This window comes from Halichoerus grypus, chromosome 1 (assembly GCF_964656455.1).
Source record: "Halichoerus grypus chromosome 1, mHalGry1.hap1.1, whole genome shotgun sequence".
In the NCBI taxonomy this organism is placed as follows: domain Eukaryota; kingdom Metazoa; phylum Chordata; class Mammalia; order Carnivora; family Phocidae; genus Halichoerus; species Halichoerus grypus.
The window spans coordinates 170,750,729-170,822,817 of record NC_135712.1 but is presented as its reverse complement, the minus strand read 5'-3'; the positions used below and the strand labels follow the sequence as shown (position 1 = coordinate 170,822,817).

The 72,089-nt window shown below is 38.9% G+C and overlaps 1 protein-coding gene across 1 annotated transcript; it reads left to right on the top strand.

The window, feature by feature from the left end:
- Positions 1 to 12,496: 12,496 nt before the first annotated feature.
- Positions 12,497 to 68,940, top strand: ARL8B (ARF like GTPase 8B). The gene is made up of 7 exons (XM_078075767.1): positions 12,497 to 12,815; positions 56,664 to 56,744; positions 57,188 to 57,261; positions 57,795 to 57,888; positions 61,019 to 61,086; positions 61,701 to 61,771; positions 66,865 to 68,940. The coding sequence occupies exons 1-7, from the start codon at positions 12,693 to 12,695 to the stop codon at positions 66,912 to 66,914; spliced, it is 561 nt and encodes a 186-aa protein (XP_077931893.1). The 5' UTR covers positions 12,497 to 12,692; the 3' UTR covers positions 66,915 to 68,940.
- Positions 68,941 to 72,089: the final 3,149 nt, after the last annotated feature.

The window sequence follows — 72,089 nt, the reverse complement described above, 5'->3', positions numbered from 1 at the left end:
AGAAATGTCTGTTCATGTCTTCTGCCCATTTCTTGATTGGATTATTTTTTCTCTGGGTGTTGAGTTTGATAAGTTCTTTATAGATTTTGGATACTAGCCCTTTATCTGATACATCATTTGCAAATATTTTCTCCCATTCTGCCGGTTGTCTTTTAGTTTTTTCAGCTGTTTCCTTTGCTGTGCAAAAGCATTTTATCTTGATGAAGTCCCAACAGTTCATTTTTGCCTCTGTTTCCCTTGCCTTTGGAGACGTGTCTAGCAAGAAGTTGCTGTGGCTCAGGTCGAAGAGGTTGCTGCTTGTGTTCTCCTCTAGGATTTTGATGGATTCCTGTCTCACATTTAGGTTGTTGATCCATTTTGAGTCTATTTTTATGTATGGGTAAGAAATGGTCCAGTTTCATTCTTCTGCATGTGGCTGTCCAACTTTCCCAACACTATTTGTTGAAGAGACTGTCTTTTTTCCATTGGATATTCTTTCCTGCTTTTTTAAAGATTAGTTGACCATAGAGTTGAGGGTCCAGGGGTGCCTGGGTGGCTCAGTTGTTAGGTGTCTGCCTTCAGCTTGGGTCGTGGTTCCGGGGTCCTGGGATCGAGCCCCGCATCAGGCTCCCTCCTCGGCAGGAAGGCTGCTTCTCCCTCTCCCACTCCCCCTGCTTGTGTTCCTCTCTTGCTATCTCTCTCTCTGTCAAATAAATAAACAAAATCTTAAAAAAAAAAAAAGAGGTGAGGGTCCATTTCTGGGTTTTCTGTTCTGTTCCATTGATCTATGTGTCTGTTTTTGTCTTAGTACCATACTGTCTTGATGATTACAGCTTTGGAATAGAGCTTGACCACTGACATCTATCTAAATCATTTGCTCCCAACAAGTATGTTTAGACTACTCACAAAAACTTCATGAGACGTTAGACAAAGTAAGCCATCATCTCAAGTTAATTTCCTTGCTGACAAATTTTGCAACAGAAATAACATGAACTTATTTGACCTGTGAAAATTGGTAATGAGAAAGTCATTAAAATGAAGTTGTGAGGTTTGGGCAGGGGGAGCTCTCACTCCCTACCACTCGTAGTCAATTGCAGACCCAACAGGAAGAGATAGACTTGACCTTGCACATGGATACTACTCCAGCCAGAGGAAAAGAGGTTTTCCTCATCCCCCTGGGCAACAGCTCTGCCAGTGAGAAGCCACCACACTGTGAACTTCCAGTTTACTCCAATGGTCTCTTAGTTCATAACAGCCTTCCCAACTTACCCATTTTCTCCTCAAAAAGCATGCCTCTCCTTGGTTCCCTGGACTTACCTGTGGTTTTGCTGCAGCTTGTTTGTCCCATACCGCAATTCTTCTTTTCCCCAAATAAACCCATCCTTTGCTGGTTAAAATAACTGGTAGTGTCTATTTTTAAGGTTAACAGACTTTTAGTAAGCCTATGTAGAATAAAAGTACTCTATTTAATGCTAACTCTAAAGACACATCTGTTTGAGGCGCCTGGCTGGCTCAGTCAAAGACAGTATGACTCTGGATCTCAGGGTTGTGAGTTGGAGCCCCACATTGGGTGTAGAGATTATCTAAATCTTTTAACTTTTTTAAAAAGACACACCTGTTTTAATTAAACCAACAAAACAGAACTAGCTTTAATATTGAATATTTTCCCAGATCATGTTAATCTGAAATCATCAGAGCTAGTTTCTATCATATTATTGAGAATTCAATTTATATAAGCACTTCATTTTCTTTAAGCCAATTAGATAGAGCTCTTTTACAAATTCATTTCGGCAATACCATCTGAAGGTAGAAAATACCATATATCTACAACACATATATACACAGACAGCCACAAACAGATGTAAACAGACGCCTTTTAGCTTCCATTTCAAAATTACTGCCATGAATTAAGTACAATAATACAAAACTCACTAGTTGAAAAAGAAGTTGGATCTAAATTGTTTTTCTGGTAGATAGGCTAGATTAAGCTTATCTGCTCAGATGATTAAAGCTTTTTGTATTAATATTTGCGGTGAAGACACTTAAGATTTGTCCCCAACAAGTCAAGTTCCAAATGACCTTTACCCATTTTGTTTTTTCTTTTGATAAGAATTACCTCCCATAAGCTTGGGTATCAAAGAGATGGTCTAGATAAGAGTTCTGGATAAGATCCCAGGAGAACATTTACATCACAAAGGCACAGAAAAAAGTTCCTACACACCTTTTGAGATAAATAGGGGGAGTGTTGGGGGGTTGGTAAAAAGGACTGTTAGACTTTGAATTGTTTCTAGAGCTGCCATCTCTGGTCCTGTAAAGACTAGATTTGTAAAAAAAAAAAAAGACAGCTGTCTTTAATTCCTCAAAGAATTGTGTTGCCACCTAAAGAATATCAAGGACTAACATACCCACTCACCTATGTTAGAATGTTTTCCTTGTGCACAGGATACATTTAGCTTAGGGGAGGCGGCCTTAAAAAAAAAATTCCTGTCAGGCTCTGTATATCAGCTTCCAATTTGGCTACATTTCTGGTCATAGAGTTATTAAATCCCTCCAAATATCTTTTTTTAAAAAAGATTTTATGTATTTATTTAAGAGCAGAGAGAGAGAGAGATCATGAGCAGGGGGGAAGGGCAGAGGGAAAAGCAGACCCCCTGCTGAGCAGGGAGCCTGCTGTGGGACTTGATCCCAGGACCCTGGGATCATGACCTGAGCCGAAGGCAGACGTTTAACCAACTGAGCCACCCAGGCGCCCTAAATCCCTCCAAAAATCTTGTCAGTTTTCAGCCAGCACAAACAGTCAATATTTCTGGCAGCATTGCACAACCATTAATTTTAGTTTGTTTCCCCTTGGCTATTTAAGGAAATAAGGTAGCATCTGACCAGTAAAATCCTTCAGAATCCCATTAACTTTGGGAAGTGCCCTCCTTCCAGGATAGATATGGGGATATTTAAGTGGATGTTAAAAAATCTGCATAGGACCTTTGAGACAGTCTCTTTTCCATTGTCCCAGTTGATTACAGCTGGGATATTGATCCTTGGACCAGCATTTTGACGATGGACCCCTAGGAGGGTGCAATGGGGGAGGCCCAGCTGTTATTCCAAGTGCCTTGTGATGTGGGAAACAAAGGCAGAAGAAAAACTACTAAATGTCCTTACTACCTACAGCCCACTGACAAGTCCTTGAAACAGGCAGAGGGACATTCCTCTAGGGACCCAACTGCCTCGAGTTTGCTAAGGGCAAAAGGCAATCTTAGCCCAACCCCCAGGATCCTGTAAGTCTATTTTAACATATAAAAAGTCTTTTGGAAATCTTCCTTTATCTCTACCCCACAAGATACATGTTGGCAATGGTCTTCCCAAGCATGTGACCCACCGATATATATCTGAAGGGTCTCATGACTCGGGTTTTATGAGTGTAATAAATGACCTTTCCCCAGCAATAGCTAGCCCCCTCAAGGTCCTGGAAACCTTGCTTCCAAAATTCCTTAGAGACTTACGCTCTCCCTAACCCCCTCCCAACTTGAAAGTATATAAGGGCCACTGCTCATGACCCCAGTGCCGCTCTTTCTGCCCATGGGTCCTGTCCCCGTGCTTTAATAAAAATCACCTTTTTGCACCACAGATGTCTCAAGAATTCTTTCTTGGCCATTGGCTTCGAACCCTAACATCTCCTACATCACCTTGGAGCTGGCGTGGCTCTGAAGCAAATAGCTGGCAGACCTACGTTTACATTGTTGTTCCAAAGTCCTTTCAAAGTACTCAGCTGTGGCCATGACTTGAGTCAGGCTGGTGGCCTCCCATCTCATTTTCTGCCCTTTTACCAATCCACTAATCTCAGGAGTTAATCCATTTACAAGTAGGGCAGCTAGAGCAGGTTGGGTGATCTTCTTTGTTGTATGGAACCCAGAATACCATCGAAAGAGAGCTTCCAAACAGGTCTTAAGGTCGGCCACAGATTCATCTTTCTTTTGTTTGCATGTGTGGATATTAGATCAACCAATGCAGTTAGGGAAGACTCTCTGAATGGCTTATAAAAGATCGATTGCTCTTTTGCCAGGTTTGGCTGGTCCCTGAGGGAAACCTATTGAAGATCAAGGATCTCAAATATCATCCTTGGGGTTTTGCCATTTTTGCTTCCTGCATCCATTTTTGGGCTTCACCAGGTCTTACCAACATGTACATGCACTGATAAAGATCTGGCAGCCTGGGAACGTAAGTCCTGATAATGACTCGAAGTTCTTCCAAAAACTTCTGGGATCCTCCCTAGGTTTAGAAAATGTTTTCCCTACAGCCCTAAGTTTCACCTTTGACCAAGGAGTGAAAGGCGTCTAAAGTGGGCCTCCTGCAACCTCAGGTGTTTTTATTTTAAAAGGTAACTATTTAATAGTCTCTTTAGAGTGGAAAGGCAATTCAGAGAGAGGATTAGGGGACTGGGAGCACTCTGGTAAAGGATAGAGGGAGTAGGAAGAGTCACATGGGTCTCAGTCTTCTGTCTTAGGTACCTCTTGTGTCTTTAACTTTTCATTAGCCTTTTGTAATGACTCTTTCAATGAGATTCAGAATTTCAATTTTGAAATCTTGGAAGCTTCTGCATACCAGTTAAAATAGGTATTCCATTCGGTTTAATTCAGGAACTTCTCAGTCTTACCAATTGGCATATTCCCCATAATGACCATTGTAAATTCTAGGTTTTTAAGTAAGATTTTGCCACTTTTGTAGATATCTACAGCTTTCTGGGATTATCATTTTTAGACATAAAATGAGCAGGCATGCTGGAAGTAGTATGCTTAACATTTTATTTATTTATTTATTTATTTGAGAGAGAGAGTGTGTATGAGCAGGGGGAGGGGCAGAGGGAGAGAAATAAGCAGACTCCCCACTGAGCAGGGGAGCCCGATGCAGGGCTTGATCCCAGGACCCTGGGATCATGACCTGAGCCGAAGGCAGATGCTCAACCGACTGAGCCACCCAGGCGCCCTGTGCTTAACTATAGATTTAAAAAATCCCATTTCTTTTAGCTAAGACTTTCTGTGTTTCTTGAAGCCAGATTAATACTTCAAACAGATGTGCCTCTGGGTTGGGGATTGTGTGTACCTCATTGCACGCAAATTTTACCTAGGATCTATCTAACCCATTCCATGACCAACTTATCATAACACAGGACTATTGGAGTTAGGTGGCCAGTACTCTAACAGCTTTTAAATGTTTGGCTCATGACCACCAATTTTGTGGCTCTTTTGGCTTCTGAGATTCCCATTAGCAATAGCCTATACTCACTGGACCCAGCTTAAGTCAGACTCAGTCTGATCCCAAACCCAGTCTGGCTCTGGTACCCATGTTGGACACAGTCCATCTTCAGCCAGTAACCACCAAGTTCTCCACGTGGAATCTGGGGACTGGGAAAAGAACTGAACCAGCAGACTCCAAAGAATGAAGGCTGTAGTCTGATTTAAACAACAACAAAAACAAATGGGGAACCACAGCCTCCACCAGGAGTATCTGATGTGAAATCTCGGGATCTGGGTACAAAAGCAGGGACTGGAATTTCCAACCAAATAGGGAAAGGTGGAAAGCCAATGAGACAGGGAGCAGAGCTGAGAACTGAGAGAACTTATCCTGAGAAACAGTGAGACAGAGAACTCACAGTGTTCCACCGGTACTATGCCCGTGTTTCTCGTTTCCAAATGCCATCAGAAGTCCGCTTTGGATCCTACTGCTGCCACCAAATGTGTTAAAACCAAAACTCAACTGAGAAAATTTAAAGATCTATTTGGCTTTTATTCAAGAACTTATGAATCTGGAAGCATAGCATCTAACAAGTAGAAAGGAGCTTTGAGGACTGCGCAAAATGGAAGACTTTTATAGGCAGAAACGGGGCAGGACAAGGAAGTTATTAGTAAAAGCAAAGGAAGGATTATTCCAGGTAAGGTCACCTTCCTTTGGGCCAGGGCTAGCGTCTACCTCACTAGCGCTGATCAGGAAATTCCACATTGACCGGTTAAAGGTCTCATTCCTGCAGTTAAGTCTTGGTTTGCCAAAATGGGGGCAAGGGATTCCCTTTTAGGCCTGTTGTTCCCATTTTTAAAAAACAATCTTAATTACCCTATGGACTTTAGTTAATAAGGTTTCAATATTGGTTCATCAATTGTTAACTACTGTAACAAATTTTATAAGTATAATTGGAGAAAGTATGAAAGGGGAAGAGGATTATAGGAACTCTTTTGTACTATTTGCTCAATTCTCTGTAAACCTAAAATTCTAGACCCGTCCAAGATAAAAGCTGTTAAAAAAAAAAAAAAAGAATTACTTCTTCTTTCATGTAGGAATCCCTTTCTGAACATTTCCATTGGGCTGCTATGAAATTATAAGGTTTTAGAGGTAAAAGTTTCTTAAATTTTATCTTATCCCAAACCTTCACTTCATACATAAGGAAGCTGAAGCCCAGAAAGGAGAGGTGCCTGAGATCACACAGTTACGTAGTTTTAAAGTGAAAATAAGAACTTCTTATTCAACGTAAGCCTTTTCCTTCCTAGCAGAGAGCTCTTTGCTCCACCCCACACTGCATTAAGTATGTTTTCTACCTATGGCATTCTCATATGATTGGCTTTTCTTAACCTGGGGTTGACCAGCTCAGTTTTAGAATAATAAGGAGCGTTCCTTCTGTAGGGGTGAAGGCAGACTACCCTAAGATGGACCACTTTGGCATGATGGATTATTCTGAGCTGAAGGCAATTGGAATCCCACAGGCTCAAGAGAAACTTTTGCCCCTCTTACAAACCTAGAAGAATCTAAATTGGGTGGGTTTCCTAGAATAAGGATTATTAGCAGAGATAAATCTTATCTGAGTGACCCATCTGTATCACAGGGTGAACATCTAATTACCAAACTTCTGGGGTGCCCGACTGCCTCAGTCAGTAGAGCCCTTGACTATTGGTCTCGGGGTTGTGAGTTTGAGCCCCAAGCTGGGTGTAGAGATTACTTTAAAAAAACGAAATCCTTAAAACAAACAAACAAACAAACATCTATTCTTCATACTGCCCTGTGAAGTGCATTCCTTTCCTCTGAAGTCCTAGACCCCTGCCCCCTTCTCCTTAGTTCAAGATGACATATAGACCTCACTTTGCCTGACTGTCTTTGGAATTTCCACGTCTGTGTGGATTCCCTGTATGTATGCTATTAAATTTTATTTTTCTCGTGTGAATCTGTCTCAAGTCAATTCAATTCTGAGTCCAGCTAGAAGGACTTGTGAGAGGACAGGAATTCTTCCTCCCTGACACTTCTAAAGAGAACTCCCTGTTTCTTGTTTCCCTTTTCCTGAGGTCAACAGTATCCTTTTAAAAGGCAGAGCTGACCTTCTGCCCCTTGCAGATTCAGGGGGCTATCTATATGACTTGGAGTGACATGCATGGGTAATGAAAAATCCTGGATCCTTGACCGACTCGGCCAACATGCAGAAATATCCTGTGGATGAAGCCCAGCTGCTGTCATTTTAAGATGCTCTGAGGCTGATAATCAGGCCAGTGGGAACATATGGAATATGTCACACCCATTTTATTCTTTGGCCAAAACTATTATCCTGTTAGACAAGTGTGAAGCTAACAAAACAGATGCCTAAGAGACTAGACTTCAGAATCCCCATAGTGACGCCTCATTTGCTCAAAATGACTTCATTGATTTAAGTAGAAATGGTCCCTGTCCTTAAGGAGATTCCAATTTAAAATCCTGTCCCTAATGTGATATTACCTCATCTGTGCCTCAGTTTTCTGATAGCCAAAACTAGAATGGTCTTCAAAGATGCATCCAGCTCTGATGGCATAGAATTTTATGTTTCTTATTACAATAGCCATAAGGCAAACATATCGGTCCATCTTATCTCTTACCCCACCCTCACAGGACACTGGGATTCCTGGCCTTTACACATGACTTTTGAATGTGTCTGAGCACGTGATCCTGCATTTCCATTCTTTTAACTTAATTTGAGAAAAAGTTCAAAGGCAAGAGTGCACCCATAGGATTTAGAACACTACTAGACTGAGTTCAGCAGAAATTGCCTCTAAACAATTAAGGGTGGTATCTTTATTTTATTTTATTTTATTTTATCTTATTTATTTTTTAAGGATGGTATCTTTATTTCTATTTTACAGATGAGAAACCGAGTCCTGGAATTGTTAACAAAATGTCCCGAGACACTATGTCCTGGAAATAGTAACTCGCATTTAGTGAATGTTAATAAATAGAAGCACAGAGAGGTTAAGCAACTTTGACAGTTCACACAGCTGATAGGTAGAGGAGCTGATAATCACAATCAGCCATTCTAACTACTTAGGGCTATATGTAATAAGTATAACATCCTGTGTTTTACTATCCTTACTTAGTCTAACTTAATATTATTTTAATCATCATTCCAATGCTATGATTTAGGTATTATCAACGGTGTGTTGATAAATGTCTAACAACTGGTTTTCTAAGGAAGGGTGGAATCCTGATTTGTAATGTTTGCTAATTTTCATAGTGTGACTATTCCTACTAGGGCCAATTTCAAGCTACCACTATAACATGAATGAACTCAGAATTGGGAAGACATGTACAGTAACTCCACTATATGGTATTTCTGTTGTATGGATATAATATATATAAATAGCTTCAAGAAATAGATAATAGTAAATCATAGTAAAATATTAGGAAACACTTACTTTGAGTATTTATTGCCTTCATTTTTTTTTTTTTCCTTTGTGGCATCTTTATTTTTCTATCTGGCACATGAACAAAGTGAACATGGTCAGAAACATCAGCTGCACTGAAACAGCCAATTGTAAAACAGAGGGCACGAGGACATGGAAGGGTGGCGTGGCAATTCCAGACCAGCTTCCCCCAAAGGGCTTATGTTCCAAGCCCGCAACCAGAGGCTGCTCTGGGCAGGACTGTGCAGTGCATCTCTGGGGAGGAGCAACAAGAAGGACCAGTCACAACAGGGACTGCAGCCGGGCATGAGTTTATTGGCTTCTGACCTCACGCTCCTGCTTGATGAAGTTGATGAGCCCTTTGGTGGAAGAGTTGTGAGAGGTCCCTGGGCTACTGCCGTCAAGCTCAGGCTCGATTTTCTTGGCCAGCTGCTTTCCCAGCTCCACCCCCCACTGGTCAAAGCTGTTGATGCGGGTCCCAGATGATACCCTGAATGAAGATCTTGTGCTCGTACATGGCAATAAAGGCTCCCAGAATGAATGGCGTGAGCTTGGTGAACACAATAGAGTTGGTTGACCAATTTCCTTCAAAGACCTTGTGTGGCAACAGCTTCTCCAAGGCCTCTGGACTCTTCCCTGTGGCCTGCAGCTCCTTCCGGGCCTCCTCTGTCGACTTCCCCTTCATCAGGGCCTCAGTCTGGGCCAAAAAGTTGGCCAGGAGGATCTTGTGATGCAAACCCTTCCTTATTGGGTGCTGGGTCTGGGTGGGATGAGGAAGTCACAAGGTATCATCTTGGTGCCTTGGTGGATGAGCTGGTAGAAGGTATTGCCTTCATTTTTAATAAAATGTACTTAACTATAAGTGAACAAAGGAAGCTATAGAGTAATGCTTACAACATGTTTCTATTTTTGTATATAAGAGAAAACCATCACACATGTGTATTATGTGTTTATTTGGTAAAAAACGAGTAAACTGTTAAAATGGGTTACTTCAAAGATGAGGGGATTGAGGATGCCAACAGATAGATTACCTTTTTTTTTTGTCACATCTCTGTATTATTTGATATTTTACAAACATAATATTGTGCTTATATGACAAAAAATAATCTATAGTTTTTTTTATGGGAAACTAGAATTGGAAGGTAAGAATGACTTTTTCATTAAATGGTTTTAGAGGTGAAGGGAATTACAATAATTGTGAAGGTTGAGGAGTGTTCAATTTCTCATTTTAAAATTAGTGTTTATTGGTTCATTGTCCTTCCCACCGGAATGAAAGCTCTGTGATGGTCAGCACATAAGTACCTACAAAGTCTTGGTTCCAGCCACCATCATCCCTCCCTTAAACTAATACAACAGCTTCCTAACCATCTCACTGTTTCTGTTCTTTCCCTCTGCATTAGCTTGCTAGAGCTGCCATAAGAAAGAACCACAAACGGGATGGCTAAAAACCACGGTTTGTCTCACAGTTCTGGAGGCTACAAGTCCAAGATCAAGATCTTGGCCAAGGTGGTTCTTTCTGAAGCTCTAAGAGAGAATCTGTCCCATGCCTCTCCCCTAGTGATGTGGTTTTGGAATATAGGTGAGTTTCGGTGGGGTGAGGTCTGGAGCCAATGACCAAGAAAGAATTCTTGAGATGTCTTTGGTGCAAAACGGTGGTTTTATTAAAGCATGGGGACAGGACCCGTGGGCATAAAGAGCTGCTGCCCCTGGGGTCTTGAGGAGTGGCTGATTATATACCCAGGAGTTGGGGGAAGTAAGGAAAAGGGAGGTTTCAAAAGAACTTTCATATGCTAAAGAGAACCCACCTAAAAGATACCTATAAGATACCCAGGGGTCTTGCCATTGTCAAGTTAAGCTTGTTTTCCCCTCTAGCAAGGTATTAACATTTATTTGGGAGATCCCTGGAAGAATGTCACACAAGTCCCACCCAGGAGTGGGGGTGTGGGGGGAGGTTGTAGGGTGTCAGCTTGTGCTTTGTCTTCAGCTAGCCTTCTGCTCCCTCATCACTAGCTCCTGGTGGCATGCTGGCCAGTCCTTGGTGTTCCCTGGCTTGCAGCTGCAACACTTCAGTGTCTGCCTCTGTCGTCACATGATCTTCTCCTCTTCTGTGACTGTGTATCCTCTGCTATTCTTACAAGGACACCAGTTGTTTTGGATTAAAATCCCACTCTACTCCAGTATGACCATCTTCAGTGATTATGTCTGCAATGGCCCTATTTTCAAACAAGGTCACATTCTGAGGTATTGGGGGTTAGGACTCCAACATATCTTCTGGAGGGACATCCAGATGCCTTCCCATAGCCAATTCTCCATGGAGCTACCAGAGTTCACTTTTTAAAAAATTAAAAAAAAAATTTTTTTTAGATTTTATTTATTTATTTGAGAGAGAGACACAGAGAGAGCACAAGAGCATGAGCAAGGGGAGGAGCAGAGAGAGGGAGAAGCTGACTCCCCACTTGATCCCAGACTCCAGAAGCTGAAGGTAGATGCTTAACCAACTGAGCCACTCAGGCGTCCCTAGAGTTCACTTTTAAAAGTATAAATTGGGGGCGCCTGGGTGGCTCAGTTGGTTAAGCGACTGCCTTCGGCTCAGGTCATGATCCTGGAGTCCCGGGATCGAGTCCCACATCGGGCTCCCTGCTCAGCAGGGAGTCTGCTTCTCCCTCTGACCCTCCCTGCTCTCATGTGCTCTCTCTCTCTCTCTCAAATAAATAAATAAAATCTTTAAAAAAAAAAAATAAAAAAAAATAAAAGTATAAATTGGTTCACTCACCAAGAATAAAATCTGAACTAAGGACACCATGTCCTATTTCCTCTAGTCCCTGCCTCTTTCTCCATCCACATCTCTTTCTACTCCCTGCCTATTAACGAGCTAGCCATGCTGATTGTTTTTCAGTCATGCTCCTTCCCCCTTCAGGGTCTTTGTTTTTCCTTCTGCCTGGAATGTGCTCCCATCAGATCTGTGCCTGGCTCTCTTTCTCACTTCCTCCAAGTCTTCCCATCCAGGGCTACCTCCTCTGAGAGGTCTACTCTGATCCTAACTAGAACACTGCTACTCTTGTGTCCTTCTCTTGTTCAGTTTTCTTTATAATGCTTGGTACTACATGGCATTATATCTTATATTTATTTATTATATTATATGTCTCCTCACTAGAATGTAAGCTCCATGAGGGCAAGGACTTTTTTTTTTTTAGTATGAAAGCCTTGCAGATATTTAAATTTATTTTTTAATCAAGTTAAACTTTTGAACAGGCAACTCATTTCCATGATTGAAAGTCAAAATGATACAAAAAGATACCTAGAGAAATCTCATTCCCATTCCTGTCTCTGGCCATCCAGTTTCTTCTACCCTCCCTTTTTATTGGTCTTCCAGGATTTCTTTATGCAAATACAATACATACTTGTATATATGCACATACTTTGCATTTACAGTCCTTGAAAACATTTCCTGGACATCATTCCATTATCAGTTCACAGAGAATTTCCTCATTTGTTTTTATAACTGCATAATATTCCCTTTTGGGGCCACACTACAGTTTTTTTAATCATTTCCCTCTTGATGAACACTTGTGGCTTCCCATCTTTATTCCATACTGAATCTCCCAGAGTCTTGAAGACTTTCTGCATACAGCCGACTGTCAATAAACAACTGCAGAAAGAATGATGAGTTAACCAACGTAAATGAGCAAGGGAGGGATGGTAGGGAGCCCAAGGGCAGCTCCCGGGGACGCGGTGCTGCAGGGAGGCTCCAGCAGGTGGCGCTGCAGGCGGTAGACGCGCCTGGCCGGACAGCCCACGTCGCTCTTGCCGTGGACGCCGACGGTGGCGCGGGGACGAGCGTGTGGGGCAGGGCGAGTCATATGACCCGCTCGGCTTCCTGGCTTCGGCCGCCGCCGCCCGCCCGTGTCCGCCAGTGGTGCGCCGCGGCCCCGAGGAGCCGTTGAGGGGTCCGGGCTGAGGCACGCTCGTGTGGGAGCCGTCGCTGCTGCTGTCCTCCCGCCCGCCCGTCCGTTCTCCCTCCCGACCGCCATCATGCTGGCGCTCATCTCCCGCCTGCTGGACTGGTTTCGCTCGCTCTTCTGGAAGGAGGAGATGGAGCTGACGCTGGTGGGGCTGCAGTACTCGGGCAAGACCACCTTCGTCAATGTCATCGCGGTGAGTGCCGCCCGCTCACCCTCCCGGGGCGCCGCAGCCCGCGAGTCCGGCCCGGCGCTTGCCCGAAGGCCCCGGGCTGGGGCTGCCCTCAGCGCGATGGGGCTAATGGCAGTGGGACGAGGGGAGGAGGCAAGCCGTTCCTGTCACCTCCGCGGGGGCCGGGGTTCGGAGTTCCCGCGTGTTGGTGCCTGAGGGGTAGCGTTGAGATCGGCAGCCGAAGAGTTAATTCTATTTAGTCACCTTCTACAAAAGGCTAGGTCCTCAGCGCGGCCGGGGCTTGGAAAGGGTAACATTGGCCTTGTCTCGTTTTTAAGGATTGGGTTTCCTTCGGGTTTGCTCTGTGGGGGCACCTGCAGGCTTAACTTCAGCCTGTCACTTCCCCGAAGGGTGGGATTTGGCGAGCTGTCAGTCCCGTGAGAAAGCGTGAGACTCCAGAGTGTCCCTCAAGTAGCCACTCGGGACGGAGAGCCCCATCGTGAGGAAAGCAGGAGACCCGTGTGGTCTCCTTCCCGAATTCCGTGGGCAGCTTGTTCCATGTAATTTAGTTATTGGTTTTCAGTCGTTCCCCTAGGGGCGGAGGTCAAGTTCATTGCTCTTGGGCTCGCTGGTAGAAACTGGGGAGAAACCCCTCCAGCCAGTCCAGTCCACTGTAGTCTGTAGTGTTTATTTAGCCAGGCAGTTACGGGTTTCTGCTTTTCCAGAGCCAGTAGTCGGAAAAGATGGATCTGTAGTCACTCAACTTCCTTGAAAAAGGAGGGGTTGATCTTTTGTGAGGGTGTTTCTTACTTGAAAGGGAGGGAGGGGAAGAGACTGGGCAGGAGCATAGTTTATTCCAGGCCCAGGAAATGGGTGTCTAGGAGGGAAATTGCCCTGGGAACCTGTATACGATGTGGTGTTTATTCAGCAGTGATTGAATGGAAGGATGATTATTAAATTTTGCTTGGGTAGTTAGTTGGGGAAGGAATAAGAGAGAAAGATTCTCTTCAATCTTAATTTAGAGGCCAGAAGTTGATGTGATTCACTTATAGCTGATAGGTGCTTGTACTTGTCAGGGACAAGCTTTAGAACTATGCTAAAGAGAGATGGCAGCAGTTCTTCATCTTTTAGATGATGGTTGAAATCCTTATTTACTAGTCTAGTTGCCCAACTGGTTTGGTTACAGGAATGATTCAAACACAGCTCCCTTGTGGGAGAAAATATGTAACATGTGACTCTTAGTCCTGCAGTAATGGAGCAGCAGAGTGAGTAAGACTTGAAGAAAAAGATTAGCAGAGATCCAGACTGCCTTTGAGGAAGGTTGCATATAAGTATAAAAGAAAATTTATGTACTTGTTTGGCTGCTTTTGGGATATGTTTTTGTTTGTTTTTGGCTTGAGATGACTATCTTTGCAACAAGTAGAGTGGAAAGTGTATATGATAGCACTAAAATTAATAGAAAATTTTGGACTAAATATCCATACTAGAGTTTTTATTTACTTATTTATTTTTAATATTTTATTATTTATTTGAGAGAGAGCATGAGAGAGAGAGCACAAGCAGGGGGGAGGGGGAGAGGGAGAAGCAGACTCCCCACTGAGCAGGGAGCCCGATGCGGGACTCGATCCCAAGACCTTGGGATCATGACCTGAGCTGAAGGCAGACGCTTAACTCACTGAGCCACCCAGGTGCCCCGTACTAGAGCTTTTATATGATACGGAAAAGATCAGACCTCAGTTAACTAAATTTTCTGGTTTTCCCTTGAGATAAGAATTGGAGTCTCCTTGTAAACCCTGTCCTTTTGACAAGACTGAATTAATATGTAGTGTAGATGTAGGTGTATTACTACAATTAATTGTTATATTTGTTGCAGAGTAGTTATACTTGGGAAACCTGAAAAGGTTTAGTAGATCTTCGAAGAACTTCTAAAGACATAAGCATGAAAATCATGCTTATTATGTTTTTCATAGATGGTGTAGCTTAATGTGAGCAAGAACTTTGAAGTCAAGGAACTGTGGGTTTCCAATCTGGCTCTGCCACTTAGCCTTGTATCCTCTTTCAGGCCTTGCTTTCTCATCTATGAGAGATAATAATAGGTTTCTTGAAGAGTTGTTCTGGGGAGTAAATGAAATGACAGATGTTAAGTGACTAGCACCATCCTGCCCATAGAAGGGGCTAGGTAAGTGGTAGCTGTTGTTATTTGTAGCGGATACACTTCTTTAATGCAGAAACAGCGTTTTGAAAATATTCAGAAGGGAATTAGCTGGGGTAATTTCCTTTCCTGAATCTGATTTATCCAAATGTGGGCTCCAGTAGTGGAATTATGGATTGTAACAATAACATCATGTACCCCCCCATTTTTTAAAAAAAATTGTATTAGATTATTTTAACAGCAGAGCTTTTGGAACCCTGTTGAACTCAAAGTGAACTAGTGGTTCCGCTATTTTTTTTTTTTTTTTTATATTAGACAATTCGTTTTGGATTATAATGATGTGGGTAGGTTTGGCTTAGAAAAAATCTGGACTGTAGTTGGTTACAGCCTTTAAGATACTGAGTAAAAAAGAGACCTCGTAAATTTCATACCTTTTTAAAAAAAATCTCAGACTCTATGGGCACCTGGGTGGCTCAGTCGTTAAGCGTCTGCCTTTGGCTCAGGTCATGATCCCAGGGTCCTGGGATCGAGTCCCACATCGGGCTCCCTGCTCAGCGGGAAGCCTGCTTCTCCCTTTCCCATTCCCCTTGCTTGTGTTCTGCTCTTGCTGTCTCTGTCTCTGTCAAATAAATAAATAAAATCTTTTTTTTTTTTTTAAAGATTTTATTTATTTATTTGAGAGAGAGAATGAGAGAGAGAGAGAGCATGAAGGGGGGAGGGTCACGGGGAGAAGCAGACTCCCTGCTGAGCAGGGAGCCTGATGTGGGACTCGATCCTGGGACTCCAGGATCATGACCTGAGCCGAAGGCAGTCGCTTAACCAACTGAGCCACCCAGGCGCCCCTAAATAAAATCTTAAAAAAAAAAAATCTCAGACTCTAACTTAATCTGTGATTATTAATATATTGAGGGTGAGGAAAAGGTTAGTAATTAAAGGTGATTTTTACAGACTTTTAGATAAAAACAATGTTTCCAAAATAGTAAATTTAGCCTTATATTTTAAAAAATGAACTATTGTTTGTATTTTGTATAAAATGTTTGATTTGTAGACTCAAATATAGATGGTTTGAGTACTTTGTGTCACTTTAGAAAGTAACTTGCCAGGTATGAAAAGCTTCAGGTGAAGCCAGTTTTCTTTTGGTAAAAATCAACTTTTTGCATAAAATGTGGCTTTATCTTCTGCCTTAAAAGTTAAGAAAAATTTCAGAAATGTCATTTAACTTACCCAAAAGGTGTGTGAAGGTGAATTAGTTACATATAAGGTTTGGTTTATTCTGAAGTGAGGCATTTTTTTTTTTTCTTTTTTAGAATTTATTTATTTGACAGACAGAGATAGCGAGAACAGGAACACAAGCAGGGGGAGTGGGAGAGGGAGAAGCAGGCCTCCCGCGGAGCGGGGAGCCCGATGCGGGGCTCGATCCCAGGACCCTGGGACCATGACCTGAGCCGAAGGCAGACGCCCAATGACTGAGCCACCTGGGCGCCCTGAAATTAGGCATTTTATTTACAGAGAGGTTCATTCCTAAAATTCATATTCTTGTGGTTTTGAAAATGGAATGATACTTCATTTTATCTAATATTTTTACATAGACACCCTCAACATACCAAGTGTTCTCTTTGTTTTGAACATTAAAAGAAACCTCTCTAGTCTTTAATTTTCTCATTAGTTTTAGGGAATGAAATATTGCCCATTGCTAAGTATTCTGGCAGTTATTGCATAATAAATCATGTGCTCTATATGTGTAATGTATGTTGAGTAATCTTTATTTTTAACGGAGGCTCTTACATGGGTTGCAGGAATTAATAAGAAATGTTTAATAGGATTTACCAAAGTGTTATAGGCTAACTCTTAAAGATAACAGTGTGTTTTAGAAATGAGTAGTATGAAAGTTTGTCTACATTTTTGTTAAGTATTGATACAAATTGGTTAATTCAAGGAAAAGTTTATTACTGCTGAGTATTAGGAAAAGGAGATATTTGGAATGGTTGTAGAAATTTGAATCTAGAATTTTTTTATTTTAAAGATTTATTTATTTTAGGGAGAGGGAGGGAGAGAGCACGTGCGCTTTAGCATGGGTAGGGGCGAAGGAAGAGAATTTAAAGCAGACTCCCTGCTTAGCGTGGAGCTCCACCTGGGCTGGGACCCTGAGATCATGACCTGAGCCAAACAAAACCAAGAGTCAGATGCTCAACCGACTGAACCACCCAGGCGCCCCAGAATCATTTTTTTTAGAGTTTGTAGAAACTTAAGTGGTCTAATTTTACTCTCATTTTATAGATGTAGCTAGAGGATCCAGAAAAGTAAGTGAAATTCCTAAGGCTGCTGACTGGTAGAGATAAAATTAAAACCTAGGGTTAGTTCCCTTTCTACTTTTCTGGTCTACCTCTGTAAAATCCAGCTGAGACTAGAATCATAGAGCTGTGGATTAGGAGATCTTAATCCTTTAAAAATCTTTTTTTTAAATATATTTGTTCATAAATATACTCTTGTTATGAATCTGGATAACATTTTAAACCCAAGCATCTTAAGCATGTTGATTAACATTTGAGGACTCTGTGTGTGTGTGTGTGTGTATGTATCTCTTTATGTGTGTATATATATGTATGTGTGTATATATGTTGGAGGGCATGAATTGGGGGAAGGAATGATTATATAAAGTAGGAGTAGTGGAATATTATGATATTGTGTTTGGACATTTAAATAACTGGCTAACAGGCATTGTTGGGTTATTGAGCCATGTTTATTTTCTTTAAAAAGCAGAAATAATTCTGGGTTTGATCAGAGTGTTTATTACCTAATTACTCTGGAGTAAGAATGGGGAAAATAGTTTTTAAAGAAACTATATTGTGGCTCAAGTCTACAGGTTAGTAAGTTTGTAATTTTACGTAGAAACTAGTCTTCCAGTGAGGTGGTCTTCAATTTCACATTAGGAATTGTAGCACATGAGGCATCGTGCCAAGGAGCTTCTTTCTCTTTCAAGGTTCTTTATCCTCATCCCCATTCCCATTATTTTTGCCATGAAGACTTAGAATATCAAAAGCCAAATGTTCTCATTAAGAAGTTGCAATAGTGCAATAATCCATTTTAAATTACTGACTTAGAATATATCTCACAACTTAAAGTGCTTTTTAACCTTCTCAAAGATAAAGTGGATGGTCACTGAACATGGATAGAAAATGCATTGTACCTATAAAAACTACTTAAATATTATTTTTAGATTTTTTTCTGATTATCAAAATAAGATAGGGTCATTAGTAAAAATTTTAAAAGAATAATATAAAATAGAAGAAACCTTGTTATCTTCACCATCCAAGGTTAACTACTGTCAACATTGCAAAGTATTTCCTTTTTGTCTTTTTTATTATTATTTTTTAAAAGATTTCATTTATTTATTTGTTTTGAGAGAGGATGAGCCGGGGTGGGGCCAGAGAGGCAGAGGCCAAGGGAGAAGCAGACTACCTGCTGAGCAAGGAGCCCAACAGGACCCTGACATCATGACCTGAGCTGAAGGCAGACACTTAACTGACTGAGCCACCCAGGTGCCCCTATTTATTTGTTTTTTTTTTGTCTTTTTTAAATGAATATATCTAAACACCTTTTTAAAAAGTTTTGGGGCGCCTGGGTGGCTCAGTCGTTAAGTGTCTGCCTTCGGCTCAGGTCGTGATCCCGGGGTCCTGGGATCGAGCCCCGCATCGGGCTCCCTGCTCAGCGGTAAGCCTGCTTCTCCCTCTCCCACTCCCCCTGCTCGTGTTCCCTCTCTCGCTGTATCTCTCACTGTCAAATAAATAAAATCTTAAAAAAAAAAAAAAAAAATTACGGCCTATGTAGTCTAAAAAAAATAAATAAAAAGTTTTGAGAGGACACCTAGTTTGTTTTAATTATGGTGTATGCATTTTTCTGTGTAAAATCATTTCAGTGCTTTTATAATTTGTTCTGTTATGGCATATCTTGTGGCTGTACCATAATATATTTGATCATTTCCTGATTATTGGACATTTGAATAATTTCCAGAGTTTATTGTACATCAATGTGTTCTGCATTTCCTAAGGATGAGTTCCAGAGTTACATCGCTGGGTCAAAAGAAAGGAACATATTTCATGTCAAATGGCCAAATTGCTTTCCAGAAAGTAAAGTATGCGCTCTCACTGAGAATGTTCTCTGAACAGATTTCATATATAAAGTTGGATGTCAGCTAAGCACTTGTCCCTTGTTATTTTTAGGGCAAAACATATTTAGTTTTGTTGATAAGTAAAGTAAACCAGCAGTATTTTTAAACTTTTCTATTAGGTGATTGCTCTGATTCTGTGTTCAATGTTTAAAGAGGTATCTATGTTTTAGCAACTACTAAGACTGAGACTATAGGGAACATAATTCCTTTTTGAGTTTTCTTTTTTATTGAATTTTGTAGCCAAGTCATATAAATAACAGCTTATCCCCTTTAGCTATCTGGATCTAATTTGTTTTAAACTTAATGGTGGGTTGCATTAAGAGTTGTATTCTAGGAATCTGGCATATTTCCATGCAGTCCTTACCTAATCTTGTCCTGTTAAAGTGTGATGCTGCTTTTCTTGGGGGGGGAGCGTGTTAAAAAATATTCTTTTATAAATCAGAATCTAAGAAAGTTTACCAGGTAAGGATGCCTGGATAGCTCAGTTGGTTAAACATCTGACTTTTGATTTTGACTCAGGTCGTGATCTCAGGGTCATGAGATTGGCTCTGCTGGTTGTGGAGCCTGCTTAAGATTCTCTCTCTCTCTCCCCCTCTGCCCTTCCACCCCCCCACCTGTCTCTCTTTAAAAAAGAAAAAGAGAGAGAGAAAAGAAAGTTTGCCATGTAGACCATTTTTTGAGGCTATAGCATATGGATTTTTTAAATTAATAACTTGAGTATCATTTATAATTATAAAAGTTGATTCATGTCTTTTGTGCTCATATAGGAAAACTAAGAAAAAAATATTAACCTATTTGCTGAACGGTCAAAATTAAATGATAATTTAAGGCATTTAGTTTTTCTAGTATGTGACAAACCAAAATTGGAATCTCTAATGGAATAATTTGAGTTAATTTCTTTCTTCAGAGTCAGCACCACAAGGCTTACATTCTATTGTGTTATTTTTTACACTCTTTCTTAAATTGGACATTGGGTCTTATATTTGGATCCAATTTCATAGTTTGTCTAGTTTTATACACTAGAATAACATTTTTTTTTTTTTTTAAGATTTTATTTATTTGACAGAGAGCACAAGGAGGCAGAGCAGCAGGCAGAGGGAGAGGGAGAAACAGGCTCTCTGATGAGCGGGGAGCCCGGCGCGGGGCTTGATCCCAGCACCCTGGGATCATGACCTGAGCTGAAGGCAGCTGCTTAACCGACTGAGCTACCCAGGAGCCCCTAGAATAACATTTCACATTCCAAAAAGAAATTTTTTTTACCCTTAAAAAAAATCACAGCTTTAGGGTTCATTTTAAAACCATCTCTAAGAATACTGTACTTTTAAAAAATTGTAATACTGACAAAATAATTTTAGGTTTCAGATACTGAAGTAGTGACATTTCTGCTTGAAAATTGAAGCTTTTCCTTCTAAGCTGGGTTAGGAAAACAATCATTTGAAAAAAAAAAAAAGAAAGAAAAAAAAAAGGAAAACAATCATTTGTTATTAAAAAAAACTTGGATGATGATTGGCAAAATGATCCTAAAAATGTCTTTTTATCAGTTTACTTGATAACAATTACTTTAGCTCTACCTAAGTAGTATTACTGTAAGAATATATTTTGAGCCTAAATTTGTTGGCATACGAATGTGGTATGAATGAATTTATTTGGAATATGTTTAAGTGGCTGCATGAATTAGAATGGCATAGAGGTTAGGAACTGAGAGCCTTTGAATTGAGGTTCAAATCTTGACTCTTTGACTTGTCTTATTTTTGGCAAGTTATTTAACTCCTCAGTGTCTGTTTCCTTACATATAAAATGAGAATAATAGTAGTTTCTACCTCATAGAGTTGTTATGAGTTAATACTTGTAAAACATTTTGAACAGTGTTCAAAACAAGGCAAATAATATGGAAGTGCTTCATAAATGTTAGCTACCAGATTACTGTAATGTGCTCTCCTTGAGGGCAAGGATTTCTGTTGCTTTTGTTCACTGATACATTCCGAAACAGTGCCTGGCACATACTAGGTGCTCAAATATATTTTCAAATAGACTTATTATATTCACAATATAAAATTAAGAAAAATGCCTTTATGAACCCACATTTCCGTTTTCATATTTCAGTATGCAGAGTGTAGCAGAGTGTTAAGAATGACAGTTAAGGGGGCGCCCGGGTGGCTCAGTTGGTTAAGCAACTACCTTCAGCTCAGGTCATGATCCAGGAGTCCTGGGATCAGAGTCCCGGGATCGAGTCCTGCATCAGGCTCCCTGCTCAGCAGGGAGTCTGCTTCTCCCTCTGACCCTACCCCCTCTTGTGCTTTCTCTCTCACTCTCTCAAACAAATAAAATCTTTAAAAGAAAAAAGAATGACAGTTAAGAATGCAACTTTATGGTAAAAGGTAGAAAAGTAGACTGATCCCTACAGGAAGGAAAGAGTGGCCCGTTGCAGTACTACCTGCCCTCTAGAATTTAGGTGCCCTGTACAAGTGTATGCTTAGATTGTAATTTTAAATTTGGATAAGACCATAATTTTGGTATCCATTTTCATGTATTTTAATTTTTAAGCCAGGATTTAAGATTAGTGTAGGTTTTTTTTTTCAATTTTTTTTTAAAGATTTTATTTTATTTATTTGACAGAGACACAGCAAGAGAGGGAATGCAAGTAGGGGGAGTGGGAGAGGGAGAAGCAGGCTTCCCGCTGAGCAGGGAGCCCGATGTGGGGCTTGATCCTAGGACCCTGGGATCATGACCTGAGCCGAAGGCAGATGCTTAATGACTGAGCCACCCAGGCCCCCCAAGATTAGTGTAGGTTTAATCACTGTTGACAGTCATAAATTTGCAAGCCCCAACAGGCAGTGTACTGTGCTTGTAGTAGCCCATCCCCTCCTAGATGAGAAGTGGGCTCTTGAGACTGTATGCAGTCTGGACCAGAGAGAGCTTTTGTCAGAGTTTCCTCTGTGAAGGTGGATTAAGGTCTGGTTTAGACAGTGATCACTAGATCTACTTTTTCTTGACAGCTCCTTTTGTATGGAGAAAGTTTGAATGCAAATATATGGAATTCATTATTTTTAAATAGTTCTTATCAGAGGAAAAACTAGGAAATGGCAGAAACCCACTTTTTCGGCCTCCAAAATCTAGCTGTTTCACTCCTGGCTTTTGGTTTCTTTATTTTGATCTTACTATTTTCTTCATTCAGTGGCTGAATTTAAAAACTTAAAACATTTTGTTTCTTAAAAAGAATACGCATAATCCATATTGTTTAAAAAAAGAGTATAGATAATGCAAACAAAAAGAAATCATTTTTAATACCATTAGGATTTAATGACTATTAATATATTAAGCTGTATATCCTTCCCATTTTCTCCCTGTCCTTTCACAAATATATGCTTTTTTTGTTATTGAGATATAATTAACATATGATACTAATTTCAGGTATAACATGATTGCATATTTGTATATATTGCAAAATGATCTTCACAGTAAGTCTAGTTAACATCCATCACCATGCATAGTTACAATTTTTTTAATCTTGTGATGAGAACTTCTAAGATTTACTTCTTAGCAACTTTGAAATAATACAGTATAGTATTATTAACTATGGTCACCGTGTTGTACATTACCTCTTACTTATTTTATAACTGGAAGGTTGTACCTTTTGGCACCCTTTACCTGATTCCTTCACCACTATCCTGTACCTCCTGCCTCTGGCAGCCACCAGTCTGTTCTCTGTGAGTACTACTTTTTTTTAAAGATTGCACATATAGGTGTTTTTCTCTTTCTGACTTATTTCACTTAGCATAATGTCCAGTATATGCTTTCTTGATAACCGTGACAGGATCATGTTGTACATCTAAGTGATCTAATGTAGTCTATTTGACTACCTACTTTGATGGCTAAAAGGCAACTCAAGTTCAGTTAGTTCAAGATGGAACTTTTATTCATTTTTAAATTTTATTTATTTATTTATTTATTTATTTATTTATTAATTATTTATTTGAGAGAGAGAGCCAGCGAGCATGCAGGAGCATGGGGAGGAGCAGAGGGAGAAGCAGACTCCCCGCTGAGCAGGCAGCCTGATATGGGGCTCGATCCCAGGACCTGAGCTGAAGGCAGATGCTTAACCAGCTGAGCCATCCAGGTGTCCCAGAATGGAACTTTTGATCCCCTTCTGCCTCAATCCAGGGAACCAACCTCTATCCTTTTCTAAAAAAATGTTAAATGAAATGGATGTTAATAGGCTTTAATCTGCATATGTATATTTTTGTTGCAGGTATTATTTTCCATTATTGAGTGATTGAAATGTTTGTGCCTAAAACTTTGTTTTTGTAATTTTCTTCAGAGTGCCTGAAGGTGGGCCAAACAGTTTGACCAGTTTTAACCTTTATATACTCCTTTCATCCTGTCTGTTGCATGTATCTTCCCAAATTAGGATTGATCGTATCACCTCCGTTCAAGTTTTCACCACACTTGCTACCTTAAGAAATTAGCTTATTATCTTTGTCTTTTTTATGAATGTAGGTTCTATAGGGGCAGAGCTTTGTCCTTTTTTCAATACTGTATCCCAGTGCAAAGCACTATGCCCTGCATATAATAAGCTCTGTAAATATTGAGTGAATGAATATAACAACAAAGTGTATCTATTTTATGTATACTTAAACTGTGTACAAGGTATTGTGATAGATGATTCATAAATGTACCAGACAAAGTTATTTGTGGTAGACTATGTGCCTTAAGATTGGCACAAATTGCTACCCTCACCTCACTAAGACATTGGGGGTATTTTAGAAAGGTGGTTTATTGGGACCTTGGTGGGAATGGCCACTGAAGTGAACTTTTTTAAAAGATTTTATTTATTTGAGAGAGAGAGAGAGTGATAGAGAGAGAGCGCAAAGGGAGAGTGAGAGGGAGAAGCGACTCTCTGCTGAGCAGAGAGCTTGTTGTGGGACTTGATCCCAGGATCCCAAGATCATGACCTGAGCCAAAGGCAGACACTTAACCGACTGAGCCACCCAGGTGCTCTGAAGTGAACTTTGAGAGTAGAGTGGTTTTCGTTTATTCAGTGAGTATTTGAAACAGTGTTCTAGGTGGCATAGATATAATGAGGAACAGACATGGTTCCTTCCCTTGTGCAGCTTCTGGTATTATGGAGGGAAGAAAAGATGTTCAAGAAGAAACAGCGGGAATAGCAAGGACACAATTGAGGGCAAGAAATTTGGTTGCATTACATGTAACTTGCATGAGGGAAAAAACAAAAGACTGGAAAAGTAGATCAGTATGCATGGGGAGCCAGTGAACATTTTTGTTTGGGGAAATGAAATAAGACCTGTTTTCCAAAGGATGAATTTAGTAGCAGTATAGAGACCAGTGAAAAGGAGCTTGGTCACAAGGTCATTACAAAAATCTGATTGAGAGATACTGAGGGGGAGAGTTAAGGAGTAAGGAAAAAGTTAGCTTTATTATGGAAGTGGAAAAAGATAGCTTTATTATGGAAGTAGAATGAGTGCAATTTAGTGGTTGAATCAGATGTGTAGGGCAAAGGGGGATTTGTTGTTGAAGACTTTTTTAAGGAGTTGAGTGAATGTTGGGGGATATGGTTGTGTGATTAAGTAGTGGATATGGGGTGGAGAGGGGAATGAGTTTAGAAGAGATAGGTATGAGTTGAGTGTAAATGTATTATATGATTAATGAAATAAAGGGAATTTATATTTGGGAAGTGCATTCATGCTATTATTTTTAGATACGGTGGGACTAAAACTGAGAATTAAAATTTCATCAATTCATGTCTTTATCTTAGTAGTAAGAAACTTAGGAAGCAGTTGAGAATCCAATTCTGGTTTCTCTTCAAAAGAATGTTGTAGAATACTTTTTCTTGTGATTTGTGTCAGTTATCCTGACCTGCTGATTACTTACTTTGCCAACATTTTCTAAGTTCTAAGAGTAAACAGAATGTTCTCCACTCCTCCAGAGCTGCAATTGGGCTATCTTGATTTGTTTATGGTGCCTGTGTACCTGAGTCTGTGCCCAGATTGCACACTGCCCAGAAGAGGTCCTAATCCACAGGCCCTTCAAGCAGCTGAATGAAGGCTGTATATTCAAAGTGACTCAGGCTCTTGTAGGCTTGGAAGCCTTCACTATTTAATTTGGAGAGGAATGTTTCTATCCCTGGAAAGTGTCTGGTTCAGTTTTGTATAGTGTCTTTCTACTGAAGAGAAAAGTTGGTATGTGTAATTTATTATGCTTTAAACATAAAGGATATCTGATCTCTTGGGATTTAAGTTGTGATTTTTCTTAGGTGCTGGGTAAACATGTGGATAGTATTAGACTCAAAATATTTTTCTCTCATAGGGTTACATTACTGATTATTTTACTGTGTGATTGAAGAGAAAGTGTGATCCTCAGTCCCCTTATCCCAGTTAGGCTGTTCGATATTTGCTAAGAGATTCATTTAGGAGCAGAGGGAGAGGGGCAAGCGGACTCCATGCCAAGTGCGGAGCCTGACACGGGGCTTGACCTCACAATCCTGAGATCATAACCCAAGCCGAAATCAAGAGTCAGATGCTTAACCAACTGAGCCACCCAGGTGCCCCTATACTAGGTCATTCTTAAGGATAGTTAACACAAAGAATGTTCCTAGACATCCTATTTCTTAATCTTTTTCTACTATCTCCAACACACTAGGGGTATTCAATGAAAATCTTTTGTTGACTATTTTATGAAGTGCATTCACATACAAAACATTATATAATTCTTTTAGCCCCCTTGTTAAGTAGATACTCTGGCTTATAAAAGGAAAAAAGAGGTTAAGTGACACAGTTTTGAGATAGGTCTGGAATGCAACTGTAACTCAGCGTGAATGGTGAGCTATGATGAATCCTTGTTTACAGACAAGTCCTTTAGGACCTTGCTTTGCCACTTGATGCAGTACAGCTTTTCTGAGTCCTGTGACTGACTAGTTTGGAAATTGGACGTCACCTCTTGTGGTGTTCCTTAGCCGTTTTTAGCTTTCTTTAGCAATTTGTTGCCAAATTTAAGTCTACTTTACTGGTTGTTTTAATATTTCTCTATATTATCCTTCCTAGGAACATCTGTAAATTTTAGTGTATGTGTGTGGGGTTTTTTTGGGGGGGCAGACTTTGGAGTTGGGCTTAAATTTGCCAGTGAAAATTAGCAAGATGGTTGTGGGGAGGAGGAGGAAGCAGGCTGTGAAATACATGTTAGACTGTGTTAATGATGGAAAATGAGACACCAAAGATACAAGCCATTTTCCTTTGTCTACAATACATTATCTCCTGGTGCTCCTTTTCCCTTAGATGGCACTGTCTTAACACATACTGTTTAGATCCCAGATCTGTGGAGCCTTGCCTTAACTCTTCTCTAAGGCAAAGTTAATTGCCCTCTGCTCTCTTTTCATAGCACTTTGTTCAAAATTATATTTATTTGGGTCTATTATCATCTATTTATCTGTCTTCACTTCCAGATTGCAGACTTTCTTATTTGTATCCCCTAAATGTAACTGTGCCTGACTCAGGAGGTGCTCATTATTATTGACTTAGTAGAGTGAAGCAGTGTAGGGTATTGTTTAAGTATATTGGGTCAGACATGCCTAAATTTGAATTCTTGATCTGTCAGAGCTTTGTGACCCCCTCAAAGTTTCAGTTTCTTCTTTGGTGATTTGGTAACGAGAATAATTGTCCCATGGGCTCATGGTGTGAGGTAAGATAAATCAGCACAGTGCCTGGCATAAATGTTCCATAGTTGATAATTACCAGTGTGGTTGATGTAATATTTGGGGATTGGGGCCAGGAGTATGTGTTCCAGTTAGATGACAGATGAAATGGATCTCCTCTCAGCCCTCAAGTAAGTACTGAGTAGTGATTCAGTTTCAGAGGGGGATGAAAGGTTTCTGAGTTCCAGGATGGAGGTATGCTGGCCACTAGGGACCAGTTTCTTAATTTTTTTTTTTAGGATTTTATTTATTTGACACAGAGAGACACAGCGAGAGAGAGAACACAAGCGGGGAATGGGAGAGGGAGAAGCAGACTCCCTGGTGAGCAGGGAGCCTGACGTGGGGCTCGATCCCAGGACCCGGGGATCATGACCTGAGCCGAAGGCAGACGCTTAACGACTGAGCCACCCAGGCACCCCTCAGTTTCTGATTCTTGATGAAAGTTCTGTCATTGTGAGAGGGAAGTTGAAATCCTAGACTATCCTTTACCATAATCCATTATAGATGTGCTAGGATGTTTGGGGCAATGTACTGAAAAATTTGCTGGTCTATTTGATTTGTCTTCCTGTTGGTAGATTTGGTTGTAGTTACTAGTTTTCATTGGTTGGTGGAAGAGATTGTGGTTGGTCTAAATTGGTATTGTACTACATATGCTTAGTATAGTATCGATTTATAACCTTTCAGTTGACCATTGAGTTTGTATATTGTTCCTGTGGTTGAGCAACCTAATAACATAGACTTCAAGCTTCAATACAAGTAATGACCTTGGCTTTTTTTTTTTTTTTTTAATTTATCAACCGATAACTCAAATGCCTGAAGAATTATACTTAAGTAGAAAGTAACAATAGGGTTTTGAAATTCAGACCCGGGTTCAAATCCCAGTTTTGCTGATGCATTTGTGAACTTGTGATCTTAATATCAAGCTTCCTTTTCTGTAAAATGAGGCAGGTAAGGTGAATGGTATCATGTTGCTACTATCATTATTACTATTATTATTAATAGTGTAAGTCAGCAACATGTGGCCCAACTAAAAACAATGATGTATTCTTCAAAGGATTTTTTTTTTTTTTTGAATTTTATTATGTTGTGTTAGTCACCATACAATACATCATTAGTTTTTGATGTAGTGATCCACGATCCATTGTTTTCGTGTAACACCCAGTGCTCCATGCAGTACGTGCCCTCCTTAATACCCATCACCGGGCTAACCAATCCCCCCGCCCCTCTAAAACCCTGTTTGTTTCTCAGGTCCATAGTCTCTCATGGTTCATCTCTCCCTCCAACCCCCCCCCCCATTTTTCCCTTCCTTCTCCTAATGTCCTCCATGTTATTCCTTATGTTCCACAAATAAGTGAAACCATATGATAATTGACTTTCTCTGCTTGACTTATTTCACTTAGCATAACCTCCTCCAGTCCCATCCATGTTGATGTAAAAGTTGGGTATTCATCTTTTCTGATGGCTGAGTAATATTCCATTGTATATATGGACCACATCTTCTTTATCCATTCATCTATTGAAGGGCATCTCGGCTCTTTCCACAGTTTGGCTATTGTGGACATTGCTGCTATGAACATTGTGGTGCATATGGCCCTTCTTTTCACTACATCTGTGTCTTTGGGGTAAATACCCAGTAGTGCAATTAAAGGATTTTTTTTTAAGATTTTATATATTTATTAGAGAGAGCACAAGAGGGGGGAGGGTCAGGGAGAAGCAGACCCCCCGCTGAGCAGGGAGCCCGATGCGGGGACTCGATCCTGGGACTCCAGGATCATGACCTGAGCCGAAGGCAGTCGCTTAACCAACTGAGCCACCCAGGCGCCCCATAATGATGTATTCTTGATGCAGGAACCACATATAGCTGGAAAACATTCTTGTCACTCCAGCCTCTTCCTGCACTTCTAATTCCCTGCCAGGCTCCCCACCTGGATGGTGGTAAGTGGGTTTGTAGCCAGCTACTGAATAAATAATGATGCTAGCATTTAGAAGACACAGCAATTTGGAACCTGAGCACACTGTACAATGACTCAGTATTTCATGACTGCCCATCATTTAAGAGCTGTGTTTCAGTATGAAGCAATGCTGATAACACTGGCTGGGCGAGTAAGTAGCTTTACAATGTTTAGTGTTTCTTCAGGGACACTCAGAGAGAGCCAGAGGGTGAAAAACAGCTCTGAAAGAGAAATGTATTCATACTATGCTGTATTGGCAAACTGATAAATGTAGAAACAGAGATGTCTCTATTGATACATAAGTAAACAGATAGCTAAAAGAGTTGATGTATTCTGGTTTAAAATGTTTTTAGGGAGTTAGTAACTTTAATATTTTAAAAAGTAAGTAGTGTTACTAAAGGTTTTACAGTGGGGGAAAAGCACAAAGCAATCCATATGGTGTTATTAGTGGAGGAGATAAGGTTGCAAATCTATTAGAGGCAGAAAAAGGTTACAAGTTGGAGATAAAGGACTAAGAAATTAAAATCCAGATTTTAATGTATTCTAATGATAGGTGCCAAAGTTAGTTTCCTCCAGAGTCTGACATTAGAATTCTATTTATAAACATTTTCTTGCTTCCACTACTGCTGTCAAGGATGCCTGGAAGGGAGTATTCCTTAAAAGATAAAGGAGTATTGCCTATCTGTTTTATGATATACCTGTGGAGCAGGGTTTCAACAGCTTCATTTATCTTCTAGTTAGAAAAGAGATCTGGTAAGAGGTCATGCATGTGCTGTCATCTGCCATGATATGCTGTAATCCTTGGTTACAGTTAGAGGTTTTTTCATTCTAGTATTTAAGGGTTCTGAGTAGCAGTAGAAGTTATGGGTTAAATTCTAAACTAGGAGATACTTTTTGGGTAATTTCTTAGTAATGTCTCTGACATTTGTTTAATTGCAGATCTAGATAGCCACTAATGGATGTTACAGTTTCAGTGAGCAGTGAAGTTTATTGTCTCGGAAGTAGAATGAAATAGACTCAAAATTATATAAAATGTTCATCACCAGTTAGATTTCTTAATAGCCCAGAAAAACCTCTGTATAAATTCTTTTAAAGAAATGGAGCTGAACGGGAAGCAAAAGTAGTTAATGGACGATGTTGGATCTGGGAATTCTGAATGAGTCAATTCAATTCCTACAGGGTGTCCTGTCTCAAAGAAATTAGGGCAGTATGTGATGTAAAGCTTGCAGGGCTCCCAGTGGCCTTCCTAGTTGTATTCTTTCAGAGGTAGCAGTGGTCATGGCATCTTCCCATACAAGATGTGATTTAGCTTGTTTTCTTTACTTTGGGGACTATGCACAGCAGTTTTAAAAATAATGTTCTTTGGTTGGTTCATCAGGAAGAATAAGCCTCATGGCTAAATTCCAGCATAGACTAATCTAATCTTGTCCTTAATTCTCTATTTAGTGAGTGTTAGAACAGGTTTCCAGACTGCTTAAAACTAATCCAAGGGTACAGTAAGAAAAGACAGCCTGAGGGATGCAGCTGTATGTGTGGAACTGTGGTTTGTTGTATTCTGAAAATTTTAGGCTAGAATAAATGGTTCCTGGGTTACCGGAGAACATTGGTGGGTTTACCACCAGCAACCTCCTGATGGAGGTGGGGGTTAGTATGCCCCCACTCCCCTACCTTCCACACACCAGCATTTGGTTGAACAAAATTGATGATCTAGATCATTGAGCAAATGATAGATCTCCCTTAGTCAAGGGTTATTGTCCTCAAATGAAAAACAAATCCATGAGTTCTATAAACTGGGTGTGTATTTTCTAGCTATCCCTCTTGCTACCTGTTACTGTTCTGTGTCATTATACTTGTGTTAGGACAGTGTATCCAACTTTTTGAATATTGTAAACTACTTTTTGGTTTCAGGGTAATGTTAGAGTCACAAAATGAGTTGGGAAATATTCCTGCCTCTTGTATTTTTGGGGAAGAGATTATGTAGAATTGGTGTTATTTTTTATTTAAATGTTTGGTAGGGGACGCCTGGGTGGCTCAGTAGGTTAATAGTCTGCCTTTGGCTCAGGTCATGATCCCAGGCTCCTTGCTCATCAGGGAGCCTGCCTCTCCCTCTGCCTTTCCCTTTCTCTGCTTGTGCTCTCTCTCTGGCAAATAAATAAATAAATAAAATCTTTAAAAATGTTTGGTAGAATTCCCCAGTGAAACTATCTGGGTCTGGAGATTTTTTTAAAGATTTAAAATTGGTGTTCCTGGGGCGCCTGGGTGGCTCAGTTGGTTAAGCGACTGCCTTCGGCTCAGGTCATGATCCTGGAGTCCCTGGATCGAGTCCCGCATCGGGCTCCCTGCTCGGCGGGGAGTCTGCTTCTCCCTCTGACTCTCCCCCTCTCATGTGCTTGCTCTCTCGCATTCTGTCTCTCTCAAATAAATAAATAAAAAATCTTTAAAAAAAAAAAAAAATAAAATAAAATTGGTGTTCCTGACTGGCTCAGTTGGTGGAGCATGTGACTCTTGATCTCTGGGTTGTGAGTCTGAGCCCCACATTGACAGCAGAGATTACATAAAAAATTAAAAAATCCCCCCTCCCCCAAAGGGGTTTAAAAATCACTAATTACATTTCTTTAATTGACAGAGGACTATTCAGTTTTTTCTTCCTGGTTAGTTTTTGTAGATTGTGACTTTCAAGGAATTGGTCCATTTCAGTGGGGTTGTTGGATTTATGTGCATAGAGTTTATAGTATTTCTTACAATACATTTAATATCTATAGAGTTTAGTGATATTCATTCCTTCATTATTGATACTGGTAATTTTTGTTTCCCCTGTTTTCTTCTGTCCGTTTATCAGTTTTATTTGCCTTTTTAGACAATCAGCTCTTGGTTCCATTGATTTACTTCTGTGGATTTTCTGTTCAGTATTATTACTGTTCTTACTGTTTGCTTCTGCTTTAGATTTATTTTGCTCTTCCCCCCAATTTTATTGATATAAAATTGAAATATGGCACTGTGTAGTTTAAGGTACATGACATAATGACTTGACTTCCATATACTGTGAAATGATTATCACAGTAAGTTTAATGTCTACCATCTACAGACACCAAAAAAAAAAAAAAAATTCTTCGTGATGGAACTCTTAAGATTTATTTTTTTTAACAGCTTTAAAAATATCATACAGCAGTGTTATGGTAATGAGTGAATTATAGTAATGATGTACATATTTGCTCTTTTTTAATTCTTTAAGTTGTTAATTTGAGAATTTTCTAATATAAACATTTGAGTGTCTTAGTTTCCTTCTAAGCACTACTTTAGCTACACCTCACAGATTTTATGTTTTTCATTTAGTTTAAAATATTTTCTAATTTTCCTTAAGACTTCCTTTTTGACCCAGAGATTATATATAACTAAATATTTATTTCCCAATACTATTGTATTAATTCTTCCCAACTTAATTCCATTATAGTCAGAAAACATATTTGTATGACTCGAATCTTTTTAAATTTCTTCAGCTTCATTTTATGGTCAGGATATGGTTTATCTTGAATGAATATTCCATGTTCACTTGAAGAAAATGTGTATTCTCTTTTGAGTGGAGTGTTCTTTAAATTTCTGTAAATGTCAGTCAGATCCACTTGATTGTTAGTGATCTTAAATTCTGGTTTTCTTGCTATTCTGTCAACATGAGAGGAATGCTTAGTCTCTAATTGTGGGTTTATTTCTCCTTTCAATTCCATCAGTTTTAATTTTATGTATTTTGAAGCTTTGTTGTTAGGTGCATACACATTTAGAATGTTATGTGCTCTTGGTGAATTGGTTCTTATCATTTGGTAGTGTCCTTTATTTTTTTTTAAGATATTATTTATTATTTGAGAGGGAGAGAATGAGAGAGAGAGAGAGAGCATGAGAGGGGGAGGGTCAGAGGGAGAAGCAGACTCCCTGGTGTGCAGGGAGCCCGGTGCGGGACTCCAGGATCGTGACCTGAGCTGAAGTAGTCTCTTAACCAACTGAGCCACCCAGGCGCCCTGTGGTGTCCTTCATTAGACTTGGTAATTTTTTTTTTTGCTCTCAAGTCTAGTTTGATATTTGTATAGCTACTCCAACTTTCTTTTGGTTAGTCGCAGTATGGTGTTACGGTTTCCATCCTTTTACTTCTAAGCTTCCTCTGTCATTGTACTTAAAGTAGGTTTTTTGTAGATAGTGTATAGTTGGGTCTTTCTATAAAAAAAAATATTCTGACACAGTAAATGAGAAAAATATGCAGCCAAGAATACTATATCCAGCTAGGCTGTCATTGAAAATAGAAGGAGAGATAAAAAGCTTCCAGGACAAACAAAAACTAAAGGAATTTGCAAACACAAAATCAGCCCTACAAGAAATATTGAAAGGGGTCCTCTAAGCAAAAAGAGAGGCTAAAAGCAACATAGACCAGAAAGGAACATAGACAATATACAGTAACAGTCACCTTACAGGCAATACAATGGCAATAAATTCATATCTTTCAATAGTTACCCTGAATGTAAATGGGCTAACTGCCCCAATCAAAAGACACAGGCTATCAGATTGGATTAAAAAACAAGACCCATCGATCTGCTGTCTGCAAGAGACTCATTTTAGACCCAAAGACACCCCCAGATTGAAAGTGAGGGGGTAGAAAACCATTTACCATGCTAATGGACACCAAAAGAAAGCTGGGGTGGCAATCCTTGTATCAGACACATTAGATTTTATTTTTTTATTTTATTTATTTATTTATTTATTTGAGAGAGAGAGAGAGAGTGAGAGAGAGCGCAAGAGGGGGTAGGGTTAGAGGGAGAAGCAGACACCCCGCCGAGCAGGGAGCCCGATGTGGGACTCGATCCCGGGACTCCGGGATCATGACCTGAGCCGAAGGCAGTCGCTTAACCAACTGAGCCACCCAGGCGCCCCAGACACATTAGATTTTAAACCAAAGACTGTAATAAGAGATGAGGAAGGACACTGCATCATACTTAAAGGGTCTATCCAACAAGAAGATCTAACAATTGTAAATATCTATGCCTCTACCATGGGAGCAGCGAATTATATAAGGCAGTTAATAACAAAAGCAAAGAAACAAAGCAATACAATAATTGTGGGGGACTTTAACACCCCCCTCACTGAAATGGACAGATCATCTAAGCAAAAGATCAACAAGGAAATAAAGACTTTAAATGACACACTGGACCAAATGGACTTCACAGATATATTCAGAACATTCCATCCCAAAGCAACAGAATACACATTCTTCTCTAGTGCCCATGGAACATTCTCCAGAATAGATCACATCCTAGGTCACAAATCAGGTCTCAGCTGGTACCAAAAGATTGGGTTCATTCCCTGCCTATTTTCAGACCACAATGCTTTGAAACCAGAACTCAGTCACAAGAGGAAAGTCGGAAAGAACTCAAATACATGGAGGCTAAAGAGCATCCTACTGAAGAATGAATGGGTCAACCAGGAAATTAAAGAATTACAAAAATTCATGGAAACAGATGAAAATGAAAACACAACTGTTCAAAATCTTTGGGATACAGCAAAGGCAGTCCTAAGAGGAAAGTATATAGCAATACAAGCCTTTCTCAAGAAACAAGAAAGGTCTCAAGTACACAACCTAACCCTACACCTAAAGGAGCTGAAGGAAGAACAGCAAATAAAGCCTAAACCCAGCAGGAGAAGAGAAATAATAAAGATCAGAGCAGAAATCAATGAAATAGAAACCAAGAGAACAGTAGAACAGATCAACGAAAGTAGGAGCTGGTTCTTTGAAAGAATTAACAAGATTGATAAACTCCTGGCCAGACTTATCAAAAAGAAAAGAGAAATGACCCAGATCAACAAAATCATGAATGAAAGAGGAGAGATCACAACCAACACCAAAGAAATACAAACAATTATAAGAACATATTATGAGCAACTCTATGCCAGCAAATTCGATAACCTGGAAGAAATGGATGCATTCCTAGAGATGTATCAACTGCCAAAACTGAACCAGGAAGAAATGGAAACCCTGAACAGACCTATAACCACTAAGGAAATGGAAGCAGTCATCAAAAATCTCCCAAAACACAAAAGCCCAGGGCCAGATGGCTTCCCAGGGGAATTCTACCAAACATTTAAAGAAGAATTAATACCTATTCTTCTGAAACTGTTCCAAGAAATAGAAATGGAAGGAGAACTTCCAAACTCGTTTTATGAAGCCACCATTACCTTGATCCCCAAACCAGACAAAGACCCCATCAAAAAGGAGAATTACAGACCAATATCCTTGATGAACATGGATGCAAAAATTCTCACCAAAATACTAGCCAGTAGGATCCAACAGTACATTAAAAGGATTATTCACCACGACCAAGTGGGATTTATCCCTGGGCTGTAGGGTTGGTTCAACATCCGCAAATCAATCAACGCAAATCAATCAACGTGATACAATACATTAATAAAAGAAAGAACAAGAACCATATGATCCTCTCAATAGATGCAGAAAAAGCATTTGACAAAGTACAGCATCCTTTCTTGATTATAACTCTTCACAGTGTAGGGATAGAGGGTACATACCTCAATATCCTAAAAGCCCTCTATGAAAAACCCACAGCGAATATCATACTCAATGGGGAAAAACTGAGAGCTTTTCCCCTCAGGTCAGGAACACGGCAGGGATGTCCACTATCACCACTGCTATTCAACATAGTACTAGAAGTCCTAGTCTCAGCAATCAGACAACAAAAAGAAATAAGAGGCATCCGAATCAGCAAAGAAGAATTGAAACTCTCACTTTTTGCAGATGATATGATACTTTATGTGGAATACCCCAAAGACTCCACCCCAAAACTGCTAGAACTCATACAGGAATTCAGTAAAGTGGCAGGATATAAAATCAATGCACAGAAGTCAGTGGCATTCCTATACACCAACAACAAGACAGAAGAAAGAGAAATTAAGGAGTCGATCCCATTTACAATTGCACCCAAAACCATAAGATACCTAGGAATAAATCTAACCAAAGAGGCAAAGGATCTGTACTCAGAAAACTATAAAATACTCAGGAAAGAAATTGAGGAAGACACAAAGAAATGGAAAAACGTTCCATACTCATGGATTGGAAGAACAAATATTGTGAAGCTGTCAATGCTACCTAGAGCAATCCCCACATTTAATGCAATCCCCATCAAAATACCATCCACTTTTTTCAAAGAAATGGAACAAATAATCCTAAAATTTGTATGGAATCAGAAAAGACCTCGAATAGCCAGAGGAATGTTGAAAAAGAAAAGCAAACTCCTGGGTATTTACCCCAAAGATACAAAAGTAGGGACCCGAAAGGGTACGTGCACCCCAATGTTTATAGCAGCAATGTCCACAATAGCCAAACTGTGGAAAGAGCCAAGATGTCCATCAACAGATGAATGGATAAAGAAGAGGTGGTATATATATACAATGGAATATTATGCAGCCATCAAAAGGAATGAGATCTTGCCATTTGCAACGACGTGGATGGAACTGGAGGGTATTATGCTGAGCGAAATAAGTCAAACAGAGAAAGACATGTATCATATGACCTCACTGATATGAGGAATTCTTAATCTCAGGAAACAAACTGAGGGTTGCTGGAGTGGGGGTGGGGTGGGAGGGATGGGGTGACTGGGTGATGGACACTGGGGAGGGTATGTGTTCTGGTAAGCGCTGTGAATTGTGCAAGACTGTTGAATCTCAGATCTGTACCTCTGAAACAAATAATGCAATATATGTTAAGAAAGAAAAAAAAAGAAGAAGAATGTAGCAGGAGGGGAAGAATGAAGGGGGGGAAATCGGAGGGGGAGAAGAACCATGAGAGACGATGGACTCTGAAAAACAAACTGAGGGTTCTAGAGGGGAGGGGGTTGGAGGATGGATTAGCCTGGTGATGGGTATTGAGGAGGGCACGTTCTGCATGGAGCACTGGGTGTTATGCACAAACAATGAATCATGGAACACTATATCTAAAACTAATGATGTAATGTATGGGGATTAACATAACAATAAAAAAAATTAAAAAAAAAAAAAAAAGAAAAAGAAAAGCAAAGCTGGTGGCATCACAACTCCGGACTTCTAGCTCTATTACAAAGGTGTAATCATCAAGACAGTATGGTACTGGCACAAAAACAGATACATAGATCAGTGGAACAGAATAGAGAGCCCAGAAATGGACCCTCAACTCTATGGTCAACTAATCTTTGACAAAGCAGGAAAGAACGTTCAATGGAAAAAAGGCAGTCTCTTCAACAAATGGTGTTGGGAAAATTGGACAGCCACATGCTGAAGAATGAAACTGGACCATTTCCTTACAGCACACACAAAAATAGACTCCAAATGGTTGAAAGACCTCAATGTGAGACAGGAGTCCATCAAAATCCTAAAGGAGAACACAGGCAGCAACCTCTTCGACCTCAGCCGCAGCAACTTCTTCCTAGAAACATCGCCAAAGGCAAGGGAAGCAAGGGCAAAAATGAGCTATTGGGACTTCATCAAGATAAAAGCTTTTGCATAGCAAAAGAAACAGTCAACAAAACTAAGGGACAACCGACAGAATGGGAGAAGATATTTGTAAATGACATATCAGAGAAAGGGCTAGTATCCAAAATCTATAAAGAACTTCATAAACTCAACACCCAAAGAACAAAGAATCCGATCAAGAAATGGGCAGAAGACATGAACAGACATTTTTCCAAAGAAGACATCCAAATGGCCAACAGACACATGAAAAAGTGCTCAACATCGCTCGGCATCAGGGAAATCCAAATCAAAACCTCAATGAGATAGCACCTCACCAGTCAGAATGGCTAAAATTAACAAGTCAAGAAATGACATGTTGGTGGGGATGCAGAGAAAGGGGAACCCTCCTATACTGTTGGTGGGAATGCAAGCTGGTGCAGCCACTCTGGAAAACAGTATGGAGGTTCCTCAAAAAGTTGAGAATAGAGCTACCATATGATCCAGCAATTGCACTACTGGGTATTTACCCCAAAGATACAAATATAGTGATCCGAAGGGGTACGTGCACCCTGATGTTTATAGCAGCAATGTCCACAATAGCCAAACTGTGGAAAGAGCCAAGATGTGCATTGACAGATGAATGGATAAAGAAGAAGTGGTATATATATACAATGGAATATTATGCAGCCATCAAAAGGAATGAGATCTTGCCATTTGCAACGACGTGGATGGAACTGGAGGGTGTTACGCTGAGCGAAATAAGTCAATCAGAGAAAGACATGTATCATATGACCTCACTGATATGAGGAATTCTTAATCTCAGGAAACAAACTGAGGGTTGCTGGAGTGGTGCTGGGAGGGATGGGGTGGCTGGGTGATAGACATTGGAGAGGGTATGTGCTATGGTGAGCGCTGTGAATTGTGCAAGACTGTTGAATCACAGATCTGTACCTCTGAAACAAATAATACATTATGTTAAAAAAAAAAAGAAGAAGAAGATAGCAGGAGGGGAAGAATGAAGGGGGGGAAATCGGAGGGGGAGAGGAACCATGAGAGATGATGGACTCTGAAAAACAAACAGGAGTCTAGAGGGGAGGGGGGTGGGGGGATGGGTTAGCCTGGTGATGGGTATTAAGGAGGGCATATTCTGCATGGAGCACTGGGTGTTATACGCAAACAATGAATCATGGAACACTACATCAAAAGCTAATGATGTATGATGATTAACATAACATAAAAAAAATTCTGACATTCTCTTTTAATTGGTGTGTTTAGATAAGCATTTACTTTTGCTATAATTATTGACATATTTGGATTTAGTTCTACCGTTTATTTGTTTTCTGTTGGTCTCCTTTGTTTTTTATTCCTTCTTTTCTTTGTCTTCAGTAGGAATATTTTTCACTAATTTATTGCGGTTTTGACTATTCTCTTTCTTTGGCTTCTTTAGTGGTTGTTCCAGGGATTGCAATATACATACTTTACCTAGTTTACTTAGAATTAATACGTTATCACTTTATGTGGAATGTAGAAACCTTACCACCATATATGTCCCTTTACCTTCTTCCCTTTATGGTGCTATTGTCATATTATACCTCCATTCATTGAAAACAGTACCAGATAAGATTATAATTTTTGCTTTTAACCATCAAACATTTTAAGTATTCAAGAGGAAGACAATAGTTACTTTAATTTACCCAGATGTTACCATTTCTGTTGCTTTCCCTTAATTCCTGAAGTTCTAGGTTTCCCTATTAGTTTCTCTTACGCCTGCAGAACTTCTTTCAGCCTTCCTTTTAGAGTATATCTGCTAGTACACATTCTTTTGTTTTCCTTCATTCAAGAATGTCTGTCATCTTCAAGAATGTTTTGCTGGATATAGAATTCTAAGTTGACAGTCCTTTCCCCCCCCCCCCCAGCACTTTTGTAAAGGCTTTTATTGTTTCTGATGAGAAATTCATTGTTATTCTCATAGGTTATGTGTTGTTTCTGGCTGCTTTCAAGATTTTTTTGTTTTTGGTTTAGCAGTTTAATTATGATGTACCCAGGTGTGGATTTCTTTGAACTTGTACTACTTTGGGTTTGTTGTTGTTCTTGAATCTAAGTTTGTCTTTCACCAAATTTTGGATATTTTGTTACTTGTTTTTAAATTGAGGTATAATTCTCATATAACATTAGTTTCAGGTGTACAATGTAATGATTTGGTATTAACATACATTATGAAATAATCACCACAATAAATCTAGTTAACATCTGTCACCTTAGTACATAGTTAACAAAAAAAGTTTTTTTTTCTTGTGATGAGGTTTACTCCTTAGCAGTTTTCACATATGCAGTACAGTATTATTAGCTGTAGTCACCATGTAGCACATTATATGCAATGACTTACTTATTTTAAAACTGAAAGTTTGTACCTTTTTACTCCCTTTACCCATTTCTCTCACCCCCCCGCCCCCTTTGTCACCTGCCTCTGGGAACTACCAGTCTGTTTCATTTATCTGTGAGCTTGGGTTTTTGTTTGTTCGTTTTTAGACTTCACATGTGAAATCATATGGTGTATGTCTCTTTCTCTGTCTGACTTACTTCACTTAGTGTAATGCTCTTGAGGTCCATCCATGTTGTCACAAATGGCAAGATTTCATTTTTTTTTTTAAAGATTTTATTTGTGTATTTGTCAGAGAGAGAGCATGCACAAGAGGGGGAGTGGCAGGCAGAGGGAGAAGCAGGCTCCCTGCTGAGCAAGGAGCCCTACAAGGGGCTCAATCCCAGGACCAGATCATGACCTGAGCCAAAGGCAGGCGCTTAACCAACTGAGCCACCCAGGTGTCCCAATTTCATTATTTTTTATTGGTTGAGTAATACATATATATATATATATATATATATATCACATTTTCTTTATTCATCCATTGTTGGTCACTTAGGTGTTTTTATATCTTGACTATTGTAAATAATGCTGCAATGAAAATGGGGTGCATATATCCTTAGTATTTTCAGTTTCTTCAGGTAAATACCCAGAAGTGGATTGCTGGATAGTAGTTCTGTCTTTAATTCTGAGGAAACTCCATACTGTTTTCCATAGAGGCCAATATACCAGTTTACATTCCCATCAACAAGGAAGGGTTCCCTTTTCTCCACATCTTTGCCAACACTTATTATTTCTTATCTTTTTGATAATAGCCATTCTAACAGGTGTGAGATTTTGATTTGTACATGGTTTTGATTTACATTTCTTTGATGATTAGTGATGTTGAGCTCCTTTTCATGTGTTTGATGGCCATCTGTATATCTTCTTTGGAAAAATATCTTCAGGTCTGCCTTTTTTTAAAAAATTTTTTTTTGGACAGAGAGAGACACAGCAAGAGAGGGAACACAAGCAGGGGCAGAGGGAGAGGGAGAAGCAGGCTACCCGCCGAGCAGGGAGCCAGACGCGGGGCTCGATCCCAGGACCCTGGGATCATGACTCGAGCCGAAGGCAGACGCCCAATGACTGAGCCACCCAGGCGCCCTTGCCGTTTTTTTAAAGTAGATTGTTACTTAGTTGTATAAGTTCTTCATATTTTGGATATCAGCCCTTTATTGGATATATGATTTGCAAATATTTTCTTCCATTTGGTAAGTTGTCTTTTCATTTTGATGTTGGTTTCCTCTGCTGTGCAGAAGCTTTTTAGTTTGATGTAGCCTCGATTTTTATTTTTGCTTTTGGTGTCAAGATTCAAAAAAGCTTTCTCAAGACCTGTATCAAGGAGCTTACCACCTATATATTTTCTTCTAGGAGTTTTATGGTTATGGGTCTTAGTTCAAGTCTTTAATTTATTTTGAGTTAATTTTGTGTGTGGTGTAAGATAGTGGCAGTTTCCCCAACACCATTTATTGGAGAAACTGTCATTTCCCCATTGTACATTCTAGGGTTCTTTGTAATAAATTGACCACATGTGCATGGGTTTATTTCTCGGTCACTATTCTGTTTCATTGATCGATGGGTCTGTTTTTATGCCAATACCATACTGGTTTGACTATTGTAGTTTGTACTAGATTTTGAATTCAGGGAGTGTAAGTAAGGCCTTCTTAAGATTGCTTTGCCTTTTCTGGGTGTTTTGTGATTTCATTCTCTTTTTCTTATTCTGGGATTCCAATGATATGATGTTAGACCTTTTTATATTCTCCTACAGATCCTTGAGGCTTGGCTCTTTCTTTTTCCTATCTTTTTTTTTTCTTTTTTTCAGGTTATTTTTGTTGCTTTATCTTCAAGTTCATTGACTTTTTCCTCTGTCATCTCCATTCTTGTGTTGAGCCCATCTAGTGAAGTTTGTCTTGTTATTGTATTTTTTAGTTCTAAGATTTTCATTTGGTTCTATTTTGTAGCTTTTACTTATCTGCTGTAACTTCCTATTACATTCATTTCATCCTTGGAGCATGGAGCGTGGTTATGATAGTCTCTGTCTCATTTCCAACATTGGGGTCATCTTGATGTTGGCATCTATTTAGTGACTTTTTCCTTTGGTAGTTGTTGAGTTTTTTGATTCTTCATATGTTCAGTTATTTTGGACACTTTGAATATTATGAGTCTCTGGGTTTTGTTTACATCCTGTGGAGAATGACTTGTTTTGTTTTAGTGTGTGTTTGACCCTGTTAAGTTCAGGCCAAAAGATCCAACCTGCCTTCTTCTGTGGGCTTTCTTTCTAATGTCAGTCCAGCTTTCAAAACCTCAGTAGTACTATTTGGATCATTCCTGGCTATATACTGTGTAGGGCGTTAACCAGAAACCTGGCAAGTCGTCTACTTCGTAGTTTAGTTCTGAAGGCCTTTGATGTATTCTTTAGGGCCAGATCCACATGTCAACAGTTTAGGGATGAGCCCAGGAGTTCACGTACAACTTTGTGGGGTCTATTTCTCTAGATCTTTCCTTTGCAGATTTCCCCCTACTATCGCTCACAGCCCTTTCCCCACTTTCCTGATCCTCTGTCTACAAACCTGGGACTTTATTATCCCTCCTTTGCTGTGTCCTTCCCTCAACTGAATCTATCTCAGGGGTCAAGAGAATAGACAAAAAATAACAGGGATTCCTTTCTCTATCCATGCCCCCGCTACCCACCCCGGCACTTTTTGGATCAGAGTTCCTATGGTTAGTCTCCTTTTCTCTATAAGGAATGCCTGCCTGACCATAGCTGCCATAGATGCTCATAGCTTTTAGGCTTGGTTTTGTCTGGAGGCTATGGCAGGAGAGAGGGGAAAAAACCCAGGGGACTTTTCCCACTCCCTGTCCTCTCTTCCTCTTGCCATCATCCCCTTCCCCCTCACCCCCAATACACACACACTCCTCAGACTCAAAAGAGAAGGTGCTTCTCTTGGGAGCCTTTTCTGTTCATTCCTGGTATACATTTCTGGCACTTGGGCTGCCTTTGATCCAGCCTGGGAGATTGGGAGGAAAGACAACAACTAGGAAATAGCACCAGATGCTTGTGCTTTGAGTTCTGATTTTCTTTTCTAATCTACCTGCTTCCACTTACTTTTCAGAGCCCTCAGCTGCTGCATGCATTCTGTCCAGGGTTTTTAGTTACATTCAGTGGATAGTGTGCTTACCTAATCTTAACCAGAACCCTGTGCACTGCTTTTTTTTGTTTTTTAATTTTTTTATTAACATATAATGTATTATTTGTTTCAGGGGTACAGGTCTGTGATTCATCAGTCTTAACACAATTCACAGCATGCACCATAGTACATACCCTCCTCAGTGTCCGTCATCCAGCTGTACATTGCTTTTTAACATTACATCACATTTATTTAATGGACTCTGTAATGATGATGGTAGCAAATATTAAATGCTTTCCCTGTACCTGTTTCTGAAGCAGGCATTGTTGTAAATGCTGTATGTGTTTTAATTGATTTAGTTTTTAAAATTGATTTAATTTTTAAACAACTCTGTGAGATAGACTGTGATCTCCATTTTATATTTGGGGAAAGTGAGGCATTGCAAAACTAAGGAACGTGCAAGGGGGACATACAGCTAGGCAAGTGGTAAGATCAGAGTTATAACCTAGTATAACTGTCTCCAGAATCTCAGTCATAACCACCGGACTAACACTACTTCTACTTCATTGCGTTTTAACGTCCATTATGTGAGAAAATGAACGGGACCTTTTACAATAACTCCACAGCCTCTTAGAGTAACTCCACAGTTACTAAACTGAACTGAAATGATTATCAGCCATTTTACTTTTCTAGGATGGGCTTATATATACATTAAAATTTTTATTTTTTTTCTGATTCTGGCTTTAGTAGATTTTGATAAAGGGTAGGCCTGTTATTTCGTTTTAAAGAGTATGAAATTCAGTGTACTATTTGCAGGTTAAAATTTTGTTATGTATGATGAAGCCTTTGCATACAGCAGTTTTCCTTATGACTAAGTGACTTTTGTTACATATATAACGTATTGATTTATAGCATTTGGGTGGTTCTAGGAATCCCCCTTTTAATTTAGTAATAGAAGCCTATTTTGGGATTTGAAGGAAACTTCTGTAATTTCTTTTTGAATAAGCTAAACAGGCACACAGGGCAGGGCACATGCAGCGAGAAAGGAGGTCTTCTCATTCTAGTTCTTAAATACCCAGTTTTTCCCAGAAAGAGGGAAAGAAACTTTTAAATATAGAAAATCACTTTCTTTATGAAAAAGTATTTAAGTTAACAAGAAAAGTAAAAATAAAAAAAAAGTAGTTGAAATGTCTAGAGACCAACCAGTAGAATAGTATCAAAGCCTGAAAATGTGAGAGTATGCTAATTTTTCCCACTCTCATGCTTCTTACTTTAGAACCTGCTTTAGCTCACATGTGAAGATTAGTAGTAGTCTGAAGATTAGTAGTAGTCTTTATAAAGACACAGGTGTTAGTTAAAAGATTTATGGTGGACCCTTGATGCTTATGGGAAATACATCCAGACATATTAGTGACTTGACAGGTTAGCAAAACTATATTTGCTAAAGGTCTGTAACACTGATTTCTTTTGGGGTCCATCTTCACATTATTACTACGTTGTCATGATTTCTGAGTATCTTTGTGAAAATGCATTGTGATGTGGTCTCTGAATGTTTACCAGGGATGCTCACTAGCAAATTGTTTTACAGACAGGCAAGTTGAGTTTTAGTTCTTTGGATATAGATTTAGTAAAACCATTATTAAAGTGCTGTTAATGAAAGGTATAGAGAACATAGGAAATAGTCATTAGAGACCTTTTGAAATGAATTTTCTTCGGGAATAGAGGTTAGCAAAGATGAGAATTTTCAGGCTCCTAATTGAAATTGTGGTTTTGTGAGCATTTTAATCCTCAAGAGTTATATTTGTAAAGGAGATTGCCTCAAAGTAGCCCTTTTGGTATTAGCAAGAAGTGAGGATTAATTAGTTTAAAATGAGTTGCATTGGAATGACAGGCATTTAATTAGTTGTTAGAGAATTCCATTTGCCATTATACTTTTAAAAAGTTCTTATTTAGAGAATTTTTGTCTGTTATATTTAGTTTTCATGCCCTCTAATGTCAAAGAAAACATAATGTCTTTCACTCAGTTTTAATGTTGCCACCCAAAAAGAGTTATTTTAAAATCCATGTTGCTACTGTGTGGGATGTTATATATCCTAACAATGTAAAAACCTACCCATAGTTTGCTTGAAAAATAAGCTATTCACCTCCAGTCCTCCCAAGGCAAACTTAATTGCTTGCCAAACTGCCATAAATTTAACAACATTAATAAAGGACAAAACAAAACAAACCAGATACTGGCAATTTTAACATGAAAACTTGGAGACTTGCCTTTCTGGACCTTTAGATTCAGGTGTGGTCCTTGGTGAAGTCTATCTATCAAGAGCGCCTATGTGGGCAGAGAGGCAATGTTTGGTTTGTGAGGACCAGGACAGCAGTTAGGAGTTAAATATTACATCTTATGGGTTGGAGTGGGTCTGTTTGCCTCAGAGATGAAAGGAATGCCCTTGTTATTAAAGGCCTGCTATTTGGCAGCAGAAATTCCTATCTACAGTAGCTTTTGAGACTCAGGAAAGAAGAAAAGCAAAGGGAAGGGAGTAGTAAGCACTTGAGCAAATGAAGGAAGTGAAGTAGCTATAGACACTTAGGAGAAGCAGCTTTAGGGAGAGAGGAGGTAGAACCTTTGCATTCTGCGTAAGAGTGTTGTTAAAAGTTGTGTGTATCTATATGCAATCGAAAGTGGCATAGCTGGGACTGAAATTTAGATTTCCTTACTGATACTCAAGTAGCACAACAGGTAGGTTATCTGCAGAAGCTGGCCTATTCTATGTAGATTTTAAATTATCTTTAGACGCTTAAATGTCACTACTTCAGAGAGGTCTTCCTGGATACCCAATCATCCCATGTTATCTCCTATGTTTTAAATGGTGTGTGTTTATTGTGTGATATTTTTATATTTGTTTTCTAGTTTTTTTTCCCTCTGCTGTTTGAAAAATGAGTGAATAATTAAACAAATGAGTAAAAGTGGAGGCAAAGTAGCTCTGTGGGTTTATGGCCATAGAGGAAAGGGTGAACAGTATAGGTGTTTGTGAATCAGTACAACACACATTCATTGTCTATGTATGCTGCCGATGATTGGGTCATGTGTGAAACAGGCTTTTATAATTGGCTTGCCTACGGCAGAACCCCTAGGCCAGAGTTCATAAATGCCAAGCCCGAGAGCTGTAACCACTTTTCCCCTCATCTGTGTAGAGAAGAACACAGATGGAAGAGCACATTCTCACTGAGCCCAGGTGACAACCCATGCCAGTTGATTTGAATTGCCAGACCAGAGGAAAAACATTGGCATCCAGACTACAGTCTACACAGGGGGCCTGTCTGTGCAAGAGCCTAAAGATGCTGTTACTACTTTAGCTAGTGTTTCTTGTAGAGATAAAAGTTTTTTTGAGTCGGTGTTGCAAGTTGCCTCATTTTTTTGAAGGATAATCTTGAAATTTTATGATTTTGTAGAAAGCTATTACTTGATTTGCTTCAGAGAAATAATTTCTTAAGTTTAGTTTATTTAGAGCAGTGGCCCATTTTGAGAATTTGGGCCATTTGAAGAAAAGAGGCCTTACTTGATTATGTCCCCGAGGAACCTGAAATTTAAAATTTTGGGATGGTTCTTAATTCTCTATGGTAAGTACTAAAGAGAATCCCTCCCTCCCCAAACAAACAAAACCCACAAACAAACCCACTGGAATTTTGAGAGAAGTTAATCTTTGGTTAATAAGATTCAGTTGCCCAAACAATTTTTTAAGATTTTATTTATTTATTTGAGAGAGAGAGAGAGAGAGAACAAGCAGGGGGAGGAGAAGGAAGAGAGAGAACGAGCAGGGGGGAGGAGAAAGAGGAGAGAGAGAGAGAAGCACATTCCCCGCTGAGCAGGGAGCCCGATGTGGGGCTTGATCCCAGGACCTGGAGATCATGACATGACCTGAGCTGAAGACAGTTGCTCAACCGACTGAGCCACCCAGGGGCCCCCGCAAACAGATTTTTTAATGTGTGCTTTCAAACTGACGTTCTTTGGGAATGAATTATGTCTGTAGTTGGAAGTAAGTCCAGATTTGCACATAAAACTGAGAACAAGTTATTGTCTTTTGGGAAATTATTGAAAAAGAGATTGTCCATAGTGTTCTAAAATTGGGAGAAAATTGAACATCATATTAATGATTATTGAAGTGCTACCAAAGTGAATAATTATCTTTTCTAGCCCCTTAAAAAGAGTGTTGTAAGGGAGGGCGCCTGGGTGGCTCAGTCGTTAAGCGTCTGCCTTCGGCTCAGGTCATGATCCCAGGGTCCTGGGATCGAGTCCCACATCAGGCTCCCTGCTTGGCAGGAAGCCTGCTTCTCCCTCTCCCACTCCCCCTGCTTGTGTTCCTGCTCTCGCTGTCTCTCTTTCTGTCAAATAAATAAATAAAATCTTTTTTTTAAAAAAAAAAAGAGTGTTGTAAGGGAGATTGCCTCAGACATGATTTCTGTGTTTACAGTGGTAACTATTAAGTGGTTAGAAAGAAAAGAAAAGGAAAATACGTTTAGTTCCAAAAACTAAGAGAAGCAGAAGCCTAGAACACACTATCTTAATTCATTTCCCAGGTTGTAAATAAATATTGAAACATTGGAGTCAATTTAAAAATGCCAGTTTTAAGGCCCAGAGGAATTTACATTATACCAAAACTATGAGATATGAAACATAGATTTTTCTGTTAGAAGACATCTGTGAATGAGTGTCTTTTTAGAATATTAAAGAATAGAACAGGGTTAGCAATGACTTGTTCCTGAACTTGTTGGAATTCCTTATGATTGAGTGTATTCGTGAGTTTTGTCATATTAAAAATGTACTGTTTGGAAATAATTTCAAATTTACAGAAAAGTTGTAGGAATAAAAAGCATTGCAAAGAACATACATATACCCTTTACTGAGATCGAACTATTAACATTTTACTTCATTTGCTTTATAGTGTCACTTTACATAGGTAAGTTTTTTGTAGCATGGCCCGTTATTTCCAAGTACCTAAGTGTATTTTCCAAGATTGGGGATATTCTCTTATATGACTACTTTAGTTACCAACTTTATGACATTAAAAAAATGATACCTCACAGATTTTATCTACTGCTATTTTGTCAGTTGACCCAATAATGTTGTTTATAGCATATTTACCCACCAGTGCAAGATCCAGTCTAGGGTCAGGTACTGCCTTTAGTTGTCATGTCTCTTTAGCCCTCTCTAGTCTGAAACATTTTCACAGCCTTCCTTTGCCTTTTATAGCATTGACATTTGTCAGAAATATTCCTTCTCCCATTTAATAGAATGTTTCTCATTTTGGGTTTGTCTGATGTTTCAACGTTAGATTTAGTTTACGCATTCTCAGCTGAAATAGTACTATATGGGGAATATTGTTTCCTTCTCATGGTATTCTGTTCCACTTAGTAGTGAAATACAAGAGACGTCATGATGTTATTAAGTAGAAAAATTAGTACTGGTAATAATTTTATGTTAAAGGTTCTTGGAAAGAAAAATGACTAACATGTATATTTATTGGCCATATATTCTCACTTAGCAAATGTATGAATTTTGGCAATTAAATAATTGAGTCATAGTGTGTGTTTAAAATGTATTTTTTAAAAATTTTTTTAATTTTTATTTTAAGATTTTATTTATTTATTTGACAGAGAGAGACGCAGGGGGAGTGGGAGAGGGAGAAGCAGACTTCCTGTGGAGCAGGGAACTGGATGCGGGACTTGAACCCAGGACCATGGAATCATGTCCCGAGCAGAAAGCAGACGCCACTCAGGAGCCCCATAGTGTGTGTGTTTTAAAAAAAAACAAAAGACTCCTCTGTTTAGCATGTAAAAGTAGTTTCTTCTGGCCAAGAGAAGAAATTTTATATGAGGTATTTGTCATGCTCCTTACTGCATTCTGTCTTTCCAAAGTAGCTTGATAACCAGGTCCTTTTTTTGGAAAAAAGGTTTTGTTAGAGAATACTCGGAGACGTTTGTCAAAGCTGGTATTTTTCCATTTGTCTTTTCAAGTTTATTAAGGACTGGATTGGATTGCTACTGTAGATGGACAGATCAAGCAAAGAGAAGTTTATTTCCTCATGTGGGTAATAGCTTGCTCTCTGCATATTTATGCATTTAAAAGAGCAACTGTAGGGGCACCTGGGTGGTGCAGTCCTTAAGCGTCTGCCTTTGGCTCAGGTCATGATCCCTGGGTCCTGGGAACAAGCCCCACATCAGGCTCCCTGTGCAGCAGGAAGCCTGCTTCGCCCTCTCCCAGTCCCCCTACTTGTGTTCCCTCTCTGTCTGTGTCTGTGTCTGTCAAATAAATAAATAAAAGAGCAACTGTAAAATCTAACCTAATTCATTTAGAATCCCTACTTTAGGGGCACCTGGGTGGCTCAGTCATTAGGTGTCTGCCTTCGGCTCAGGTAATGATCTCAGGGTCCTGGGATCGAGCCCCATGTCAGGCTCCTTGCTCAATGGGGAGTCTGCTTCTCCCTCTTCCTCTGCTGCCTCTCGTTCATGCTCTCTCTTTCTCTCTAATAAATGAATAAAATCTTAAAAAAAAAGTAATAATAATAGAATTCCTACTTTAAAGCACTGAACTATAGGAGTATTTCACTGTGTTCTCCCCAGCTGTACATGTGAGTTAGCACTAGAGGAAAACTTACTGGGACAAGGTTTGCTTTTAGCCTTTCATATACCAAAGAATTTTGGGAAGAGAGCCACATTTTTCTGTTGTAGGCATTTATCTCTTGCTCAACTATATCTTAAATGAGAGGCCTATGAATAAAACATAATAAATGTTAGAGCTGGAAGTGACTTTGGACATACTCTTCCAATTCCCTCTTCTAGATAAGGTAGCTTCATTCCAAAGGTAAAATGATTTGCATGTGGTTAGTAAGTAGCAAAACTGGTAATAAGATTCTCAGACTTGGAGGATTAGTCTTCTTTTTACCACCTATTTTGCTTCAGATTTATTTTACCCAACTAAACAAATTGCAGGAATATTGCTTTGAGACTTCGGCTTACAGGGTCTGTGTAGATGACTACAGTTCTGTCCATCGTCACAAAATCAGTGCGTGCTGTTTGTAGAGTATTTATTAAGTGCTAAGAATGATGTTTGGTATTATTTAAATGTTAAATTTGTTTAAGTAAATAAGATGATACACAATTAAGTAGTATTTTTTCAAGCATCTATTTGCTTCCTAAATTGTTTGTCTCAGTTTAATGGCATTTTGACAGCATAGAAATAAATTCTCAGTTACCTAGAGAACAGCTGCCAACTCAGTGGTTTAGTCATTCAGCACAAGCTTTGAAAAGTGAGGATTAAGATTTGACACTAGGAAAGAAGTGGAAATGCTTCCAAGTCTATAAAGTAGTTATACCACAAAATCCATGCAGCACAGTTAAATATTTATTAAACATATTTCTGTACTCAAGACGTTTTTGGATTAAAAACCCAAGGACGGGGCGCCTGGGTGGCTCAGTCATTAAGCATCTGCCTTCGGCTCAGGTCATGATCCCAGGGTCCTGGGATCGAGCCCCGCATCGGGCTCCTTGCTTGGCATTCGGAAGCCTGCTTCTCCTTCTCCCACTCCCCCCTGCTTGTGTTCCCTCTCTCGCTGTGTCTCTCTCTGTCAAATAAATAAATAAAAAATCTTAAAAAAATAAAAAAAATAAAAAATAAAAACCCAAGGACTTCATTACCTAATTTTAAGCCATTGCAGATTAGCACTAACAACTGAATTAGAGAAAATTATAGTTTCTGCCACCAGTAAGAAGTATTGATAAAGGAGATGAAGGAACATCTAAAAGTTTAGGGTCAGTACCCCAGTATACTGCAGACCCCTACATCATTTTGTCATGGAATGGCATTATAATTGATGTTCACAATCATTAAATTTTATTGCCAGAAGGGCCCTTAAGGGTTATCTTCGTTTTCTTATTTTACAATTGATAAAGTAACCTTGAAATACCAAGAACACATTGAATCATGTTCCATAAATTATGTGTGAGAAGTTAGCTAAGTATGTTATTGCATTTTATTATTTTTTAATTTTTTAATGATTTTATTTATTTGAGAGAGAGCGAGCCCCCCAGGCACCCTAAATATGTAATGCATTTTATTTTAGAAAGCTTCCTGTGCAAGCTAGTTTAAAAGTTTTGGCCTTTAAACAGTTTAGCTACCATTTCTGGCTGCTTCCTTATGTAAAACACCTATTTCCTGATGAAAACAAACAAATGAAGCATTATCTTTCATGGACCTCACCTCAGACATCAATTAAAACTTATTATAATACATATAATTACAGTGGAGATCTTTAAGAAAAACAGAATCAGCCACTACTGAAGCTGAGTCTTAAGCAGATTCCACTGAGTGTGGAGCACAGTGCAGAGCTCAGTCTCACAACACTGAGATCATGACCCCAGCTGAAATCAAGAGTCGTTCACTTAATTGATTGCACCACCCAGGTACCCCACCATCTTAACTATTCTTATTTTTTAAATTTTAATTTAATTTAAATAATAACATATATAATATTGGTTTCAGAGGTAGAGGTCAGTGATTTATCAGTCTTATATAATACCCAGTGCTCAGTACATCCTGTGCCCTCTTTAATGGCCATCACCCAGTTACCCCATCCCCCTACCTCCCTCCCCTCCAGCAACCCTCAGTTGGTTTCCTATGCTTAAGAGTCTCTGATGGTTTGTCTCCCTCTCTGATTTTGTCTTGTTTTATTTTTTCCTCTCTTCCCCCATGATCCTCTCTTGTTTCTTAAATTCCACATATCAGCGAGATCATATGATAATTGTCTTTCTCTGATTGACTTACTTTGCTTAGCATAGCAACCTCTAGTTCCATCCACTTCATTGCAGATGGTGAGATTTTGGGTTTTTTTTTTTTTTTTTTTTTTTGATGGCTGAGTAGTATTCCACATATTAACTATTCTTAAGTGTACAATTAGTTCAGTAGTATTAAGTTCATCACCACCATACATCTGTAGAACTTTTTTTTTTTTTTTTTTTTTTAAGATTTTATTCATTCATTTAGAGAGAGCACGAGAGAGCAGGAGGATGGGCAGAGGGAGAGGGAGAGAATCTCAAGCCGACTCCACGCCAAGCAGAGCCCAGAGCCCGACACAGAGCTACATCCCACGACCCTGAGATCATGACCTGAGCCAAAACCAAGAGTTGAAGGCTTAACTGCCAGCCACCCAGGCACCCCTAGAACTTTTTAATCGTTTCAAACAAATTCCATACCCACTAAGCAGTTACTCCCTATTTCCCCCTTCTCCCTTGCCTTTGGCAAACACCATTCTACTTTCTGTCTTTATGAATTTAACCATTTTAGGTTTCTCATGTGAGTAGAACTATATAGTATTGTCTTTTTGTATCTGGCTTATTTATATTATTATAGTATAATGTCTTCAAAAGGTTCATCTGTGTTTTAGCATGAGTAAGTTTTTTTAAGGCTGGATCATATTACATTGTAGGAATAAACCACATTTTGTTTACCCATTCATCTTTCAGTTGTCTTTGGGTTTCTTCCACCTTTTGGCTGTTATGGATAATGCTGCTGTGAACATGGGTATACAGATAAATCTCTTTGAGTCCCTGCTTTCAATGCTTTTGGGTTTATAATTGGAAGTAGAATTGCTGGATCATGTGGTAATTCTATTTTTAACCTTTTCAGGAACTTCTATACTGTTTTTCTTAGCAGCTGCACCATTTTACATTCCTGCAGCAGTGCACCAGGGTTGCAATTTCTCCATATCCTTGCTGTAACTTGTTATTTTGTTTGTTGTTGTTGTTGTTGTTTTTTTGATAATAGCCATCTTAATGGGTATGAAGGTGGTATCTTTTGTGGTTTTGATTTGCATTTCCCTAATGATTAGTGATGTTGAGCATCTTTTCATGTTCTTATTAGCTATTTGTATATTTCCTTTGGAGAAATGTCTCTTCAAGTCCTTTGCCCATTTAAAAAAAAGTTATTGTTGGGATGCCTGGGTGGCTCAGTCGTTAAGCGTCTGCCTTCAACTCAGGTCATGATCCCAGGGTCCTGGGATCGAGCCCCGCATCGGGCTCCCTGCTCATCGGGGAGCCTGCTTCTCTCTCTTTAAAAAAAAAAAGAAAGGGCGCCTGGGTGGCTCAGTTGGTTAAGCGACTGCCTTCGGCTCAGGTCATGATCCTGGAGTCCCTGGATCGAGTCCCGCATCGGGCTCCCTGCTCAGCGAGGAGCCTGCTTCTCCCTCTGACCCTCCCCCCTCTCACGTGCTCTCTCTCTCATTCTCTCTGTCTCAAATAAATAAATAAAATCTTTAAAAAAAAAAAAATAAATAAAAAATAAAAAAAAATAAAAAAAAAAGAAAACAATTTTTTTTAAGGGCAGTTTTAGGTTCACAGCATAATCGAGGAGGGGAAGGTAGAGTTATCCATATACCTCCTGCCCCTACACTTGCAGCTTCCCCCATTATCAACATCCCACAGAAGAGTGGTACATTTGTTACAATTGATGCACTTACACTGACACATAATAATCACCCAAAGTCCATAGTTTACATTATTTTTTCACTCTATGTGTTGTACATTCTATAAGTTTGGACAAATGTATAATGACATATATCCATCATTATAGTATCATACAGTTTTTTATTGCCTAAAAATCCTCTGCTCTGCCTATTCATTTCCTCCCCCACCCCTTCAATTCCTATCAACCACTGATCTTACTGTCTCCATAGTTTTGCCTTTTTCAGAATATTGCTAGAGTCATGTTTTCATTTTGTTGGAATCAGAGTTAAGTAGTTCTTCCAGATTGAGTCTTTCATTTAGATATGTTTTTAAGATTCCTTCATGTCTTTTTGTGGCTTGGTAGCTCATTTCTTTTTAATATTGAATAATAATCCATTTCCTGGATATGACAGTCTTTTTATACATTTACTTACTGAAGGACACTTTGGTTGCTTCCAAGTTTTACCAGTTATGCATAAAGATGCTGTAAGCATTAATGTGCAGGTTTTTGTGTGGACTTAAGTTCAACATCTTTGGATAAATATGAAGGAGCATGATTGCTGGATTGAACGAACGGTAAGAGTGTATTTGGTTTTGTAAGAAACCTCGCCACTGTCTTCAAAAGTGGCTGTACCATTTTGCATTCCCACCAGTAATGAGTGAGAATTGCTGTTGTCCCACCTCCTTATCAGCATTTGGTATTATTGGTGTACCAGATTTTGGCCACTCTAGTAAGTGTACCAGTGGTATCTCATTTTAATTTGCGTTTTCCTGATGACATATGATGTGCAGTATCTTTTCATATGCTTATTTGCCATCTGTGTATCTTCTTTGGTGAAGTATTGGTTGAGGTCTGTGGCTCATTTTTTAATTGGGTTTTTTTTTTTCATATTGATGTTTTAAGAGTTCTTTGTATATTTTGTCTAATAGTCCTTTATTGGATGTATCTTTTTACAAATATTTTCTCTTACTCTGTGCCTCTTTTCTAACTCTGTAACTCTTCTAAATCTTGTTCACATGGCAGTTTTTAATTTTAATGAAGCCCACCTTATTGTTGCTTTATGGATATTGCCTTTGTTGTTGCCTTTTCTCCCCTTCTAATCAGGTTATATTTTTGTTGTTGTATCATTACTAGTTTTGATACATATAGTTTTGATGTCATGACTAGATTTCCACATATAAATCATATGTGAAAGTTCTGAGAATTACAATGTTTAATATAAATGAAAGTAGTGATTGTGGTTAACATCTTTTTTCTGAAATCAGCCTGAACACCACTGAATGTGGGGCAGGGTGGGGGGGAACAGAGAACTTTGGAGTTGCGTAGAGGAAATTAATTTGTAAAATTGGAATTCATTGTGCTCAGGACTTGTAGACAGTTTTAGAATCATGTGTGGCTAGCATAAGGTCACAGCAAACAATCAGCCAGTCTTAGGGCCTTGAACATAGTCCTATTTGTTTAACCATTCCTTTGTTGAGAGATTTCATAATCCTGGGCTGTTTACCTAAAAATAAGAGTCAGGTCAACTGAGAAATTAATATTTGGTAAATAAAATTTATAAATATGTAAATATATAAAGTCAGTATTAGCTGTGACTCATTAAGTGTACTTTGTAATTGTCAGAATTAAGAATATGAGGGGCACCTGGGTGGCTCAGTCGGTTGGGTGTCCAACTCTTGGTTTCTGCTCACATCATGATCTCAGGGTCATGTGATTGAGCCCTGCACTAGATTCTGTGCTCAGCGTGGAGTCTGCTTGAGGTTCTCTCTCTATGCCCCACACCCCTCTCCCATGCCCCCTGCTTGTGCTCTCTTTCTCTCTCTCAAATAAATAAAATCTTAAAAAAAATAAAGAATATGATAAGAAATGTGAGAGCTATTATGAGAATTATGATACTTTGTTTTTTTTAAGATTTATTTATTTGACAGAGAGACAACGACAGTGAGAGGAGGAACACAAGCAGGGGGAGTGGGGGAGGGAGAAGCAGGCTTCCCGCTGAGCAGGGAGACTGATGCGGGGCTCAATCCCAGGACCCTGGGATCATGACCTGAGCCGAAGGCAGACGCTTAATGACTGAGCCACCCCTTCTGAGAATTATACTTTAGTGAAGGATATAAAACATTTGAATGTTTAAATGAACAAACCATGTGCCTGGATGGAGAAACTTGATCATGGTTAAATATAAAGAATTGATATAGGGCAATCCTTCTCAAATTAATACAGTTAATATAATTCCAGTCAATTTTTAACTGAAATATGAATTTCTAAAGTTTATTTGGAATGTGAGTGATGAACTAAGACAGTTTTGAAAACGTTCCAAATTCTTGATCTTCTGTATAGAATAAGAAATTGTACAAGCTGCAGTAATTCATTTAATCCTAATTTAGGAATAAACAGACTAATGGAAAAGTATTGGCTCAGATATAGAAGTGTCTCTTATGGCATTTGGCATATCACTTCAAATTAGTTAGGAATGTGTAGATTTTTAAATGAGGAGTGAGATGATTGAGAAAAGGAACTTTCTTGCACTGTAAAATCAAATTCCAAATGCATGAACATTTTAAATTTTAAAGGGCATTCAAATATTAGAAAATATTTTAGTCTTATGAGAAGGTCATAAGCTAAAAAAGAACAGAATTGATTACATAAAAGGAAAACCTGTACAATGACAAAATATAAGTTTTGTTAAAAGACAAACTTGGAAAAGCTGTTTAGCAGTGAGTTGAAATTGTCAAAGTAATTTAAATGCTAAAATGGGAAAACTTTGAAGTTTTACTTCTGATTTCCTACTTTGTGTGAACATTTATGTATAGGTGGGGAAATTAATAAATTTTCATTTATAGTTGTAATATATAATATTTCTTTTTAATCTATTTTTAAGACTTTATGTGTTTGACAGAGTGAGAGAGCACAAGCAGGGGGAGCAGCAAAGGGAGAGGGAGGAAATATGTAAAAAGTTATAATCTTATTAAAAGTATCCTTTTTTAAAAAAAATGGGATGTGTTTGGATGAAGGAAATAATGTATCTCTTCAAGAACTGTGGCTAAAAGGAATGTTTTCTTTTTTTTTTTTTTTTTTAAAGGAGGGTGGGTAAGAGCAAGGGGAGAGGGAAAGAGAGAATCTTAAGCAGGCTCCACACCCAGTGCAGAGGGTTTTGATCTCACAACCCTGAGATCATGACCTGAGCCAAAATCAAGAGTGGACGCTTAACTGACTGAGCCACCCAGGTGCACCTATAAAGAATGTTTTCTTAAGACAGGTTGTTACCACCACTAAAAAATTAGTTATATAATACACTAAAATGGTTATAAAAGCATTGTTGATGCCTGAAGTTTATGCCGTGTTATATGTCTTAATAAATATTGATTATTCTAACTTCAGATGTTTTCTTTTGTTCAGTCAGGTCAATTCAGTGAAGATATGATACCCACGGTGGGCTTCAACATGAGGAAAGTAACTAAAGGTAACGTCACAATAAAGGTACGTGATCTTTTACGTGATCTTTTTACCATACTTGATTTAAATTGTTAGCATATACAGATACAAATTTTTCTGTTTCTTTCTCTTTTGGCATTCAGATCTGGATGATGCGTGATTCAGTACATGCTGAAACTTCTCTTAAAGATACATTTTCAGTACGGAAGTTTATTGGTTAACAAGCAAAGAAAGTATTGCACAAAATTTTCTTTAGTAGAACTGATTAGATACAGTATAAACATATTAAATATGAATTTCAAGTTTAGAAGTGGACCCAAGAGCTTCTAGATTAAGAACTTGTTTCAGCTCAAGTTTTTCAGAAGTAATTTGGCTCTAACATTGTGGAAATGGGCATATCTGCCTGATCTTTCTCTCCTTTTTCTACTTTTTCTTTCAATATATTACTTAAAATACCTTCATTAAGAATTGTCTGTCTTGATTTAAAGATTTGGGACATAGGAGGACAACCCCGGTTCCGGAGCATGTGGGAGCGGTACTGCAGAGGAGTCAATGCCATTGTGTAAGCGCTGCTTAAAAAAGTCAGTTTAGGTTTCCAGGAAAAAAGTTGTTTTTAATACTTCCAAAGGCTCAATTTTTATTTCGCCAATAACAGTCTTTATTAGTGTAATCCCATTAATATGAAACTTTAACAAATTTAATCATAAATGAGAGTTTAGTTATTTTTTTTTTTATTAAGCAGCTAAGAGCTAAGGGATATAAATGTTTTACTATCATGTGTTAGCATCTAAATAGTCTACTTAAAAGTATTTTTGGGTACTGAGCTTTTCTTTAGGTCTTTATTTTGATTAACAATTTCAGTGATGTGAATCTTTTTTTAGTTTATTTATTTGCTTATTTATTTATTTAAGTAATCTCTACACCCAGTGTGGGGCCCAAACTCACGACCCCAACATCAAGAGTCACATGCTCTTCCCACTGAGCCAACCAGGTGCCCCTTAGTAGTGTAAATCTGAAAATTAAAAATCTTTATCCCTAATTGTGACTATCAGAGAATTCGCAGACGAGATATTGAAATCGCTTTTTTTTTTTAAGTTACATGATAGATGCTGCCGATCGTGAAAAGATAGAAGCCTCTCGAAATGAACTACATAATCTTCTAGATAAACCACAGTTACAAGGAATTCCGGTAAGTATGGAGTTCTTGTTATTTTATATTATATGATTATAAGATTTATAATTATATTATTAAAATGATGCTGCCGATCGTGAAAAGATAGAAGCCTCTCGAAATGAACTACATAATCTTCTAGATAAACCACAGTTACAAGGAATTCCAGTAAGTATGGAGTTCTTGTTATTTTATATTATATGATTATAAGATTTATAATTATATTATTAAAATTATAATTATATGATTTATTATGTTTGAAATCAGTTAAATGTCTTAAAATCTTCAAAGGCTTATCTTTACTGAATACTAGCCGTATACTGGGCACTGTGCTATTTATTCATTTCTTAACCAGCTATTTATTAAACTATATACAATAGGGGCAGTGCTAAGTCCTAGGGATACAAAGTGAATAGAAGTATGCTCCCTGCCATCATGGAGCTTATGGTTTAGTAGGAAAGGTAGATGCCATGAAATCACTGGAATAATACAGCTCCGATAAGTGCTATGAAGGAGAGGTACCAGGGGCCATGAGAGTTATAAATTAGAGGGGAGATTTGATCTAGTTTGAGGGAAGAAAGGAGGATTCCCTGAGGAAGTGATGCTTGAGCTGAATTATGAGGGATATGTAGACATGTGAGGGATGGGATGATTGGAGGAAAAGAGAGTTGTAGACAAAGGCCTTTTGGTAGGAGGAAGCAAGGCACTAAGAGGAGGCCAGTCTCCCTAGAGCAAAAGCAAAGTGAGAGGGCGGGGAGAGTGGTGAGCCATGCAGCGGCTAGGATACTAGAGGAGGCTGGGCTGGACTGTGTGGGAAGCTGTTGCTAGTGTTTTAAAACTTTATTTCTGAAGTGTTTCTTTTTTCTTTCCTTTTTTTTTTTTTTTAAAGATTTAATTTATTAGAGCGAGTATGTGGGGGTGGGGGGAGAGGGGGCAGAAGCAGACTGCCCTGAGTGCAGAGATCCACGCTGGGGGGGGGGGGGGGCACGACCCCATGACCTGAGCCAAAAATCAAGAATCAGATGCTCAACTGACTGAGCCACCCACGCACTGACTGTTGTAGTGTTTTAAGTGTCAGATTTATTATTTAAGTTATTCTGATTTCAATTTGACAATGGATTAAATTGGCAAGATTAAATTTAATCCTTAAATAAGGAGGGCAGTTTTAGGAAGCTCTTGAAATTGTCTTGGCAAATTACAGTACCTTGGATTAGGGTGGTAGTAGACAAGATGGTGAGAAGGAAACAGATTTTAGTGATATTTAGGAATGCTGTCAACCAGACTTGGTAATGGGTTGGAAGAGGAGATGTAAAGAATATAATTCCTAGTTCCTGGTTCATGAAGTTAGGTGGAAGGGGTACCATTTGTTGAGCTGACGAATGTTGGAAAAGGACCATGCTTTAGCCTCGTCACAAGTTCATGAATGTCAAATACTTGAGGTATATTATCTCAGGTAATCCTTACAACATAATGAGGTTCGTGGTTATCCCTCCTTTATAACAGTTGTTCTTCAGGGTTACATGGTAACATTACCTGTTGTGCAACCAGGTTTCGTATCCATGTCTTCAAAGCCTATTCTTTGTCTCCTGTGTTAAAACTTAGTTCTGTATACCTACCATAGGTAAAAATCAGTCTTACCTTAAGGTCACCATAAGTCTTCTTAGTTGCAAACAATAGAAAGCTGACATAAGTAGAAAGGAATTCAATGAAAGGATATTGGGTAGCTCACAGAGTCTCCGAAGAAGGCTGCACATAAGTAGGCTCAGGAAATAGGCTGGAACAAGGAAGCTAAGCAGCTGCCAGGATCACATCCAGACTCACACCATAGAGTAAGTCTGGTGACCACATGCAGTTTCTGAACACTAGACACAATTGTTCTGATTGGAAAGTCATCTAGCTGATTCCCTTTCCCTATCAGAATGGGTTCTCTTTCCCGCTTTCTTGCATCATTGCCTCTGCATTGAAAGGTTTGGTTCATCCTAGATTAAGTGTCCATGCTCTAGCAGAAAGGAAAACTGGGGAAAAAATTATCCATAGAAGCAAGTAGCTTATTGGGAGGCAGGTTCATAAGGTAGGAGGAGAGTTCTTAAATGTAGTAAGAGGACTAAAATGCCAGGCAACCCCCAAACTGACAGCTGATCACAAATGGCCATGATATTATTTTTAGAAATTCAGGCAGGTCCAGCTTCAGAACCTAGTATGACTTAAATAAGAGTATGGAGAGGGGTGAAAGTTGGGGAACGGGAGATAGGCTGTGGTTTAACATTGTCCTGTGAGCTCCCGGTGTCCCTGACTCTTCTGTGCCTCTGTCCTTGTCTCTTTGTCCTTTGTGCAAAGTAAGAATCTAGGTCCTATGAGTAGAAGTGGTCAAAGTGTATGGAATAGGGTGGGGGTGGGGGTGTATTAAGTGAAAGAAAATAGGTATGGCAAGGTAGACATGGCATGTACTTTGTTGAGATGGGTCAAAGATTACATGTTCTTAGAGAACACTGATTGAGAGTATGGATATTCTCAAATTTTGTTATATGTACTCATATTCTTTGCTTTCTCTAAGACAGAAAGAACGATATTATCTGAGAAAAGATAGAGTGGTGATTGAGAAGCCTGTCTCTGCTTCCTTTTCAAAGCACATGTAGCAACCAGATGATACCGTTTATTCGTAGAGCTTATGACTGCTATATTTATCCTGATTTCCAGACTTAACCATTGTCTTAGAATATTTATACATGATATTCTGTAGGATGGATCAGGAATTTTAAAAGCAAATTTATGTGTTTATATGATTAATGGCTAACATAAAAAGTGGTTAAAAAATTGTTCCCCCCCTGCCTTGGTTGTATTAAGATCATATTCACATTATGGTAGAGATTTATTTAGAAATTGCAGAATACATACCATAGACTTAAGAACATTGTAGTAGAAATTGGCAGCCACATATTGAATTAGGGGCATCTATGCGGTAGAAGTTGAAATGATGCTAATTTGAATTACTAAATAAATGAGATAGGCCACCAGTTATACAAATACGCCTCAATATTATGGCATGTGGTAGCATTCCAATTTTAATGTCTACAGATATGACTATCATATGCTTCTGTGACCTTTTCTTACATAAAAGTTTATTGTTAATATCTTTTCTTTTTTAAAGGTGCTTGTACTTGGAAACAAGAGAGATCTTCCTAATGCCTTGGATGAGAAACAGCTAATTGAAAAAATGTATGTCTTAAGAATGAATGATGGTGTTTAAAAGAAATTAGTTCTAAATTATACTGTTTTTTTTTTTTTTTTTTTTTAATATTTTATTTATTTATTTGACAGAGAGACAGCGAGAGAGGGAACACAAGTAGGGGCAGAGGGAGACAGAGAAGCAGGCTTCCCGCAGAGCAGGGAGTCCGATGTGGAGCTCAGTCCCAGGACCCTGGGATCATGACCTGAGCCGAAGGCAGACGCTTAACGACTGAGCCACCCAGGCACCCCTAAATTATACTGTTTTACCCACTGCTTTGTTTAGCATCATTATATTATTATTTTTTAAAGATTTTAACTAATCTCTACACCCAGCGTGGGGCTTGAACTTAAAACCCTGAGATCAAGAGTCATATGCTCTTCCGACTGAGCCAGCCTGGCCCTCCTGTTATTTAGTAATGATTATAGCCATGTTTTTAGGTAAACATGGTAAATTTGGCCTACCAGAGAAGTGAATTTCTAAAATTTTAGTAGTAGTAAAATAATTTCTTCAGTATAAAAAGATAAGAAAATTGAACAGAGAGTGATAGGTATGATAGTTATTTTAAGCACAGATTTAATTGGCTTAATTCTGCTTCCTATAGGAACCTGTCTGCTATTCAGGATAGAGAAATTTGCTGCTATTCAATTTCTTGCAAAGAAAAGGATAATATAGGTAAGAAATGACTGTGGAAGAAATGGGTATCACTGGAAGGGATGTCTTAATGCTTCTTATTCTTTATTATCTCCATTTCTGTTTAAGTGACTTCCTTTATAGAGGACTGTTTTTTTTGCCTCAGGAAAAAGAATAGACATTATATCTTTTGACAGCAAATACAACATCCTGAATGTGCTCTATGCTCTTTAAAGAAATAAATGAAATAGACATGAAGTTAAAACATGATGTGATATCAATTTATTGTATTAATTTTGGCAGAGCTAGTATCCAGCTGTGCTTTAAAACAAAATGTTTTTGAAATAAGACTTTACAAAAATTGGTCTATAGGCACTGAAACAATTGTTCATTTATTGAACCAGTATATTACTGTAATGTTAGTACTCTATTGGAAGTATAAGCCAAAAGTATTCTTTATCTATTCAGTGTCTGTATTAATTTCCTAGAACTGCCATAGCAAAGTACCACAAACTGGGTGGTTTAAAACAGCAGAAATTTATTTCTCAAGTTCAGGAGGCTAGGCGTCCAAAAACAAGGTGTCAGCAGGGCCATGAAAGCTGTTGGGGAATATCCTTCCTTGCCTTTTCTTAGTTTGTGGTTGCCGGCTGCCTTTGGCATTCTTTGACATATCGATGCTTACTCTGGTTTTTGCCTCTGGCTTCACATAGCCTTCTCCTCTGTTTGTCTCTGTGTGTATTTTCTCTTATAAAGATACGTATCATTGGATTAGGGCCTACCTTCATTCAGTATGACCTCATATCTGTAAAGACAATTTTTGAATAAATTATGAGGTTTTAGGTAGGTGTGAATTTTTAGGGGGACACTGTTAGTCCAACACAGTGTCCTTAAAGAATTTAAGTATATCTGGCTGAACTTTAGTTTAACTAATTTGTGAGAGGTTATTTAATAAAAGTGGATTGGAATGGGTGAAAAGGATCAAAAGGTAAAAAAAAGATGAATAGAAACGTTTGACAAGATGAAAGGCTATTCAACCTGTTAGCTGTTTGAGTGAAAAGACCTATAACAGTGCAATAAAACATACTCACTGGTAAAGTATACCTTCGTGACAAAAAGCTCCTCAGGCTAAGTCACACAGTTCTTGTCTGGCATGACAGGTTCAACCAAAGTGTGAGAGGAGAGTTTAATGCATGTACCTTGAAGCAGCTGGGTAGGAGCCTAGAGATTTTCATGGCACCTTCACCTCTTCCAGTTTGGTGGTCACTGGTGAAAAAAAATCGCTCTGTGGGCCACTACAGAAAAATGAGGCTGTCTATCATTGCCGCATAATGGGCTACAAACAGCATGGGCTTTGGAGTCAGGCAGCCTCAGGCCAGAACACTTGGTCCTAATTTATTTTCTGACTGGCCTTGCACAAAGCATGTAACCTCCCTAATCTCCACTTTTTACTCATCTATAAAATGGTGATAATGGAAGCAATTTAGAAATTCTCTTGTGAGAGGGAATGTGAAAATGCATTGCAGCATTTGACATATGGTGGATGTCATGTGGGTGTATTAGTTTTCTATTGCTGCTGTCAGTTAGAAGCCTGTCATAGTTCTCACTGAGCTAGAAATCAGGGACTAAAATGACAGGTTGTACTCTTTTTGGAGACTCTAGGAGAGACTCCCATTTCCTTATCTTTTCCAGCTTTTAGATACTGCCTGCATTCTTGGCGCATGGCTCCTTCCTCCATCTTCAAAGCCAAAACATGGTATCTCTGACCATTCTCCCATAGTCACACCTCCAATTAAAAAGAAACAAACAAACCAACCAAAAACTTGTATTGGAGTAGAATGTAATACATAGTGCCAACACAGTGTGTTTAAAAGGTATTCTGTTATCTTTTTTCCTTTAGCCTTCATTCAATATGTATTGGTTCTCATTGTAGTCAACTTTTTTCCCAAGTCAGTTCTAGTCTATCAACTCTTTCCTCACCCCTCCTCAAACATGCTCTGATGAGCTCAAAGTGTTGATAGTTTTCTGGCTAATTCTGGGCTTCCTTTATTTATTTTTCATTTTTATTATTTTATTTTTAAGTAACACTACACCCAATGTGGGGCTTGAACTTAACAACCCTGAGATCAGGAGTCACGTGCTCTGCCCACTGAACCAGTCAGGCACTCCTGGGCTTCCTTTAAAGAGCACCCAAAAGCAATCTGAGCCTAATACTTTGCTGGTGGACACAAACTGTCCTCTATTAAAGGGGTGGACTAAGTGACTTGCTATATTATGAGCATTTAGTTAATTTGAGAACAGACTCTTCAAGCACTTAGGGTTACTTAGAGTCCATTAAAAAAAAAAATCCGCCCCACCCCCATGTTAGGAGGAATTCTTGTGTCCCCAAGAGAGCATTTACTTATACACCACTGGTTCTCATTGAAGGATCTTCCCCCAGGATACATTTGGCAATATTTGGAGACAGTGCCAAATGTTGTCATAACAGAGTGTGATGCTGGCACTTAGTGGGTAAAGACCAGGGATGTTCTAAACATGGTACAGTCCCCACAACTAAGAATTGTCCAGCCTAAAGTATCAGTAGTGGTGAGGTTGAAAAACCCTGTTCTGCATACATTAATCATAATTGTAGGGCATTGTGCTATTCTCTAAATCCATTTTACTCCCTTATATTCTCTCTAGTATTTCATAAAATAGGGGAAAAAAGTTACTGAAAGGAGAAAAAAAAATCCTTTGTTTTACTACCTTGACAAACCAGCTGGATACTTTCCTGGAAAAAAATCTTGTGAGCTCATTTAAGAAGTAAATGCGGGAGAGTTGGTGAGAACTTCTTTTGTTATTTGAGGCTGACCTCATAGTCTGTCATAGAGTTCCATAGTCACAGTTCGTGATTGTAGAACTCCTGCTTCACTTAGTAGTATCAAGCCCAGGGAAATGGATCCACTCTAACTAGATTCAAAACAAGTAGTTTGTAAATGAGAATGCCTGTTTATTTGGAGCAAGAAATACAACTAAGGGCCAAGTAGATTAGACTTCTTGGGTAGTCAAATCAGAACATCCTCCCTAATTTCACCTTTTACAACATATTTTAGAACCAAATTTATGAATTTACTAAATTGTTCCAAAAGTATCTCAGTGCACATGGGTTGTATATTCTCCTTCCACCTTCCCAGTGTGGTATATGAAATATTTTAGTAATGTGTCCTCAGATCACACATAGAACAGATTACTTCTGTGAACATGATCTTTGCAAAGATGACTCATACTTGTGGCCCTTTTTGTCATGGAAGATGACTCCATCTGAGTATCTTATTTCTTTTCTGCTTTTTTATCTAGTCTTAAGGATCCATTTGTCTTTGGGATATAACATCTGTCCACTGTCCACAAGCTTCGTTTGTTTTTTTTAAGTGAATTTCTTAAATATTTAAACCTGGGCATTTCACACTCAGATTTACCTTTCTCCCCATTCAATTCTAATGAATGTGGCTTTGCTCTTACTACATACTGCTGTCCTCCTTTTAAAGTGCACATGATCTGGTTCAACAGTCAGGTTAAATCATTTTTTCCACAACTCTGAACAGGTTCCATCTCAGCTCTAGGCTATTCTTTACGTGTGTGGCTTACAGTTTCTGTAACGCATATTAGCTTGGAAATTGAATTTGCACTCATCTTCAGGTTTGGAGAATTGAGTGCTGCTGCTAATAGATGCTCACACACCCTTTATATGGATGACACATTTTTAAAGAACTCAAGGACAGTAATTCACTGTTTTGACTTAGCTGCCATCTCTTGTCAGTCTAAGTGCTTTTTTTGGCTAATCTCAGCTGTGATAGCTTCAGCTGCCACCTCTATGGTGACATCTTACCAGTTCCCATCCCTTTCTGAGATCAGTATAGCTAAAGCTATCTGCTGGACATCTCCATGCCTGTTACCTTCTGCACCTCAAATCTGATGTGCCCTATAACTAAATTCTTTATCTTTTTTTTTTTTTCCTCAAGTCTGTTCTTACTTTAACCACTGTATCAACAGCTCCATGACAAACACAACTCACTGAGGCCAGAAGATTCTTTCTCTGTTCGTATCTTGGTCAACTCCACATTTTCCTTCTTCCATTCCTACAGCACTTGTTTGCTTCGTGCCTTCACATTTCCTATTCCTGCTGTGATAGCCACTGTCTGTACTGACAACTCCAAGTTGTCCTCTTCTGTTGCCATTGATCATCCTAAAATAAGCTAATATAATTTCCTTGCTTAAAATTCTCCAGTAATTTCCAGTTGACTTGAGAATAAAACCCAAACTTAGGAGCATCTTAGAGTGGTATACAAGGTTATCTGGCTCCTTCTAGCCCGTGGTTCTCACTTGAGGACATTTTTGCTCCCCAGGGGACATTTGGCAATCCCTGGAGACATTATTGGTTGTCACAACTGTGGGTGTGTAGGGGAAGTGATAATGGCATCTAGGGTAGAGGTCATGGATGCCGCAAAATAGTCTGCCATGCACAGGAAAGGCCTTCGTCCTGTCCCAGCAAAGATTTACCCAGTCCAAAAGGTCAGAAAGGTGAAGTTGAGAACCCCTGCTGTAGCCTTAGTGATGAGTGGCAGCACCTTCTCCCATTCCTGTGCTTCATCCACAACTTATCACATATAATCCATCCAGATCTCCACACTGTTCATGCCTTTGTTTATTCTTTTGCTTTTGTTGTTTCCTTTGCCTGGAATTCTATGGGGCAGCCCTCCTCCTAGTCCGAAATGAGTTCTTCTGTGTTTTCCAAGTTTGATACTAAAAGCTCCTTGAGGGGAGAGAGGGGTTCTCCCATATCTTTGCATTCCTGGCACTTCACATACAGTACTTATCTTAACAGGCAGTCAGTAAATTTTTTTTTTTTTTTTTAAATAAAAGATGGCACAGGCTGTCCTGAGCATAATTTAACTTTTAAATCAGAGACTGCTGAGTCTTTCATAATTCCTTAGAATGTCCTCTTGAAGTTTAGGTAATGGAGAATAATATAGATGCAAAAAGCAGAAGAGGGCAGGCACAGCATGTATTTTGAATTAGCTGCATTTTAAATACTGTCTTTCATGTTTAGTGTCTTAACTTTGATATCTTAACGCCTTCAATTTTTTTCCCTCCATCTTTAGATATCACACTTCAGTGGCTTATTCAACATTCAAAATCTAGAAGAAGCTGAAGCATCTCCTGAAGTCTTCCAGTCCTTCCTGGCTATAATCCTAGAATTATTGTCCGTTCCTCTGAAGTACTTCCCAGAATACGGTCCTTCCTAAACCCGAGAAATTGCCTTTTTCAGAGTTTATTTCTCTTGTGCACTGCTGAAGATGTGTATCCCTAATCCTTCATAAAGAATCAGCTAGAGTTGTCATGATAAAGTCAGCACACACAAAAAAAGCTTCTTATACATACTTGTCTTAAACAGTGTGTAGAGCTTTTTTTTTTTTAAACACACACTTGACCATCTTAAATCAAGAAAATTGCATATTTCTGTTCTAGTCTTTCTGGGCCAGATTTTTATATTGGTTTTCAGTAAATGTCTAGATATTTCCTTATAGAGTCCATTAGCTTAATACTGATACTGACTTGATACAGCATGAAGTTTCTAGTGCCACACACAGTATTTAGAAAACCTTTAGCCTGACTCATGTGGGATATAAACATAATGTTTACATATCTCACAAATGCATGTGAAATGTATAATTACACCTTAGGAATTTAAAAAATGGTCTGCAAAGAGTGAGCAGAGGCACCAGATCAGTGTTGTTATTGGTTCTTTATACTGGTGAGATCGTATATGAATTCTAAAAAGACTGCTTTCTAAGAATTCTTCATCACCAGATAGCAGTTGGGGATATGGGAGGAACTAAGGCATGCTGTTGTGTATCTGTCCAGATCATTACTTCTCTATTTTTTCTTTTTCTTTTTCTCTTTTTTGGAGAGGGTGGGGTTCAACACACTTTTTTAAAGGGTTGGGAATTGAAGATTTTCTCAAAGGCTTTCATGAATTTAGAGCATTCCAGCCAATATAATAAAATGTGTTAAGAATGTCAGACTTTGTTCAAACACCTGTTTGTTCTTTCTATCTCTAGTCATTAAATCAGTGCTGCTGCATGACACTCTAACTCTTGACTTTTTATATCCAGTCATAGACGTTCAGCGCAATAGATACTTAGAAACAAATACAAATTCTTATTTTTCTCTCTTACTGATGTAAGGTTTGGCACTCTTTTGTCTGGTGCCATTAGACATCTTGATTATTGTGACAACTCTAGACCTGCCTGCTCTGTCTAGTGTAATCATGCGCAAAGTCTACAGGTTGTTTAATAATCAATCACACAGAGAACTGAGGAACTGATGCTGTGTATTGTTTGCTTCTACGATACGGAGATGTATAAAAACTTAAAACAAACATGTTTTGTAGTTTAGTGATGTCCATATACATAAAGGGACACATTAATACTGGTTCACTTGTAAATTGTTATTCACATAAACCACTGTAGTAGATAAAACTTTATGCTACACCTGCTTATGTGTTGCCTCACACTGTGTGTGATTTTGTTTCTTTTGTTAAGCAGCACTCATGTAGACAGTGCGTTTCCATACATGTTGAGCACTCAAAAGTGCAGTCAACAGTTGTTTTAATGAATACCAGTTTTAATTTATAGACTGCCATGGCCTTAACAATATTCTGTACAAAATACTGCACTGTGTTGCACAGATACTACTTGTTTTCCTCCATTCACATTTTTATGAGTAGAATCTCAGCTTTTAAAATTCTGTTCTTATTCTTTGAAGCATGTTGCATACTTCCCTGGTGGGATGGATGGTTCTGTAAATGAAGGGATATTTAAACTTGCTACTGTAGCTCAACACCATTAATGGTTACTGTGAACCATTACAAAGAATGTGGCAATTTGCTTGTGCCTAAAAGGAATTGGAACTAAAGTGTGTGACTGTGTGGGGACTGCATTGGTTCGTTAATTGACCTATAGCTAAAACTTAATGTGTTTGTGTGTCTGTTCATTGCTTTCAGCATTTCAAGACATCCAAACTCTACTACCAACATTTTCCTGTGCATTAACTTCTGCATGTGAAAACAGTTACTGAACTTTGTAAATACGTGAATTTTTTTATTTAGGTGATGCATTTTTTGTCTGTTTACTGCTCTTCTCAGCTTTATTCAATAAACTTGCATTTTGAGGGTTGTATTGACAATTTTAACTTAAAATGTGCATCATGATGGAAGGTGCTGACTTTTTTGGAAGGGGATGGGAGGAAAGTTACCATGAGCAAGGTCCATAGACAATGTGCTAGAAAGAAATCAGCTCACTTCTCAAAGAATTGGGTCTGCGGGCTAGTTAAAATAGAAATAAACTTTTAAAATATCCACAGGATTGATGCTGCGATTTTTTGGGGGGGATAGGGTGGAGGAGATGGTATGACTTGTAAACTGTGCTGATATACCAAATTTAGGACTTTTATAAGCGGCAAGAGCTAGTTGGTTAGGCATTTTATAATCTGTTTTAAAAATTATAACAAATGTACTATTAAACTGAAATTGCAAGGCAGGCCTACTTACTTCAGTTCCAGAATGAAAAGATTTTAAGTATCAAACATGGTTTGATACTTAGGTTTTCCCTAAGAAGCACATTTTTAATTTTTATTTATTTTTTAAAGATTTTATTTGACAGAGACACAGCAAGAGAGGGAACACAAGCAGGGGGAGAGGGAGAGGGAGAAGCAGGCTTCCCACAGAGCAGGGAGCCCAATGTGTGGGGCTTGATCCCAGGACCCTGGGATCATGACCTGAGCCGAAGGCAGATGCTTAACAACTGAGCCACCCAGGTGCCCCAAAAAGCACATCTTTAAAGTAAAGCCATTTGGCCTACTTCGCTAGTGTATTATCTTTTGCATTATAAAAGTGAACATTTATCTCAGCTATTGCAGAAATGATCTTTATGTAGTTTTACTCAAGAAAAGTTCAACTTGGCTTTTCCTCTGTATCAGTATGGTTATTCTGTACAGCCAAACCTTGTTGGCCAATTGGATGTGTGATTTAGCATTTCTAGGACAGAAGTCCCTAGGATATCCAGTTTCATTTCTTGTATGGAATTGGTGGAGACATTTAGTCAAGCAGTTAACTTGGTCTTCTTATCACTCTCCTACCAAAGTGATTTTTCAAGGAGGGATGTGATGTCTGGGGAAGGGGTGGGGAGGATATAAGGTTAGTTTACTGTATCCTTGATTTTAAGCTTATAACTGCTTTGCTTTCAAAAATTGAGACTTCTGAAATTGGTTCCTTTGATTCTGTCAAGTAAATTGGATGTGTTGGACTGTGGCTACTTCAGTCCTCATTGTTTTAACTGAAGATCTAATTGCCTTGTGTAATTCTATCCATACAGGATCCAGTTACACTGAAATCCTGTTGATTTGGTAATTTCAGCCTCATTGTCTGGTAGATTGAGAACTGGAGTGGAAGTCTGAATTTACTCTAGCCAGCATTATAATGTAACATCCACTTGGCCAAATACTTCAAAAAATGCCATCGCGGGGAAACCATCATGTTGAGTGTTTGAAATATTTTATTCTCTTACAAACTTTAACTGTTGTGCCCTCAATAACATATATGCTTGTGAAGATGCTTGAAAAGGAAAACAGTAAAGCAAACACTAGCGTTGCCAACTTCCCTTAAGCTTGCAGTTCTACGTGTGGCCCGCTGCAGGTGTTTCCTGTTGATTAGTAAATAGCCTCCGTGCAATTACTGTTTAAAACTCAGCTATTAATAAAAATGGGTGCTTTTGTAATTGCTGCTGCTTGACTGTTCCTAGGGAAACAGAAGCAAGTCATTGACATGCTAGATAGATTGCGGTGGGAAGTTTCTTAATCTAAGCAATAGCAGTAGTCATTCATTATTCCATTTCATTTACAAGCCCTCTCTTCAGTAAGGTAATTTCTATTTTAAAACTGCAAGGCAGCTGGTAACTTAGTTAATGCAGATTTCCTAGCAGGAATCAGAGGGGAAAAGATCCTTTAACTTCATTTTATTGGGGTTTGCAGGTCTTGCATTTATGAAAGGAAGGGATGTGGTAGGAAAATATATATGTATATATTTTTAAAGATTTTATTTATTTGACAGAGGCACAGTGAGAGAGGGAACACAAGCAGGGGGAGTGGGAGAGGGAGTAGCAGGCTTCCCGCCGAGCAGGGAGCCCGATGCGGGGCTCGATCCCAAGACCCAGGGGTCACGACCCGAGTTTAACAACTGAGCCACCCAGGCGCTCCATGTAGGAAAATAATTTGTCCGTTTAAAATGCTAATGTAGTTTGGCTCTGTTGAGTGCTGGATTGACATTTGAGAGAATGGGTTCCTTTCTTTGTTATTAACTGATTGGTGAGTTGCTGAATTCCCTCTGGCTCTGTAGTTTCCCTATCTGTAAAATGAAGAGTAGAGGATTTCTAATATAATTTCTTCTAACAGACTACTGTTCTAGCAGCAGAGAAGGCAGATGACAAGGCCCACTTGGCCTGGTGACTATGTTAACTTTGCATGTTTTTCATCTTGGAAATAATCCAAAAGCACAAATATTTACATTTTATCACTTTAACACAGTTAAAAGCTGGAGGTCACAGACATTTTACAGAATAATACAATAACTTACATTTTGTTTGAGGGAAATGCTATAAAACATACAGGCTTATAATTTGAAAGCCATTTAAAAAATTTTAGAGTATCTCTCCCAGACTGCAGAAAAGTGTTTATTCTGGTATACAGTGTGGAAAAAGACATACCTACTACCAATTTGGAGGCAAACTATTTTAGAGCTAATGTTTAACACTTTATATAAACTGCCGTGTTACTGGGTTCTGCTAGAATTTATTTGGAGCTTGGAGAAAACTGGAGCAGTTAGAAAATACTTCTTTTCAAAGTAATGAGAGGGGAAAAAAAACCCCAACAAAATCAATGTAATCCCTTTTGAATACGGGATATAGAACATCAATAGATTGCCAATTATGGTATCTCCTCCAACCAGCGTTTATATACGGCTTTGGCCTACTCTTTTGTAGTCTGTATCACACAATGTGCTATCTTGTTTCTACATATTAAAAGTCCACCATTTCTATCTACCAGTTACCCAATATTTGAATTAAATAACTCCTTTTTCTATTTGTATCATTTTCTAAGGAAAAAGAAATTGTTAATATTTATCATATCGCTAATTGATTTATGAAAGCACAAGCTCTCCTCGCCCTTCAAAGAAGGTTAAGAATTTTTATGATACCTACTTTCTCTGGAAACATCAATAACCTAAAGGGTGGGCATGGCATATGAATGGTGAATATCAATTTTTTTTAAA

Excerpts from the sequence above, each read along its gene's own strand:
- ARL8B (XM_078075767.1), top strand. The coding sequence starts at position 12,693 with ATGCTGGCGCTCATCTCCCGCCTGCTGGACTGGTTTCGCTCGCTCTTC. Across the intron at positions 61,087-61,700 it reads AAACAGCTAATTGAAAAAAT|GAACCTGTCTGCTATTCAGG; the intron begins GTATGTCTTAAG and ends TGCTTCCTATAG. Across the intron at positions 61,772-66,864 it reads CAAAGAAAAGGATAATATAG|ATATCACACTTCAGTGGCTT; the intron begins GTAAGAAATGAC and ends CTCCATCTTTAG.